At 45.7% G+C, this 57,448-nt stretch overlaps 2 protein-coding genes across 4 annotated transcripts in view; both read left to right on the top strand.

Annotated features, from left to right (window-relative positions):
- The window catches only part of MTO1 (mitochondrial tRNA translation optimization 1), a 19,599-nt gene extending 3,335 nt beyond the window's left edge, over positions 1-16,264 (top strand). For 2 of the 3 annotated variants that reach the window (XM_040356254.1, XM_040356253.1), the window contains exons 2-13: positions 216-414; positions 1,692-1,891; positions 4,069-4,186; positions 5,186-5,475; positions 7,172-7,284; positions 7,373-7,563; positions 9,258-9,388; positions 12,271-12,475; positions 13,277-13,448; positions 14,265-14,383; positions 14,653-14,810; positions 15,769-16,264. In XM_040356254.1, the coding sequence (XP_040212188.1) occupies positions 216-414; positions 1,692-1,891; positions 4,069-4,186; positions 5,186-5,475; positions 7,172-7,284; positions 7,373-7,563; positions 9,258-9,388; positions 12,271-12,475; positions 13,277-13,448; positions 14,265-14,383; positions 14,653-14,810; positions 15,769-15,921 (2,049 nt within the window). In that variant the 3' untranslated portion in view covers positions 15,922-16,264. The remainder of the gene's footprint in view (positions 1-215; positions 415-1,691; positions 1,892-4,068; positions 4,187-5,185; positions 5,476-7,171; positions 7,285-7,372; positions 7,564-9,257; positions 9,389-12,270; positions 12,476-13,276; positions 13,449-14,264; positions 14,384-14,652; positions 14,811-15,768) is intronic. The other variant, XM_040356255.1, reaches the window with a different exon arrangement.
- Positions 16,265-22,580: 6,316 nt separating this feature from the next.
- LOC120943131 (serine/threonine-protein phosphatase alpha-2 isoform-like) lies at positions 22,581-57,180 on the top strand. Its single transcript, XM_040356252.1, has 7 exons — positions 22,581-22,758; positions 44,682-44,813; positions 46,024-46,254; positions 47,571-47,675; positions 50,087-50,310; positions 50,463-50,597; positions 54,033-57,180. The coding sequence occupies exons 1-7, from the start codon at positions 22,704-22,706 to the stop codon at positions 54,132-54,134; spliced, it is 984 nt and encodes a 327-aa protein (XP_040212186.1). The 5' UTR covers positions 22,581-22,703; the 3' UTR covers positions 54,135-57,180.
- Positions 57,181-57,448: the final 268 nt, after the last annotated feature.

The raw sequence follows: 57,448 nt of genomic DNA, 5'->3' as shown, positions 1-57,448 counted from the left end.
AGCAGCTTTATCTATCCTCGCTTTTTTTTCTCCTGTCTTCTCTTTTCTTTGACTGTCACATCTTTGTCAATCCTCTAAGCCCATTTGCTTGGGGCAACATGTTCAGCCATAAGGGGGTACCATGGTTAGGATGGGCTTGAGGAATCATTTGGTGATAGGGTGTGTTTTACTTGTGTGCACTGATCAGAGAAGTGACTGTTGCTTTTTTCCTGCAGTGGATCCTCTCTCGTGGAGTCCGATATTCCATTCCCCGGCTTCTCAGACGCACAGTATCTTCCACCATTAACGAGGAGAGCGTCCAGCGCTACAATGTGGTGGTGGTTGGTGGAGGTCATGCGGGTACAGAGGCGGCTGCATCGGCGGCACGGACCGGTGCCAAAACACTGCTTATCACACACAAGGTGGAAACCATAGGTAAGGATGGGGGGCGCTTCAGTTGTGTTCCTAATATGATCCCTGCACAGCCTACATACCTGAACTATGGATATGTTGCTGCTCTCCAGCACAGCGCTGGATGGAGATAGGACTCAGGTAAGTATCAGGTGGGGGCTGGGGGGAGCTGAACACAGAAGGTTTTCTACCTCTATGCAGAGAATGCTTTTACAACCATTTTACCTACCAAATAGAGGCAATGAAGAATCACATGATAGTGGATTCAGGTCGGTTAACATGACTCTTTTTTTTAAAGCAGTAGTAAAGCCAACTTGGTGATTTTTACATGCATGGAAAATTTAAATATCCTAAACCTTCACTGTTTAGGAGAAATTCACCCTGAATGCAGCCAGTTACGTCACTGGCGCATGCGCTCTGAAGGTCCGGCATACCATGCTGGACCTTCAGAACTTCATGACAGAATCGAGGGCTCCTGCGCTCATGCACAGGCTTGAAGTCATCGTCAATGAAAATAATTCATGGACAGCCGCACACCAAAATAAACCTAAAAAGGTAGCCTTTATTGGTGTAAAAAGGATAAAAAGCACTACAAAGCACAGCACAGCAAGCAGTGGGGGTAAAAATTCTGATGCGTTTCGCACAAACAATCAGTGCTTAGTCATAGCTAAAGGCTATGACTAAGTACTGATTGTGCGAAACGCGTCAGTTTTTTACCCCACTGCTTGCTGTGCTTTTTATCCTTTTTACACCAATAAAGGCTACCTTTTTAGGTTTATTTTGGTGTGCGGCTGTCCATGAATTATTTTCATTGATTTTTGCCTTGTGCATTGCCAGCACCCACGGTCTTTGAGGAGGACATTGAGTACTCATTGCATTTGCCTGGAGCAGCGGTCTCTTTTTCTTGAAGTCATCGTGGCTCCGGCCAATTGCAAAGCCGAAGCGCATGAACACACAAGAGAACCGTGGAAATATGTCAGCCCTCTCAGTGGTGACAGCACAGCGATGGAGGGCTTTGTTCCAAGGTGAGTATTTCATAATGTGCTAGTATGCAATGCATGCTAGCACTTTTTTTTTTTTAAACAGACGTGGTTTACAACCGCTTTAAATTGTGAATGTGTAGGAGCAGGTGAGTTGGGAGGTATTGGCTTTAATTCAAAGGTTTCCACATTGTAACCAGGAAACTGACATCTTCTGAAGGAGGCTAGCAATTGAAACGTTCTTATACGAAGCGCTCAGTCAAGGTCAATATATGAAATGCTCTGTTTCTTATAATAGTTTATTTATTTCTACCCGTTTAGGTCAGATGTCCTGTAATCCATCGTTTGGTGGAATCGGTAAGGGTCACCTAATGCGGGAAGTGGACGCCCTGGATGGAGTCTGTGGGAGGATCTGCGATAAATCAGGAATCCACTACAAGGTCTTAAACCGTGCCAAAGGTCCAGCAGTGTGGGGACTGCGAGCACAGATCGACAGGAAGATCTACAGACAGAACATGCAGGTATAATGTCATCTGCTTTCACCTACCCAGTCCACAAACCATAACAAGGTGCTGTAATTGTGCTGGGCAAAGGGAGTTCTGACCACAACGATGGGAAAATTCAAAGGGGAAGAACAGGAAACTTTTCTCGATCAAATTAATTTTCAGACAGTGTATGTGGTTTTCGTTCAGAAACTACACTCGTTTTACAATTGAATGTTAAAAGCAAGTGAAATTTTAAAACAACTTTCGTCCATTCATCGATTGTACAAAGAATTTCCATGCGAATATTCTTTACGTGTATGGTAATGTTGCACTGACACCGATACTACTATCAGTGCTTGTACTCGTGCAAATGCTCAGATGCCTAATCTGATACCTGGTAGAGCTGCACGATTCTGGTCAAAATGAGAAAATCGCGATTCTTTTGCTTAGACTAAAGATCACGATTATCAAAAACCGAATGCCAGAACCCCCCCCCCCCAAATAAATAAATAAACCTGTCATTTATCTGAAAATATGAATATTTAAAAAACAGACCTGTGATATGTCTATAATGTTAAAGACCATATAACTCCTATGAAAAAAGCAGAATCAAGCTTTGATTCTGCTTTTTTTCATAGGAGTTATATGGTCTTTAACATTATAGACATATCACTGGTCTGTTTTTTATACATCAGAAGCAGTACCGCCGGCAACCATTGGGTGGCGCATGGATACACACAGTTGTACAGAACTGTGAGAAAGAAATTAATACATCAGAAGCAGTACCGCTGGCAACCACTGGGTGGCGCATGGCGCAGTTGTACAGAACTGTGAGAAAAGCCCAGGCATCCATCCAGCGACGCAGGCTGCTGACGTCGGTTCCGATATCGGCGCCATTTGCGTTCCACGCTGGTTGCGTGGAACGGGCGGTGAGAGAAGAAAATCGCGGGGTCATCCAGCCTGGAGATCGTGGGGGGGGTGAATCGAGATCGCGATTCTCACCGCGATTAATCGTGCAGCTCTAATACCTGGGCTGTCAGAGGTGATCGTTGGGGCAGTTACAGGCACCGATCTCCCTGTATAGATTTCAGTAAAGCAGCTGACAGCCGCTTCTCCTCCTCTCCCTCCTGTGGCTTTCAGCTGCTTTATTGAAATCTATACAGGGAGATCAGTGCCTGTAACTTCCCACAACGATTATGCCGACTGTCCCCTGTTTCCTCCTTCGGTCCCCCTCTGTGCTCCTTCACTATTTTTGTCCACCTTTGGCTCCCCTCCGCTCCCCCCTCATCCTGGATTTGTCAGGATGGAGAGCAGAGGAAGGAGCCGATAAATATGTAATTTACCGACTCCTTCCTTTTCTGAATGCACAGAGTCAGTGAACACTGACTGTCCATTCATAACTGAGCATCGTAACCTGCGTTTCATCATCAGTGCAGCTGAGGCTGCAGAGAAAAGGACTGGGGAATCTGTGTCCTCAGTCCCTTTTCCCTGACTCAAAGGGGAGATGTCAGAGATCTGTTTAGACCCCTGATATCTCACAAAGCCTCCTTCCCCCCCCAACAGGGCTGATAAAAAAATAATAATAAAAGAATAAATAAAGATTTGTAATAAATATTTAAAAAGTTAAAACTGTAAAAATAAAAAAAACACTGACACCTTCCACTCTCACACCCAAAAGAAAGCATTGTAAAAAAAATAATAATAATAATAATAAAATTGTAAAAAAAAAAATATGAAAAAAACGAAAAAAATAAAATAAAACGACTGAGTCCACGCATCATCAGTGCCCATCAGTGCTGGCTGAATTTTAGTGCCACTGTCACATGACATTAAAAAAAAATGGATTGGTGAGTACTTGGGGGGGAAAAAAGTATCAGTACTTGTTCTTAAAGTGGTATCGGTGCAAGCATAGTGTATGGCCAGCACTAATCTTGGACCAAGGGCTGCAGTATGTACATGTATGCATCTTTGTCCATGGCCTTGCGACCGACTTACCAACCATGGCCTTGCAATCAACTTACCAACCATGGCCTTGCAACACATTATGTGTGCATTTGAATTACCCAGCTTTATGACTTTAAATAAAAAATTGATATGTGCGATTACTGGACAAGGCTTTTTAAATCTTTTTTTATTTTCTTTCAACTTTTGTGTAGATTTATCCAACTGTTTCATTAAAACTTGCAACACTTTCTGTTTTTTTTTTTTTCCAGAAAGAGATTCTGAACACTCCTGGCCTCACCGTGAGAGAAGGATCTGTAGAAGATTTGATTTTGGATCCACCAGATCCTTCTCGTTCTGGAAAGTGTCAAGTCAGTGGAGTCATTCTAGGTAAGAAACATTATTCAGCATGACATCCACCATAAAGGCGGATCTTCACCCTCTTTCTCATCTTTCCGCTACTGCACCCTAAACTTCATTCCGCTGTTGAAATGGGAATTTTTTTATTTTTTTATTGACCCTTTTTTTTGTGAAAACTCTTCTTGTCTCCCCCCCATGCATGACATGTTGGGTATCTATTTACTCGGTGTAACATCATCTTTCACATTATACAAAAAAATTGGGCTAACTTTACTGTTTTTTTATTACTTTTTCCAAAAAAGGTGCATTCGAAAGATCGCAGCGCAAATACAAATATACTCGGCTACATTCGGCCAGACTCGGCTTCGCTCGTGCTCACGCTTTGTGACGTTTATGCGTGAGCATGAGCGAAGCCGAGCCTGGCCGAATGTAGTCGAGTGTACTGCACTCGGTAAACGTCGGCGCAGGCATTCAAACTGAGCGCGGGTTTCGGCGTATATCGAGCACCCACGATTTTCCCCTTATTTTAAGGGGAAAAAAGTGCGCGGTATACGCCGATAAATACGGTATTACCTTGGGGAGATGCAGAGTAGAATACTGCAATCACTGAGCAGCAAATGATATCACCTGTGATGTATTTCAGTTATCTTGCAAACCTGGCCTGTTAGTGGGCCCTGAGGACAGGAGTTGATGACCACTGATTTAGATGGTTGCCCAAAGAACCAGGATACCCAGAGGTTCCATTCATACAGAAGCACCTTCTAAATCTCCACTAATCAGGACTCAGTAGCTCAGTAGTTAAGACATGCTGCCACCCTCTCTTCCTCTACAAAAGAAGTCTGTAAGGGGACACTTGTGCTGAGGGGGTGTGACTACTACTCAGCTCTGCCAGCACAGAACACTGGAGTAGGAGAATAGGACATAGCATTTTTACTTAGAGAAAAGGTGTAGAAAACAGGATTTCTTACAGAAGTACCCATAAGCTTTAAAAAGCGTTAATAAACCTCACTCCGTGCTTCGTCTCTCCAGCTGATGGAAGCAGAATATTGGCGAGCAGCGTGGTGTTGACAAATGGCACCTTCCTTAGAGGAACAGTGAGGATTGGCCTGGAACATATTCCCGCCGGCCGCTGGGGAGAGGAGCCTGCGGTTGGTCTTGCTCATACTCTGGAACGCCTGGGTTTTACCATCGGTCGGCTGAAGACTGGAACCCCACCTCGCATCCTAAAGGAATCGGTAGACTTCAGCGTCCTGGCAAGACATGATGCGGATAACCCACCTGTACCATTCAGCTTCATGAATGACAGCGTCTGGATCAAGGTGAGACACTAGAGACCTAAATTCTTGGCCCACTCAAGAGTTATATTTGTTATAGGTAAAATCTGGTTGAGTGACTTATACACTACACAAGAGAAAAAAAGAAACAATATATAAAAGAAGACAATATTTTATTATATGTCGGACATGCAATTAAACAGATGGAATTCCTATGAAGTATACATTAGCATTGAGGTATAGCACAATTTCCCGACATGTTTCGCCAAGTCGTTGGCTTCTTCAGGGGTGTGATATACAGTATACAAAGAAATCTATAAAAGATATATACAAAGTTATAAATAACAATGATAACACAATAGAAAAACACTAGGGCCCGGATTCACATACATCGGCGCATATTTATGCCGCCGTAGCGTATCTTTTACGCTTACGCCGGCGCAACGCACAGAGGCAAGCACTGGATTCACAAAGCACTTGCTCCCACTCACTCTTAAAGATACGCTGGGTTTCCTCGGCGTAAGCGGAAGTGGGCGTGAGCCATGCTAATGAGGCGTGACCCCATGCAAATGATGGGCCAAGCGCCATAGAAGTACTTAAAATGAACGGCGCATGTGCCGTCCCGTGGCCGCATCCCAGCATGCTCAGAATCACGTCGGAACAACTGCCTAAGATACGCCGGATCACTGCCTACGACGTGAACGTAACCTACGCCTAGTCATATTCACGTACAACGTAAACGACAAAAGATACGACGGCTTGTGTTCCCTGGTCCATACCTTTGCATGAGTTGCGCCTCCTATAAGGGGAATAACTTTACGCCGGACGTACGACTTACGCAAACCGCGTATATTATGCGCCAGGCGCAACTATGTTTGTGAATCGGCGTATCTCCCTCATTTGCATATGTGCATAGAAAATCTATGGGAGCGGCAAATGCGCCCGGCGTAAATATGCGCCCATGATACGACGACGTAGGCAAGTTACGTCGCTCGTAGGAAGCCTATTTTCAGGCGTATCTAGTTTTGTGGGCACGCCGCAGAGATACGACGGCGCATATTTACACTTACGCGGCGTATCTCGAGATACATCGGCATAAGTGCTTTGTGAATCCGGGCCTAGAAGTTCCCAGAAAAACAGCTCCCAGAGGAAAAGAATGGCATCACAAATACACCAAACACAAACTGCCAGCCCATGTGGGCTGGCAGTTTGTGTTTGGTGTATTTGTGATGCCATTCTTTTCCTCTGGGAGCTGTTTTTCTGGGAACTTCTAGTGTTTTTCTATTGTGTTATCATTGTTATTTATAACTTTGTATATATCTTTTATAGATTTCTTTGTATACTGTATATCACACCCCTGAAGACGCCAACGACTTGGCGAAACATGTCGGGAAATTGTGCTATACCTCAATGCTAATGTATACTTCATAGGAATTCCATCTGTTTAATTGCATGTCCGACATATAATAAAATATTGTCTTCTTTTATATATTGTTTCTTTTTTTCTCTTGTGTAGTAAACATTTTTTTTGCTAGGCACCGTAATAATCCCCTCCATCCCCTGTATCCTGTACCAATTTAAGGGATGAGGTGCCGTATCTAACAGAGGACACACCCAACACCTCCACTTGTCTCTGACTTATACACTGTTGTTGTTGTTGTTTTTTTGTATTTATCTGGGGTCTTTCATGACTTGCTGAGCCCGCTGGATGAGTCTCATTATTGTAACTTGTTCTCTCTAGCCTGAAGATCAAGTTCCGTGTCATCTCACCTTCACAACTCCTGCAGTGGAGCAGATCATTCGAGAGAACTTACACCTGAATAGTCATGTCAAGGAGACAAGCATGGGCCCCAGGTAGAAGTCTGGCCTGTACTTATCACATGACCCTAGTGTGTATCTTTGCGACTATTGGCTGATTTTTTTTAGGTCTGCCCTCTTCTAGGTATTGCCCTTCCATTGAGTCAAAGATCTTGCGGTTTCCAGGTAGGAGGCATCAGGTGTGGCTGGAGCCAGAGGGGGCGGATTCAGAGGTCATCTATCCTCAGGGACTATCTGTGACCATGCCGGCCGAGGCCCAGGAAAGGCTTCTGAGGGAGATTCCAGGCCTGGAGAATGTTCGCATGCTTCGCCCAGGTCAGTGGATGTGGTTGGAGCCCTTGATTCAACCAAAGTTTCTCATTTTATCTTAATTTTTATACCGTATTTATCGGGGTATTGTGCGCTCCGGCGTATAGTGCGCACTCCTAAAGTGGACCCGCATTCCTGTGAAAAAAAAGATTTTAGTACTTAGTTTTGGTGTCTTGCGCGGCTTCGGTGGTGTCCTCGTCAGGTCCGGCGTCCTTCTGTGGTGTCCTCCCCGCTCGATCTCCGCTTCCCGCGCTGAGTTTCAACTACTGCGCCGGCATATACCGAGCGCAGTACACTCGTGTATAGTCGGGCAGGCTCGTCTCCTCTCGCGGTCACGTCCTGTGCGTCCTGTACGTCCAGGACGTGACTGCGAGTGGAGCCGAGCCTGCCCGACTATACACGAGTGTACTGCGCTCGGTATATGCTGGCGCAGTAGTTCAAACTCGGCGCGGGTATCGGCGTATATCGTGCACCCACGATTTTGCCCTGAATTTCAGGGCAAAAAAGTGCGCGGTATACGCCGATTAAATACGGTAATATTTATTGGAAGTGTTACATAAGTAAAAGAGCAAACAATAGTACCAGAGTTATAAAAAAAAATCCGCTAACCGGAAAAATTAATAGTCAGGTGTAAAAACCAGAAGGCTGCAATCACGTGATACAAACACAAATAGAAAAAAGAAAACTGCGCCAACTAATACATATACTCGGCAAACAAGGCAGGTATAAATATAACAAAATGAACAAAAGTCCAAATAGAGGTTGAATGATGGACAAACGCCTCAGATATTGGAGATCAGGACGAGCAACACCCAGGTGCACTTGACATCCGTGGAAACCACCACCACATGGAGGGCAGCTTACCAGATTGCAGATAAACAACAGCAGTGTATAATGATCCAACAGCTGAAACCAGGGTGAACGGAACCACAGTGGGGTTATCCTCAGAGTATGGAGACTCAGATGCGTGTCAGACGACCAATCCGTGGGTCAAACCACAATAAAAGGAAACCGGACCATAGCGTGATAACGTTTAAAAATCAGGTTTAATAAAGATAAAATCCTACTCACAGACATCCATGAAAAGTAGGCATGTACAAACAAATGCAGGCGGGCACAGACGCGTTTCGTCATAAGTCTGACGTTTTCAATGGAAACGTCAGACTTATGACGAAACGCGTATGGGACGGCGTGCAGTGACGTCACCGCGTTCAACGTAAGGAGGAAGGGCTCCTGGTTCTAGCACATGCGCCCCTTCCATCTGCTTGGATAAATCTTTCCCCCCACAGTGCTGCCAGCTTCCTTCATCTCTGGACAAGGATGGAGAGCTGGGGAAAGGGCTAGTAAATATGTCATTTACTGGCCCCTTTCTTTATTTAATGAAAACAGTGAGTGATTGGTACCAATCGCTCACTGTTGTGTCCATTCATCGCTAAAGGAAAGTAAACCGTTTACTATGCTTCAGTTTGTGAATGGGCAGGAAGCCTCGGAGAGCTTCCTATTCATCTGTGCAGCTTAGGATACAGAGATAGGGACTGATAAATCAATGACCTCAGTCACTTTCAGCAGGGGAAAGGGGGCCCTGTTGGGTAGGCTGTATGGGGCCCCATGAATTCTAATAGCAGCCCTGGCTGTAAGTCCTGTTATTGCCCACCAAGCCCTTGTTCTCTCATCCTGTAAGCGCTGTATTGTATTTGCAGGGTACGGTGTGCAGTATGACTTCATGGACCCCAGACAGCTCCGATCCTCACTGGAGTCATATCTAGTACAGGGACTCTTCCTGGCTGGACAGATCAACGGCACCACAGGATATGAGGAGGCTGCAGCTCAGGTACCCAAGAGATGCATCCGTTTTATTATTCTGAAAACAACTTGACAAAATAAAATGCCCGACAGATACAGTGTTTAGCGTAAGTGTAATCGTGAATATTTCTCCAAGATACAGTATACAAAATTGTAATAAAAGCCAACATGTAATGTGTGTTTCCACCACTAGATGGCAACATACTAGTAATAATGTACGAACGATTTCTTCTAGTACGCCACCAGATCAGTCTCCCTGTATTTCCGGTAATAACATAAATGGTATACTAAGCATAAAAAAGGTAGAAAACTGGGCAAGCAATTGAATGTGTCCCATGCAAAGCTAGATGGTGGAGATTTTTTTTTTTGCATTTCTGCTGAACAGTGGAAAATCAGCACCTGTCATTTAAATGTGACCTCCATTCTTCCCTTCGGTCTTGCACAATTGTACCGGCTCCTCTCCTGGACTCAAACAGCTTACTCTGCTTTCACTGCACACTGTGAGCTTCTCATAATGTGCATTAGAAGCTGCAGCAAGTCAGAGCCGTTTTCATTTCCTGGCGGGAGGGCAACCAGTGTCACCAGCCTCTCTGTCCCTGCCCCATTCCTTTTATTCATTGGCTTTTAGTTTTTTTCAATCATGGAGGCTCAACATCATAAGTGGGCGTGACCTAGGGTGGTCCGCTGTTTCAGGAAGCCCCTCCCAGCGCCATAATCTACCTTGCATAGACACATTGGCCCAGATTCACAAAGCACTTACGCCGACGTATAACAAGTTACGCCGACGTAAGTGCAAATGTGCGCCGTCGTATCTGTGCGCCAGATCCACAAACTAATATGTGCCTAAAGCCAGGCTACACCCCGCCGACGTATCTTGCTTACGCCGGCGTAGGGTGGGCGCACATTTAGGCTGGGTGCATGGTGCCGCTCCCATTGATTAGCCATTTAAACATGCAAATGAGGGAAATACGGCGATTCACAAACCTGTGTGCGCCCGACGCAGGCTACGCGAGGTGTGCGTAAGTTGTACGTCCGGCGTAAAGTTATTCCCCATAAAGGAGGTGCAACTCAGCAGCAGACATGCACAGGTCTGCACCAGGGAACACAAGCCGGCGTATTTTACGTTGGACGTGTGTCTGGCTGGGCGTAGGTTACGTTCACGCCGTACAAAGTGATCCGGCGTAGTTTAGGCAGTTGTTCCGACGTGGTTGTGAGCAGGCGCAGGGGAATGCGTCCACGTCACGGCGCATGCGCAGTTCGTAATACGTATCTGTCTGGCGCTCGGCCCATCATTTGCATGGGGATCACGCCTCATTTGCATGGGTCACGCCCACTTCCACCTACGCCGGCCTACGCCTTCGAAATCCTACGCCCTGATGGCGCAGCGTTGGGAGCACTGGCTTGCTGAGTTCAATGCCTGTTTCTCCGCGCTACGCCGGCGTGGCATACAGCGTTTCCCCTACGCGGCGTAACGTGCGCCCACACTCTGTGAATCTGTGCCATTGAGCATAACTTTTCCCAAGAGCCAGAAAACTGCTTATGACAGGACCCGGGGGCTCGTTAGAGGAGAGTACTGAGCAGGGGGCTGTGATGTTTTCAGCAAGCTATGTACAGCACCCATTTGGCCCCTCCCACCACTTACTGCCCCTGTTCCGTCAGATTAGGTGACCAATCAGATTTTGCGACCTTCCGTCACAGCCATCTTGGTACACCCCGCACTCGCCCACGCTAAGCCTGCAGTCTGAAGTTGCTGGGAAGACATCTTTTTACACCCAACGAAATCTTGCATTTCACACTTATTTTTACCAGTAAACTGAGCTTATATCATGAAATACAGTCTTTAGAAGCCCCTGACACCGTTTTGATGTTAAATTTTAAAAGCAGCTGGAAGCTAATGTGACAGAACACAGCTGCTTTGAAAATGTAACATCAAAACAGTGTCAGGGGCTTCTAAATACTGTATTTCACGATATAAGCTCAGTTTACTGGTAAAAATAAGTGTGAAATGCAAGATTTCGGTGGGTGTAAAAATATGTCTGTTTTGCGACTTCAGACTGCAGGCTTAGCGTGGGCGAGCACGGGGTGTACCAAGATGGCCGTGACGTAACGTCACTTCCGTTACAGGTTTTGATGGGTTGCCTAATCTGACAGAACACCTGCATTACATAGAGACCCAGTGATGACATCTCTGGGTTTAAAATAAGGTATGTAATGAAAGGTTTCATTTAAAGATGTCATTAGCATAGTGGTGGTGTGGGTAAGGGTTTGAAACAGGGAATGCAAAATATAAACAGAATAAACTTCAGCTTTAAATCTAGAACAGAAAGTTGCATGTCTGGTGCAGGTTTACAGCTAAAAGGAAGAACCTGGGAAACACTTTTCTTACATGAAGATATTTGTATATATGGCTGATCTCCGAGTTCCAATAAAGGGTCACTTCACCTGCAGGGGTAGGCAACCTCGGCCCTCTAGCTGTGGTGAAACTACAAGTCCCATGAGACATTGCAAGACCCTGACAATCACAGGCATGGCTCCTGGAGGCAGAGGCATGATGGGATTTGTAGTTTCACCACAGCTGGAGTGCCGAGGTTGCCTATACCTGATGGGGTAATTGCTTTATTCATTGCTTTGTATGTCTGTGCTGCAATTCCTCTAACATGACACTAGGGACAGTACTGAACAAAGGCTCCCTGTTATGGGATGTGCAGATTCCCCCAATAATTACAGGCTTATGCAACTTCTGTTGTTGTTATGCTAGGACTCGGTTCTCATCAGGTCATCATTGCTATCCAGCCAGTGAAATTGTTGTGTAGTTGGGATGAATGGCATTAGGTATGTTTAACTCCCGCGCTGGACTGTTCTAAATCGTTTCCTTTTTGTTGTGATTGGATGTCGTGTTTGCTTTGCCAGGGGATCATCGCTGGAATAAACGCCGCTCTCAAGGTGAAAGGTCAGCCGGCGTTCACGGTTAGCCGCACAGAAGGATACATTGGTGTCCTCATCGATGACTTGACCACACAAGGAACCCGGGAGCCGTACCGCATGTTCACCAGCAGAGCAGAGTTCCGCATGTCTCTGCGACCGGACAACGCCGACACGCGTCTTACCCTTAGAGGTGAGGGCCTGGAATGTTTGTAATTATTCATAGTTACATCAAAGTATATGCGTGTGTCTGTGGCCACTATTGGTGCTCAGGATTTTATAACTGTCATGGCAAGGCACAGACTTCCCCCTGAACTCCGGGGAAATGAGAATAATACACTTACAATTGGGCGGCCCCCGCACTGCAAGGGTTAAATACTTGTTTTTGCCTAGGGTACCAATAAAAAGCTTTTTAATTACCTTAACCCTCTCTCCCACAGGGTCCCCACCTTCCATGCCCCACCAATACCTAACATGCCCCACCAGTACCAATAAAAAGGCACTTTAATTACCTTATTCCTCTCCCCCACAGGTTCCCCCTTCCGTGCCCCACCAATACCTTCCGTGCCCCACCAGTACCAATAAAAAGGCACTTTAATTACCTTATTCCTCTCCCCCACAGGTTCCCCCTTCCGTGCCCCACCAGTACCAATACAAACGCACTTTACCTTATTCCTCTCTCCCACAGACTCCCCCCTTCCATGCCCCACCAGTACCAATAAAAATCCCTTTTATTGCCTTAACACTTGACGCGTTTCGCATTGGATATAGCTATGACTAAGCACTGTGTGCTGATACCTGTAGTGCATTTTTCCTTTACCCAATAAAGGGCACGTCTTTTTAAGAAATTGGAGTGCGGCTGTCCATATCTTTCCTCTTTTGCATATCCCGTGCATTGCCTGCACCCATTGGTTTCTGAGTGGACATTGATTGTTCTAGTGTGCTCACCTGGAGCGGCAGCCTTCCTACTATATTTTTGTGGTCTATCTTTCAGGATACGAGGAAGCAGGCTGCGTTTCTCAGGATCGGTACGATCGGACACAAGCGACCAAAGGAACCCTGGAGGAGGGCCTGGATGTATTACGTTCTATACAATTGACACCACAAAAATGGCAGCAACTCGTCCCGGAGGCGCAAATCAGCCTCAATCGCGTCGGCATGCTCAGGTAACCCCCCCCCAACCCTGATCTTGCTACACATATAGGACTTTGGTTAGTAAATGTCAGGCAGGGGGGAGATGCCCAGATCTGATGAGATATTTTTGGAGTTCAATTCAGTGGTTTCTCTAGTAGGTACAGATGAGCCTTTTCTGTAGATTTCTTCTTTTTTTTTTTTTTTACATCCAGCCTCCCCTCCAGTCTTGTACAGTTATACTGTACAGGCTCCTCTCCTGTACTGACATTGCTTACTCTGATTTCAATGAACACTGTCAGCATCTCACAATGTACATTAGAAGCTGCAGCAAGTCCAATGGGGCCCACCTAATTTTCGTGTCTGGAGGCGGTCCTGCGTCATCTATCTCTTTCTAGCCCGTCGCTGTAACTGCAGAGACGCCCAGACTGTGTCCACATATGTCCACATCCTAGCAAATCGTGCTTCACCGCCCGATTCCCTACTGCGCATGCAGGAGCCGCGCGTCGCTACGTGAATGGGCGATGTCTCCTGGGACACACACAAGGTCCCAGAAGACACTGCTCCCCCATTCCTCAGGAGGCAGCACGAGGAGGAGAAGAAAGAAGACGGAAGATTAGGAAGTGGCAGATTAGGAAGATCTGCCTAGCAACAGGCACTTCTGGTATGTATAAAAAAATATGTATATATTTTTTTTTTTTGCAGCATTTTGGATTTTTTATAAAAAAAAATTTCAGGGTGGAGCTCCGCTTTAAGTTTTTACGTTTTGGAACTTGTTATCAGATCTGTGTGATTATACCGACTTTGGAATTTTTTTTTTCCTAACCTTGTTTGATTTCCTCTTCCTCTAGTGCCCTTGAAGTGCTCAGGTACAATGGAGTGGAATCTAGTACTCTCTTCAGAGTGTTTCCTGAACCTCTGCAAAGATTCAATGAAAGACCAGACATAGCTCAGCGGCTGAAGATAGAAGGTAAGCTTAAGTCTAATGCCGCATACACACGATCGTTTTTCGGCATGAAAAAAAACTACGTTTTTAAAAACGTCATTTAAAATGATCGTGTGTGGGCTTCACATCGTTTTTCGGCTTCTGAAGAAGAGGGAAAGGGTGTGTCGCAGGACACCGGCGGCGATCGGGTCCCGCGGGCGCGGTCACGGAGCTTCGGACCGGGTGGCGAGCGCGCCGGCGTTTGGAGTCTATCGTTTATTTGAGTAAACTTTTTTTTCGGTTATTTTTTTTAGCTATGTATGAAGTGCACATCGCTTTCCAGCAGAAGGATATCGCTGAAATTCGGAAGGATGAGTCTTTGACATTGCCAGAAGATTTGGATTATATGAGCCTTGATGCCGCCCTGTCCTCTGAAATCCGAGAGAAACTGACAAAGAGTCGGCCTGAAACAGTAAGTTGGTCTTCTAGAAGACTGTGCATTGTAGTTTTACTGCTACAGTGCGGGCCGGCTGTGCAGAAACACACACATATATACAGTATCTCAGCCCTCAAATTTTCCCCTCGCCTACTCGCAAAATGCGAGTGCAAAATCGTTTCTGGTGAGGAGCTGGGAGTGGGAGGGGGGGGGGGGCGCGGGTACCGCCGGCATGCAGGGATTGATCGGGAGCCGTTCTCCCATCAATCACCCTGGGGAAGAGAAACTTTACATTGCAGCTCCGTTCGCGGTTACACACAGCCCCGCCTCCTGACCCCGTGCCTGTATCATATAGACAGAACATGTCCCAGCATTGGACTGGCATTCTGTCAATCAGATACAGTCACGGAGCTGCAATGTAAAGTCAGCTTGTAACTAGCGGGTTATCGGCTATGTAATCCAGCGGCTTTTCTCTTCCCCGGGGTGATCGATGGGAGAACGGCTCCCAATCAATCGCTGCATGCCGGCGGTACCCGCGCTCCCCCCCACTCCCAGCGGGAGTTGTCCAGCCGCCATGGGTGAGACCTGTCAAAGTGGGCCAGTCTGGATGAAGTCCAGGGCCAAATTTTTGTCCCAGTCCAGCCCTGGTGTGAAACCTCTGTATTATCATCTTCCCCTGGACTTCCTCTTACATACCCCTACGCAGGGATATGCAATAAGCGGACCTCCAGCTATTGCAAAACTACAAGTCCCATCATGCCTCTGACTCAGCAACAGCTGGAGGTCCGCTAATTGCATATCCCTGCCCTAGAGCTTGGACTCTGCATTTCCATGTGCTTTATGATTTACACTGTTGTAATACTGTGAGATACCCGTTGCTCTAGTTTTTTGCGCATTTACTTGTGTAGAGTACTGTATGACATGTTGACTCTTTAATAAAAAATAATAAAAAAATAAAGCTTTACATTCACTTTCAATTAAACTCTGTTTATAGATCGGAGCAGCTTCTCGCATTCAAGGAATGACCCCTGCCGCCATATTGAATTTGCTTCGGTATGTCAAATATGGCAACCGGCGAGTGAATAAACAAAGGCCACATGTGGAAAGAGGACCTGTCGTAGAAACCAACGCAGTTCAGCAACTATAGCACACAGCCAAAGAACTGGCCTACAGACTGTTACATGTACTGGGGGGGGGGGGGCTGTGGGGGTATTATTATTGCTGCAGCACCAACTACTGGGAGTGCTTTTCTGTAATATAAAACACACTTGAAGTTCCACTTGTTCTTGTATAAAAACCCACAAAAATAAATTTCATCTGGTGAGAGTGCATGTGGCTTCACAGACTGTGCTATAATGAAGTGGAGGGAGGAGACTCCGGCTTTACCGGGAATTATGTATATCCTTGCGGGCAGGGTTTACTGTTGAATATACTACAAATAGAAAACAGCTGTCATTTTATTGGCTGATAATAAAATATTATTCTGTTCATCATGTGTTTTCTGTCATGAAATCGTTACTACCACCTTTTTAAAAAATAAAAATCTACAGAACAAGGGTTGTTTGTACTTCGTGTTTTGTCCCATTGATGGAATCCTCGCTCTTTTGAGTGAAAAGTGACTGGGGCAGAGCAGGCTTCCTCCTTTCCATGTCAAGGTTGTAACCGGATTCAACACACTTGACAGTTTGTCAACATGAGAAATGCCAACAAAGATGGTCAGTGATGGGAAAACTATTGCAGGATTGGTAGGGGGGCCTGGTAAGTGCAAGTACCCTTGGATAGCTTAGCCTGGAGGCCACCTATTCGAATTCTGTGGTGGGCAGCTTGGCTCAGTAGCCATACGTTCACTTCTATGGTGGACAGCTTGGGAAAGAGGCTCATCGATTTTCTTTTATGGTGGGCAACTTGGCTTAGTGGCCATCCATTTTTTTTTATGGTGGACATATTTGCTCATTGGCTGTCCATTCACATCTATATGGTGGTCAGCTTGATTCCACAGCCACTCATTCACTTCTGTGATAGACAGCTTGGTTCCACAGCCACTCATTCATTTCCATGGTGGACAGCTTGGTTCCACAGCCACTCCTTCACTTCTTGGGAAAGAGGCCCGTCAATTTACTTCTAGGGCGGGCAACTTGGCTTAGTGGCCATCCATTTTCTTTTATGGTGGACATTTTTGCTCATTGGCTGTCCATTCACATCTATATGGTGGACAGCTTGGTTCCACAGCCACTCATTCATTTCCATGGTGGACAGCTTGGTTCCACAGCCACTCCTTCACTTCTTGGGAATGAAACCTGTCCATTTACTTCTATGGTGGGCATCTTAGCTTAGTGGCCATCCGTTTTCTGTTATAGTGGACAGCTTAGTTCATTGGCCACCCATTCACATCTATGGTGGACAGCTTGGTTCCACAGCCAGTACCATGGTGGTCATCTTGGTTCCACAGCCACTCATTAACTTCTTGGGAAAGAGGCTCGTCCAATTACTTTTATGGTGGGCAACTTGGCTTAGTGGTCATCCATTTTCTTTTATTGTGGACAGCTTCGTTCCACAGCCACTCATTCATTTCTACGGTTGACAGCTTGATTTCACAGCCACTCATTCACTTCTATGATAGACAGCTTGGTTCCACAGCCACTCATTCACTTCTTGGGAAAGAGGCCTGTCCATTTACTTCTATGGTGGGCAACTTGGCTTGGTGGCCATCCATTTTCTTTTATGGTGGACAGCTTTGCTCATTGGCCATCCATTCACATCTATGGTGGACAGCTTGGTTCCACAGCTACTCCTTCACTTTTATGGTGGACAGCTTGGTTCCACAGCCACTCCTTCAGTTTTATGGTGGACAGCTTGGTTCCACAGCCACTCCTTCACTTCTATGGTGGACAGCTTGATTCCACAGCCACTCATTCACTTCTATGGTGGAGAGCTTGGTTCCACAGCCCCTCGTTAATTTCTACGGTTCAAAGCTTGGTTCCATAGCTGCTCACTCACTGAGGTAGACAGCTTACCTCAATGTCTGTCCATTTACTTCTGTGGTCGATGGCTTGGTTCTGCAGTCACTTATTCAAAGCTATGGTGGACAGCTTGGTTCCACTGCTATCTTAACTTTGGTGCTGAAAAGCATGGTACCTCAGCCACTCATTGACTTCTAAGATAGACAGTCACCTTGGCCCTGTGGCTGTCCATTCACTTTTGTAGTGTATATAGTTGAGTTGTGGACGGAGGGGTGCATAGGTGGTTTGTGGACAGTGGTGAGCTGTGGACGGAGGAGGACAGAGGTGAGTTGTGGATGGAGGAATGCATAGGTAAGCTCTGGACAGAGGTGAGTTGTGGACTGAGGAGTGCATAGGTGAGTTGTGGACTGAGGAGTGCATAGGTGAGTTGTGGACTGAGGAGTGCATAGGTGAGTTGTGGACTGAGGAGGAGAGAGGTGAGTTGTGGACTGAGGAGGAGAGAGCTGAGTTGTGTATGGAGGAGTGCATAGGTGAGTTGTGGACTGAGGAGGAGAGAGGTGAGTTGTGGACTGAGGAGGAGAGAGCTGAGTTGTGGATGGAGGAGTGCATAGGTGAGTTGTGGACAGAGGAGGAGAGAGGTGAGTTGTGGACAGAGGAGGAGAGAGGTGAGTTGTGGATGGAGGAGTGCATAGGTGAGTTGTGGACTGAGGAGTGCATAAGTGAGTTGTGGACTGAGGAGTGCATAGGTGAGTTGTGGACAGAGGAGGAGAGAGCTGAGTTGTGGATGGAAGAGTGCATAGGTGAGTTGTGGACGGAGGAGTGCATAGGTGAGTTGTGGACAGAGGAGGAGAGAGGTGAGTTGTGGATGGAGGAGTGCATAGGTGAGTTGTGGACAGAGGAGGAGAGAGGTGAGTTGTGGACAGAGGAGGAGAGAGGTGAGTTGTGGATGGAGGAGTGCATAGGTGAGTTGTGGACGGAGGAGTGCATAGGTGAGTTGTGGACAGAGGAGGAGAGAGGTGAGTTGTGGATGGAGGAGTGCATAGGTGAGTTGTGGATGGAGGAGTGCATAGGTGAGTTGTGGACAGAGGAGGAGAGAGGTGAGTTGTGGATGGAGGAGTGCATAGGTGAGTTGTGGACAGAGGAGGAGAGAGGTGAGTTGTGGACAGAGGAGGAGAGAGGTGAGTTGTGGATGGAGGAGTGCATAGGTGAGTTGTGGACGGAGGAGTGCATAGGTGAGTTGTGGACAGAGGAGGAGAGAGGTGAGTTGTGGATGGAGGAGTGCATAGGTGAGTTGTGGATGGAGGAGTGCATAGGTGAGTTGTGGACAGAGGAGGAGAGAGGTGAGTTGTGGATGGAGGAGTGCATAGGTGAGTTGTGGACGGAGGAGTGCATAGGTGAGTTGTGGACGGAGGAGGAGAGAGGTGAGTTGTGGATGGAGGAGTGCATAGGTGAGTTGTGGACGGAGGAGTGCATAGGTGAGTTGTGGACAGAGGAGGAGAGAGGTGAGTTGTGGATGGAGGAGTGCATAGGTGAGTTGTGGATGGAGGAGGAGAGAGGTGAGTTGTGGACAGAGGAGGAGAGAGGTGAGTTGTGGATGGAGGAGTGCATAGGTGAGTTGTGGATGGAGGAGTGCATAGGTGAGTTGTGGACAGAGGAGGAGAGAGGTGAGTTGTGGATGGAGGAGTGCATAGGTGAGTTGTGGACAGAGGAGGAGAGAGGTGAGTTGTGGACAGAGGAGGAGAGAGGTGAGTTGTGGATGGAGGAGTGCATAGGTGAGTTGTGGACGGAGGAGTGCATAGGTGAGTTGTGGACAGAGGAGGAGAGAGGTGAGTTGTGGATGGAGGAGTGCATAGGTGAGTTGTGGATGGAGGAGTGCATAGGTGAGTTGTGGACAGAGGAGGAGAGAGGTGAGTTGTGGATGGAGGAGTGCATAGGTGAGTTGTGGACGGAGGAATGCATAGGTGAGTTGTGGACGGAGGAGGAGAGAGGTGAGTTGTGGATGGAGGAGTGCATAGGTGAGTTGTGGACGGAGGAGTGCATAGGTGAGTTGTGGACAGAGGAGGAGAGAGGTGAGTTGTGGATGGAGGAGTGCATAGGTGAGTTGTGGATGGAGGAGGAGAGAGGTGAGTTGTGGACAGAGGAGGAGAGAGGTGAGTTGTGGATGGAGGAGTGCATAGGTGAGTTGTGGACGGAGGAGTGCATAGGTGAGTTGTGGACGGAGGAGGAGAGAGGTGAGTTGTGGATGGAGGAGTGCATAGGTGAGTTGTGGACGGAGGAGGAGAGAGGTGAGTTGTGGATGGAGGAGTGCATAGGTGAGTTGTGGACTGAGGAGTGCATAGGTGAGTTGTGGACTGAGGAGTGCATAGGTGAGTTGTGGACTGAGGAGTGCATAGGTGAGTTGTGGACTGAGGAGTGCATAGGTGAGTTGTGGACTGAGGAGGAGAGAGGTGAGTTGTGGACTGAGGAGGAGAGAGGTGAGTTGTGGATGGAGGAGTGCATAGGTGAGCTGCGGACAAAGGTGAGTTGTGGACAGAGAAGGACAGAGGCGAGACCCCGCCCCCTCTCACGTCATGGGGTTTTGTGTGGAGTGGAGACTGCAGCATTGCTGGACATCGGAACAACGCTGGACAAACCGGATTACATTGCTGGAATGTTTTTTTTTTTTTTTTAATAAAGGACTTATCCCAACTGTGTCTGTGTGTTCTTTTTACAATTTTTTACACTTTCTTTGTGAAATGGTAGGGGTACAATGTACCCCGTTATCAATTCACATAGAGGGGGCTGGAATCTGGGGGTCCCTTTTGTTAAAGGGGGCTTCCAGATTCTGACAAGCCCGCGGCCCCCCACAACCACCGGGCAAGGGTTGTGGGGATGAGGCCCTTGTCTCCATCAACATGGGGACATCCTCCCCATGTTCAGGGCATGTGGCCTGGTACTGTTCAGGAGGAGGGGGGCGCTCTCTCGTCCCCTCCTATCTTCCTGCGGCCTGCCAGGTTGCGTGCTCAGATAAGGGTCTGGTATGGATTTTTGGGGGGACCCCACATCATTTTTTTGTGCAGGGTTCCCCTTAATATCCACACCAGACCTGAAGGTCTGAATGTATGCATGAATGTATGTTATTAGACTCAGTGGCGGGCGAGAGTCAGAGGGGGCGGCGCTCCAGCGCCCTCTATGGACGAACCGCCACTGCCGGGGGATCAGGGTCAGGTCCTTCTTTATGGAGGACTGTTTGACGCAGCACCCGTTGCACGTTTTTGTGTCACTCTTGACGTGTGTGCACATTTTTTTTGCACCGGGTGGAGTTTTTGGGTGTGTTTTGCACGCCATAGGCTTTTCAATAAAACAATGTGTAGCTGTTGGCTTTTAATATTTCTATTTTAGGCGGACCTCCGCTTTAAATAGTGTTATTGGTTTGTGGGACTCAGATGCCTGTAGTTCCCCTTTAAGGGTAATTGTTTGGCTCCACCCCTTGGACCACACCCCCATTTTTATCCAGGACACGCCTCCTCATGATCTCAGTCTGTCTGTAATTATTATACACAGTGGGGTAGATTCAGGTAGCTGCGCTTTATGTTACGGCGGCGCAGCGTATCGTCTTTACGCTACGCCTCCGCAACTTACAGGAGCAAGTGCTGTATTCACAAAGCACTTGCTCCGTAAGTTGCGGCGGCGTAGCGTAAATGGGGCCTGGCGTAAGCGCGCGTAATTCAAATGTGGAAGGGGGGGCGTGTTTTATGCTAATGTGTGATGACCTGACGTGATTTACGAACGGCGCATGCGCCGTCCGTGTACATATCCCAGAGTGCATTGCTTCCAAGTACGGCGCAACGACGTATTGGTTTCGACGTGAACGTAAATGACGTCCAGCCCTATTCGCGAACGACTTACGCAAACGACGTAAACAAAATTCAAATTTCGAAGCGAGAACGACGTCCATACTTAACATCGGCTGCGCCTCCTAATAGCAGGAGTAACCTTACGCAAGAAAAAGCCTTACGCAAACGACGTAAAAAAAAACTACCGCCAGGCGCACGTACGTTTGTGAATCGGCGTATCTAGGTAATTTGCATATTCTACGCCAAAAACATCGGAAGCGCCACCTAGCGGCCAGCGTAAATATTGCACACAATTCTACGCCGCCGCATTCAAGTTACGTCGGCGGAGGAAGCCTATTTTTAAAGCGAATCTGCCTCTGTGAATCGGCGTAAACGATTTCAAATTACGGCGGCGTATCTGGAGATACGCCGCCGTAAATGCTACGTGAATCCACCCCATTCTTGTGTGCAGCCAGCCATTGGCTGAGCAGTGACTCCACCCCTTCATCTGACAGCTCCACCTGTATCCAATCAGTCAGAAGTGTCTAAAAGCTGGCAACTGGCACTCCACCTACCCTAGGTAGCCCATGGTGCTCTGGGAATCCTCTGTCATGTAATAAATCTTTATGTGTAGAACACACAGTGTATATATACATATACATACAACGCATAACCCCTCACATACGTGAATTACACCCAACGCATTGACCTCACGGCAGCCCCCGCCTCACACGTCCGCAGAAGCCATTTCAACCAATGAGGTGTCGAGTTTGTCTCTGCGGCATAGCCTCGTTTCCCACTTCGCCGACCCCCCCGCCCCCCGCCAATCAGCGACCACCATGGCCCTCGGCCAATCAACGCGCGGCGGGCCGAGCCCCTTTGGCACTCGCTAACGCAACGGAAATGGGCGTGCCCCGCCCACCCCGCGTTCGAATTCCTCCGTCATCGGCAGCCAATGGGGGGGGCGGGGGGAAGCGGGCAGTCCTTGGACGGCGCATGCGCCCTACGGGGGCTCCATTCACAGAAATGCGCAGCAGGTCCGGGGAAGCGGGGAGGGGCCTCGTGTGCGCACTGACGTCATTAGCCGGCGGAGACCGAGAACCGGCACGCACGTGACCTCCCCGCAGAGAGCCCAGCAAACCCCCCGAACCACCATGGGAGACGGAGAGAAGCTCAACATTGACTCCATCATACAGCGCCTGCTAGAGGGTGAGTGTGAGAGGCGGGCGGCGTGTCCGAGGAGCGGGCCCGGGCGGGGGCGCTTCTATAGACGGCTCCCGGGCTGGCTGTGTGCGCGGGGCTATGGGGGGAGGGGAGAGCTTCCACCTTTATATTATACGGAGGGGGAGGGGGGAACGTACGCCGCTTTCTATTATACACATAATCTCCTATAGGGGGCTCTCTGTGATCTATAGAGGGCTGTACGGTGGGGATAGGCCTTGGATATCTGTGGGGGGTGTACAGTGTGGGAGTCTATAGGAGGGGAGGCATAGTCGAATATTATACTTATACCCCCTCCTATAGGGGGCTGTGTGAGGGACATGGGCCTTGTATTTCCATCTATAGGGGTCTAATATAGAAGTCCGATGGGGGGAGGGGCATAGCCTGCTTATATTACACACATATAGAAGGCCTATGCCCCCTATAGGATGTATATCTATGGGGTCTAATGTATAGGAGGGCCAGGCACAGTCTTTTATACTTGTATATCTCATATAGGGGACTGTCTGTATGGGCCTTGTATATCTATAGGGATCTAATATAAGTCTATGGGGGAGGAGCATAGCCTGCTTATATTACACACCTATAGAAGGCCTATGCCCCCTATAGGTTGTATATCTATAGGGTCTAATGTATAGGAGGGCCAGGCACAGTCTTTTATACTTGTATATCTCATATAGGGGACTGTCTGTATGGGCCTTGTATATCTATAGGGATCTAATATAAGTCTATGGGGGAGGAGCATAGGCTGCTTATACCACACATATAGAAGGCTTATGCCCCCTATAGGATGTATATCTATGGGATCTAATGTATAGGAGGGCTAGGCACTGTCTTTTATACTTGTATATCTCATATAGGGGACTGTCTGTATGGGCCTTGTATATCTATAGGGATCTAATATAAGTCTATGGGGGAGGAGCATAGCCTGCTTATATTACACACATATAGAAGGCTTATGCCCCCTATAGGATGTATATCTATGGGATCTAATGTATAGGAGGGCTAGGCACAGTCTTTTATACTCATATTGGGGACTGTCTGTATGGGCCTTGTATATCCATCTATAGGGGTCTAATATAAGTCTATGGGGTAGGAGCATAGCCTGTTTATAATACACACATACCTCCTATATCTATATGGTCTAATGTATAGGAGGGCCAGGCACAGTCTTTTATACTCATATCACTATCTCATATAGGGGACGACTGTCTGTTTGGGCCTTGTATATCCATCTATAGGGGTCTAATATAGAAGTCCTATGGGGGAGGGGCATAGCCTGCTTATATTACACACATTCCTCCTATTAGGGGGTGGTGTGAATGTATGGGGGTGTAGGCCTTCTATATCTATAGGGGATCTTGTGTATAAAAGCCTATAGGGGGTTGTCTGTGATGTATGGTGGGCATGGGCCTTAGATATCTGTGGGGGGTGTAAAGTATGGTAGTCTATAGGAGGGGAGGCATAGTCTAATATTATATTTATACCCCCTCCTATAGGGGGCTGTGTAAGGGACATGGGCCTTGTATATCTATCTATAGGGGTCTAATATAGAAGTCCTCTGAGGGGAGGGGCATAGCCTGCTTCTATCACACACACCTCCTATAGGGGGCATAAGCCTTCTATATCTATAGGGTCCAATGTATAGGAGGGCCAGGCACAGTCTTTTATACTTGTATCACTCATATCTCGTATAGGGGATGACTGTCTGTATGGGCCTTGTATATCCATCTATAGGAGTCTAATATAATTGTATGGGGAGGGGCATAGCCTGCATATATATCAAACACATTCCACCTATAGGGGGTGGTGTGAGATGTATGGGGGTGTGGGCCTTCTATATCTATAGGGGGTCTTGTGTATAGAAGCCTATAGGGGGTTGTCTGTGATGTATGGGGGGCATAGGCCTTATATACAGGCATACCCCACTATTAAGTACACAATGGGACCAGAGCATGTATGTAAAAAGAAAATGTACTTAAAGTGAAACAATACCTTTTTTCACTTCTAGCGTGTAGTAGGGTGTCAGGGGCTGTATTTGGGGTGTCAGGAGCTGTAGTGGGGGTGTCGGGGGCACACTGGAACAGGGCGGGCTATGCTCTCGAAGCTTCAGCTCCTTCTACTGCGACATGTCTGTACAGTACTTTTAAGGCACTTTACATACATTCGCGGGTATGTCCTTACTCGCGAGTGTATGTAAAGTGAGTGTATTTAAAGCGGGGTATGCCTGTATTCACCTAGTGCAGGGGTCTCCAAACTATGGCCCTCCAGTTGTTCAGGAACTACAATTCCCATCATGCCCGGTCATGTCTGTGAATGTCAGAGTTTAACAATGCCTCATGGGACATGTAGTTCCCGCAACAGCTGAAGGGCCGTAGTTTGGAGATCCCTGACCTGGTGTATAGAAGTGTGTGTGTGTGTGTGTGTGTGTGTGTATAATACAGTGTTTCTCAACTCCAGTCCTCGAGGCGCCCCAACAGGTCATGTTTTTAGGATTTCCCTCAGATGAAACGGCTGTGGTAATTCCCAAGGCAGTGAAAATGATCAAATCGCCTGTGCAAAATAATGGAAAGCCTGAAAACATGACCTGTTGGGGGCACCTTGAGGACTGGAGTTGAGAAACCCTGGTATAATATATGTGTATGTGTCCCCATGTATAAAACCCAATAGACAGCCCTTATACCTTATACCTGCGTCAACAGGTGTCTAATGTATAAAAAAATCTTTAGGGGGTACAAAACCCATATCTCCTTGGGGGGGGGGGGGGGGGCATAGCCTGCCTACTATATACATTCACCTCCTATAAGTGTTTTATGTATAAAAAAATCTATATGGGGGAGGGGTGTAGTCCTTGTATACATCTATCTCTAGGTGTCTAATGTATGGAAATCGACAGGGAACAGGACCCTTGTATTTTAAACCTCATACACAGAGACTAGGGGTGCAACGGCTCAAAAAACTCACGGATCGTTTTTCGGATCAGCAATAAGAAAAAAACTTTAGTGACGCTGTATGTGTGAACACTATGGCTAGGTTCACACTGCTGCGAATTCAAAATCGCGGTAAAATTGCGATTTTTGCCGCGATATAAGAGACATCTGTGCAGGGTTCAATGTAAATCGTGGCCCCAAATCGCAAAAAGTAGTACAGGAACTACTTTTTGAAATCGGTGCAGCACCGCAGATGCGGCGTCGCACCGATTAGGACAGTGCCATTGCCAGCAAATGCCGCTGATTTGAGATGCGATTTGACATGTCAAATCGCATCTCAAATCGTACCCAGTGTGAACCAGGGCTATAGCTTGTAGTCTGGGGTGGCCATAGGTAACCTTTTTAGAAACGTTTTTTTGCATTACACCTTGGAGGTAGAGCACCAACAGAAGAGACTGGTTTGGTTTTTAGTGCACCGCAAAGGTACGCAGCTTTGGCGCAGCAGAGCACTAGAACGGCATTCAGGACACTAGTGTAGCCTACTGTCATACAGCAGCGAGGTGTGCAACACCCCACTGATGCCATTGCACAGCACTGAGGTGCGCAATTATGCAGTTTAAGCAATAACCTTCCTACCTAATGTAACGGGGAAGCGGCGGTGACGTCACACGGCACAGCAGGGCTGGCAATCGGACGAGAGGTGGGGAGTGCAACAGGCTATGCGCTCGGGGCTCACGGCTCCTTCTACTGGCCTGGCCGGGTGTACCAAGATGGCCGACCGCTCCGGAGCTAGGCGTTGTGTGCCGATCCGAACAGGGCGACCCGTTCGGATCACGGATCGGTCATGATCCGTTGCACCCCTAACGGAGACCTATATATGTAGAATATTAGGGCTACACCCCTATATAGATTTCTATACTTTAGACACCTGAAGTGTGTGTGGCACTCACCCCCGAAGGAGCCGCTGAGAATAGATTGGGATGGCTGTCTTACCTCATAGCTCTTTCCGTATCTCTAGGGGTGAATGATGTATGCAGCAGCAGTAAGGAAATGTCCACGAATAAATGTTTTATGTTCTCTTTATTACCCACCCGGGTAAAAACAGTGAACAGGTGATGAAAGGAATAGAGATGAGGAGAGAACAGCAGATTCAGGCGTAGTACCTGGAACAGTCCTGTTCCCAATGCGTTGCACTTTAACACTTTCTTTACCACTCTTGCTTGAGTGGGCTCAGCGCGCCCGGATAGGCCCCTCTCCCTGACCTAGCAGCCGGGGACACCGCTCGAATCTCCTTAGGACCAAGTCTCTGCCACAGACTTGACGAAATTGTATGTTTCAATGGTCTCTGCTACCGACCTGCTAGAATTGTGGATACAGAGGGAACCCTCCTTCCTTTCAATAAAGTTGCGCTTGAATCCTCTTTGTAACATCGGACCGCCAGCCTCTCATTGGCGCTCCTCAGATGGACTCCCCACCGAACAGCTGCACTAGCTTGGGATCTTCAAAAGTGGGAACCCAGTCTACTACGGAGTCCCTGTCCTGCTTGAATGCTCCGGACCAACTTAGGCCTGAAGCCAGGAACGCCGCCCGACACGCTCGCCCCGGCCAGGTAGGCCATAACACAGAGCGCCGTGGTGTGGGCGCCACACAGGAAGAAGACCCTTAAAAATGGCGTCTGTTCCATAAGTACCCTCTCCCAGCATGCCCAGGGAGAGAAACTCTCTCCCTGATTGGCTGCTGGCAAAAGGCACCCAAACCTGGACTTCACTGCCGCCACCCATCGCCCAGGGTGGTGTAACACCCCAGCAACAGAACAAGCCCACAGCCCAGCTGAAACGGAGACCCAAATTTGGACCAATTTACAATGGTCAGTCACCTAACTGTCTGACCCCCCTCTAAATTTTAACTAGCACCGGCGCGCTGTCCCTCTTCTTCTAGGAGGTATATGTATAATGGAAGACTGTCCTCCTCTACCCCCCCCCCCTATAGACTTCTATACATAAGACGCCTGTATACAAGCTTTGCCTGCCATATCTCTGTACTGTAAGGGAGGTGTATGTAGAATATTGTCTGCTTTTTGTGTTGTAAAGCACTGTGCAAACTGTTGGTGCTATATAATAGCAGACCATGTCCCTCCTGTAGGTTTATATACTTTTATGGGGATCTAATGCATAGCAGTCTATAGAGGTGGAAAATATATATATATATATATATATATATATATATATATATATATATATATATATATATATATATATATATATATATATATATATATATATATATATATTCACCTATAGGTTCCTGTCTATTATGTATAGATTTATGAGAGGCAAAGTTCTTGTACATCTGTAGGTGTCTAATATATTGAAGTCCCATAGGGGTAGAGTGGTCATCTTAGCGTGTATACACACGCACTTTTTTCCCTCTCTCTCCAATGAGGGGAGGGCCTGCATATTGTATACATAAACTTCCTATAGGTATCTAATCTACAGGGAGCGTATCCCTTCTATAGGTTCTAATGTATAAAAAAGGCTGTGTCCCCCAGTGTGTGTGTGTATGTATGTGTGATATATATATATATATATATATATATATATATATATATATATATATATATATATATATATATATATATATATATATATATATATATATATATATATATATATATATATATATATATATATATATATATATATTCTTGATGTTTAATGTCTCCTAATCTACAGGGGGGACTTGGTCTTATACATGCACCTCCTGTGTATAATACAGAGATCATATGGGGGGGGGCATAGACATTTAATGTTTGGGGGGGAGGAGAGTATATAGGCTGCTTCCATTATATCTCATGTGGAGGTTTTTGCTTAAAAAAAAAAAAAATCTATATGCGACATGGCCTACATATCGTACATCTATAAGTGTCTGTGTAATACATAGGAATCTAATGGGGGGGGGGGGGGAGAGGAGAGCATATCCCTAGGGCTAGATAAAGACAAGCAAAGGACTGCATGTGATGTGTGGGCCGTAGTTTGCAGACCGCTGCTCTATATGATCTCTTCTTTTCAGCCATAAGAGATGTTTGTCGTGGGGGGGGGGGGGGCAGAGTGGGTAAATGTCGTCGAGGGGTCTATGGGGATATTATAGGTACAGGAGGTGATGCTGAAGCCACCCATGTAGTTTTCATGTACAGTCCTCCTGTAGCTATAGAGTCTGTGTACACGATTGCTTGTGTCCCTGTTGGCTGCTGCTATGGCTCTGTCTATAAGGGAGGTGTATACTGCCAGAGGGTTTATCTTCACAGGTATTTACCCAGGAACTCCTTTCCCCTCCATACAAGGGATGATGCAACCCACAAGCTGATTTGTATCGCAGTAACACAAAACATCTGACGCCGACTTCTCCCCAGTCCTGTCTGTATAGATATTATCGAGTCCGTTCCCCATCTATAGAAATATTATGGCATTCATTTCCCCACTATCTGTATTCAGTTACATGTGTCCTCTGCTTATTAGATGTTGGTAATGGAACTCTTGCCCTTTCGTTATTAGTAACCACGTAACAATTCGGGAAGTACTGATTGTTTGCAACACTTTTTTTTTTTTTTTTTAGTAAGGTGTTTCTCTTTTGTTAAAAATAATCTGACTGGGACTTCAAGGGGTTGTAAAGGTGTGTTTTTTTTCTTCTCCCCCTTAAAGTGGAGGTTCACCCAAAAAGTTAATTTTTAACATTAGATTGAGGCTCGTTTTGTGAAGGGGAATCGGGTGTTTTTTTTTTGTTTTTGTTTTTTTTAAATCGAAGCAGTACTTACCGTTTTAGAGAGCAATCTTCTCCGCCGCTTCCGGGTATGGGCTGCGGGACTGGGCGTTCCTATTTGATTGACAGGCTTCCGACGGTCGCATACATCGCGTCACGATTTTCCGAAAGTAGCCGAACGTCGGTGCGCAGGCGCCGTATAGAGCCGCACCGACGTTCGGCTTCTTTCGGCTACTCGTGACGCGATGTATGCGACTGTCAGAAGCCTGTCAATCCAATAGGAATGCCCATACTCGGAAGCGGCGGAGAAGATCGCTCTCTAAAACGGTAAGTACTGCTTCGATTAAAAAAAAAACACCCTATTCCCCTTGACAAAATGAGCATCAATCTAATGTTAAAATTTTTTTTGGGGTGAACTCCCGCTTTAAATAGCTTCCTTTACCTTAGTGCAGTCCTCCTTCACTTACCTCATCCTTCCATTTTGCTTTTAAATGTCCTTATTTCTTCTGAGAAATCCTCACTTCCTGTTCTTCTGTCTGTAACTCCACACAGTAATGCAAGGCTTTCTCCCTGGTGTGGAGTGTCGTGCTCGCCCCCCTCCCTTGGACTACCGGAGAGTCAGGACGCCCTCTAACACACAGCTCCTTTCTCTATCTGCAATGTGGAGAGGGCGTCCTGACTCTCCCGTAGTCCAAGGGAGGGGGCGAGCGCGACACTCCACACCAGGAAGAAAGCCTCGCATTACTGTGTGGAGTTACAGGAAGTGAGGATTTCTCAGAAGAAATAATGACATTTAAAAGCAAAATGGAAGTATGAGGTAAGTGAAGGAGGACTGCACTAAGGTAAAGGAAGCTATTTAGGGAAAAAAATTGTACCTTTACAACCCCTTTCAGTAACTGGGTCTGTAGTTAACAGATGATATCATTGTGTCTGTCACTAGAGCCCTATTCTCATTGGTCTCTGCCCTTCCCTCAAAGTCCTCTACATCAGGGGTCTCAACTTTCTAAATCAGTGGTCTCCAACTGGTGGCCCTCCAGCTGTTGCAAAACTACAAGTCCCATCATGCCTCTGCCTGTGGGAGTCATGTTTAAAGTGGAGGTTCACCCATAGCTTACACTTTTTCCCCTTAGATTCATGCTCGTTTTGTCTAGGGGAATCGGCTATTTGTTTTAAAATATGAGCCGTACTTACCGTTTACGAGATGCATCTTCTCCGTCGCTTTCGGGAATGGGCGTTCCTTCTTGATTGACAGTCTTCCGAGAGGCTTCCAAATGTCGCATCCATCGCGTCACGATTTTCCAAAAGAAGCCGAACGTCGGTGCGCAGGCGCAGTATAGAGCAGCACCGACGTTCGGCTTCTTTCGGCTACGAGTGACGCGATGGATGTGACCGTCGGAAGCCTCTCGGAAGACTGTCAATCAAGAAGGAACGCCCGCTCCCGAAGACCCATACCCGGAAGCGATGGAGAAGATGCATCTCGAAAACGGTAAGTACGGATCATATTTTAACACAAATAGCCGATTCCCCTAGAGAAAACGAGCATGAAGCTAAGGGGAAAAGAGAAAATATAAATGAATTGGGTGAACTCCCGCTTTAATAACTTCATATAACTCTCAGTACTGCAATGCCTCATGGTACTTGTAGTTTCGCAACAGCTGGAGGGCTGCTAGTTTGAGACCCCTGTTCTAAATAAAGGGCCAGTTTACTGTCCTTCAGACTTTAGGTGCAGTGTGAGTAAATGAGGCCCTAGTTGTTGGGTCTCGGTGGGGAGGAACGATGCCCTCGTCATTGGTGCCACTGCTCTACATGCACAGGACACATTCAGGAGGAAGTTGTGCAAACCCTGAATGAACATCCGTCTCTCTGCACATTCTGCTCATGTTGGAAATCAAATTTCGGACACCAGCGCTGTAAGATTAAAGTAGAACTAAAGGAAAAACCTTTATTTATTTTTGTTTCTATTTATTTTTTCTATTTATTTTTTCTATCTAGAACTGTGATGGCAAACCTTGGCACCCCAGATGTTTTGGAACTACATTTCCCATGATGCTCCACTACACTGCAGAGTGCATGAGCATCATGGGAAATGTAGTTTTAAAACATCTGGGGTGCCAAGCTTTGCCATCACTGGTCTAGAATAATGGTCTTCACTTCAATCTTTTTTTCTGTATGGGGGTTTTTTGTTTTTCTTTCCCCCTCTTCCCCCCCCCCCCCCCCCCCCATACCTTTGGAGAGGTGTCTTTTATTTCCTGTCCCATAGCCAAAACAGGAAGTGGGAGGATACCCCTGGTTGTCGCCAGAACTAGGGTCCCTATTGGTAGATTTTTTGTCCTGGTGACCAGGGCTGCTGTTAGAAATCATAGAGGGCTCCATGCAGCCTACCTGAGCAGGACCCCCTCGCACCCCCTGGCCAGTACTATAAAATGGCTTTTAGTTGTTATACTGTTACTGTCCTCTTGGTCACAGGGCGCCCTTGAATCCTCATTGGGGTTGCTGTCCTCTTGGTCACAGGGCGCCCTTGAATCCTCATTGGGGTTGATGCGGAGGAGCACGGATGGAGCTGTTGACCACATCCCTCAATTTAGTCAGCATTGAGAAGGGGAAACAAGTTATTTAGTTGGTTTCACTTGTGCTTTTCCTTTCTGCTCCTGTCTCGGATTCTGGTAAATTATATATTCGACAACTGAATCCATATGTCGGGTGTGAGATTTGGCTGGTGAGAAGGACACTAAACATGCAAATTGGGCATGTGGAAGGTAATGGATACGGCTGATCTGGGTGATAAGTCTGGTACTCTGCCAGCAGGTAACTTTCCCCGAAATTGGAGCCTGCAGCTTTGGTGAAAGGAGTGCCGTGCTGATTTGTTTTAAAAAGGAATGCAGATGTATACAAAGTCATGTGGAGACCAGCATTGCCCAGACAGCGGGAAAGGAGGCTCACAGGCGCTTGAAACCCTTTTTACGCTGGAGGCGTTTCAGGAGCTTTAGCGCATGTAAAGCACATGGGGGGAAAAAATGCCTCCTTTGTAGTTCCAGTGTGAGGGCCTGAGTGCTTTCATCATACTAGAGCGCTGCGTCGGCATGACGCTAAGTCCTGCAAGCGGCATCTTTGGTGTGTCGGCAGCAGTGCTACACGGGGTGCTGGTAACCCAGCTTCGGCCACTAGCAAAGGGTTGTAAAGCACGGAAGCAGGGAAATGCCTATGATCTGCCCCAAAGAAGCGCATTTTCTTTTGTTTGACCTGAAGGTGTTTTTCAGGCATTTTACTTTGGGTGACAAAATTCTCATATGTCAAAAGGTGCCATTTAAATGAATGGGATCTTGCTTGTTGGGTGTGGGGTTTTTTTTATTTTATTTTTTTATTTAAACAAGTGGGCATATACACACACTGGTAAATGACACTCTCTTCCCTCCTCCATGCCCAGTAAGCAGCTAAAAACAATGTAAGTGGCATATTGCATCTTGATTGATGGAGGCTTCACCTTCTTATTTGTAGACGCAGGCTGGAGCAGTGTGGAACAGCCTGTGATTGACAGAAATTTGCCCACAGCATGTAAAAAAAATAGATTTGATTTAAAATATTTATTTGTATGACAATTTAAAACCTTTTATTTTTTTGTGTGTGTGTTTTTTCTCTCTATGGTTGGGTGTAGAAATTAACCACATTGGAGAGAACCAATGGCTCATGTAGCGCATAGCTGCTACATGTATGGTCATTAAATCCCAGTGTTTATGTGCAGGTACGGGTGCAGTGTCCAGCTTTCTGCCAGCAGCCTATCCTGATGTGACTGCTGGATATTGTGTGGCAGTTGAGGGCTGTGTGTGTTCAGAGACCACAGTGCTACATATTGCAGCCCGACATGTTTTTTTGGCACATTGATATCAGGGCTGGATGCTGTACCTGTGCTTCCCTGGCTACACTAACACACCAGAATTGGAATAACATGGCTTGGTGTGTACACAAGGCCTTACTGATCGCACACCACTGGTGCATTTTACCAGCATGCAGGCTGTTTCTGTGGCTTACTCCATGGGGAACCATTTTATTCACTGTTTAGCAACCCCTAGTTACTCCTTCCCATGTAGAGTATTAAACCCTCCTGCCTGTTTATCGGTAAACGGGGTCTTTTTCTGCCAGGTGGGAGCGCCCCCCCTTCTACAGGTGGCTACTGTGCAGCTTCTGGGGACGCTGCAAAGAAAGGTAGGGATCCCCCAGGGTGGGGGTTTAACGGTAACAGCTCGTTAAATTAGAAGCGTAGTGATGGTAATTAAAGTTTATTAAACAATACAAAAAATATGAATATTAAAAATCAAGGTTCATGGATAGGTTTCCGACTTGTCCACAGGGGTTCATTCAGGTCCTACGCGTTTCGCGACCTTGTCCCTTCATCAGGGGCCAGTGTCCGTGTGGGGTCACACTATATAAGACATAAACAAACATCTTTCAAAATGTTGCATGAATTGCTTTTGTACATGTACTTGTATATGTATTCAGCTTCAATGTTCTCCTATTTTGTACAAAAGCAATTCATGCAACATTTTTAAATATGTTTGTTTATGTCTTATATCATATATAGTGTGACCCCACACGGACACTGGCCCCTGATGAAGGGACAAGGTCTTGAAATGCGTAGGGCCTGAATGAACCCCTGTGGACTAGTCGGAAACATGAACCTTGATTTTAAATCATTTTTTTTTTTTTATTGTATAATGAACTTTTATTACTATCACTATGCTTCTAATTTAACGAGCTGTTACCGTTAAAGCCCCACCCTGGGGGATCCCTTACTTTCCTATTCTATATATGGGTGTTGGTAACGTATATAGGTCTCCTTTTTTTGTTTATTTTTATTTTTTTACACTGCAAAGAAAGGTGGTCGCCCTGAAAAATAGGATTGAGAAGTTGTTGAGAACGGTAAGCGCAGAAGTATGCTTCTGTTCCCCCTTCCTGATTGAGCTGTGCGGCTCTGGCCTAATATTGTGACCGCCAACAAGATGTCTAATCTCTCAGTAGCAAGAGATTAAAATTGTTCATGTAATTTAGCCCTAAGCCTGTCGTTGCAAAACAAACATGATAAAGTTGCCAGTGTTTATGTAACTTGAGGGTTCTTTCACATCGTTTTGTTTCTCTGCTGTGATTAAAGTGATTGTAAATGCTTTTTTATTTTTTATACTGTTCTGCTTTGTGCAATGGCAGTGCCTAGAGCAGCCCTGAACCTCATCTTCTCGGTCCCCTGTTGGCACTCCTGGCTCCTCCACCGCCAATGAGTGCCTCCATAGAAACTTGCTTTCGGTGGGGACACTCATGCAGGTTTGTTCCTGAGCCTCATTGTTGACTGACAGTGGGGTTCAGCCCCGCCCCTTGCTCCCTCATCGCTGGCTTTGACAGCAGTGGGAGCCAATGGCTTCAGCCAAGCCTGAGAGACCAGGAAGTAATGGGAAAGAAGAGCAGCAGATGGGCATGACGCTGGATCAAGTGATGGCAAGGGGTAAGTAAAAGGCGGGGGGGTATATATAATTTCACTCCTTTGCTTAATGCGTTAAGTCTTAAGTCTTTTTATGTTAAGTCAGCAGCTACAAGTATAGCTGCTGACTTTTAATAAATGGACACTTGCATGCTCCACGGCCCGGCGATGCAGCCACCCAGAGTGTCGCTCGTCTCCCCGGTACCTCCATTCACACTGTGGGCACCCGGTCGTGACTGCTTTCAGCCGGGCACTCACTGCGCATGCATGTGGAAGTAGGACAGGAAGTCCCACTCCTACTGAAGCCCCCCCAAAAAATGACATGCTAAATGTGGCATGCAAGGGGTGCTTAAAGCGGAAGTTCCACTTTTGGGTGGAACTCCGCTTTAAGGCTTTATGGACAAATGGCGTTGCAGCCATACTACAGTAGTGGGCGCATACCTGCATTGCATTGGAAAACACATTTGGATATGTTTTTTGACCTGTCAACCCTTAGTAATGCATAGTTTAACGCGATTGGGCTGTAAAAAAATACCTAGGAGACCCAGGAATAGTACTTGCCTCTTGGGTTTGGTCTGAAATTGTGGCCACCTTAGGTCATTGATGTTCACAATCATCCTCACTCCTTTTTGTATGTGCAGCTATGAGTGGAGAATGCCCCAGTCAAATTTGAGTGACAACCTTCTGCAGGTTTGAGCCAAACATGAGCTCATCCCAGCCATAAAAATCTCTAGTGATGGATGTAAAATAAGGTGGTTGCAGCTTTGGTCATGATGCTGCATCCGTCCCCTGCTGCCTCTGAGAGATACAAGACCACTGATTGCTCAGCTCGCAGTGTTCAGCTCTATGCTCTGCTCCTCCTGGGGAAAGGGGTGGAAGCGGCTGGCTCAGGCTCTCAGCAGTGCACCATTGAGAGGCTAAGCCAGCAGTCAGGCAGGCATCTGGGGTGATCCGATATTAGCCAGGATCTCTCCAGTCCCTGGACCCGTTGAGTGATGTAATCTAACAGCAGATTTTAGCTCACTGTCGGCTGAATACAGGTCAGAGAAGTGTGGCTGAAGGAGTATTGGAGCATTGGCCCTTCTTCCTCTAAGTGTTACTAAACCCACAGCAGTAAAATCGGTGTGCGTGTATATGCAGTTAGGCAACTGGGGGGGAAGCTGGAGAGCCCCAGGTTGCCTACCCCCTGCAGTAAAGCATGCTTGTTGTACTTGCAGTGGCACCTAAGGGGTTAATCCTCTGCTTTTGTGTAAAATAAAAAAAATCAAGCTGTTTGATCCTGTCTTCTCTGATCCTCCCAATCCATCTGATAGTTCAAAGCCTTTGGAGTCACTATGCACATGCTCAGCTTGATGTGTACTGCTAGAGGGGTTATTTTCTTCTATTCCTCCCAGGGCTTCGGAGTCGGGGGAAATTTTGGGTACCTGGAGTCGGCAAACAATGCACCGACTCCTACTAAATTTAGATTGGAATAAATAAAAAAAAAAGCAAGTTTAAATGTCCCAATTCACAAAAAGTTATAATTAATGACTTCTCTACTGTAAGAATAAAGACCAATGCATGCAGTGCCTCACGTAACCGCGAAACGAACACGTTAAGTGACCGTGAAGAAGCATGCTTTTCATGTGCTTCACTATATGGCACGCAACGCACAATTAGGAGCTGCAATACTTATACTTTCCATAGTGTTGTGTTCTGCTTTTACAGGGAATGCAGCGTCCATGTGTAACCTAGCCTCTCACTGATAAGGGATTAAATAAATATGTTTTTTGCAGGACTAGAGAGTGAGACACTTGTATAAGTGAAGGGAATGGAGGGCCAATAGTTCAAGACTGAAGCTGTAAACCATTGGAAAAACTGCTGTCATTTAGCTAAGGCTATACAAACTTGTAAACTCCGATTGTTAGCTTAAAATTTAAACATGACTATGGGATTCTCCTAGGAAAATCATGTTTTAGAATAAAAAACGTTGTTTTCGTTGTGTTTGTCTTTTGCTTAAACTGTGCAATACAGTAGACTGTTGGCTTCCCAGCCAGTAGTCCTGTGGTAGGTTGCGTTTCTTTCCCTCAAGGAATGTATAAAATACATTCGCATATTAATACAGACGAGTCGGAAGTACATAAAACTGAGGGGTCGGAACATTTATATACCGACTCCACAGCCCTGATTCTCCCCCCCGGCCTTGTGCTAATTGCATGCACTGCCCAGACAGAGGGGTCAGGGTTCATGCAGTCTCATAGGATAAACTCCTACAAGCTTTCGCATGACACTGAAAAGTCACAAGACTTATATATACTGCTAAAATGTTTTTAGCCATTTTTATATTTACTAAAATTGTATTTCTGTATACTGTGGGGCAGCAGAGAATACGGGTCCTGGGTTTAGTAACACTTTAGGAGAAAATGTCAGTTAATATTTGAAGCTTTCTTTTTCTTTTTTTCCCCCCTCTTGGGATTAGTCCCCCAATCCTTTATCTCTTTTGTTGATCTCCAGCTTCTTTCTCATCACATACTTGTTCTGGATGAAAGGCGGTACGGCCCCCTGGAATGTGAAAGACTGAAATGCAGAAAAACACTCATTATGTGTTCTGAGCCCGGCCTGTAATTTGGGCTTTGACATCACTAATGATCATCTGGAAGAGGTTTCTGTAATTTTAGATTTTTATTGTTGCTCATACTGTTTGTGACTTTGTTCCTAATAGCCAGTATAGCGGTGATCTAGCAATAATGTCTATTGTCACCCCTTCATGGAGGCACTTTGCTGGTCAGGTGACTATCTGGAGAAAGAGAGAGCAAAATATGTAAGATTCTATTTGTTCCTGATTGAGGAGATATTGTCACACTGGGGGAGATTTACTTAAACTGGTGCAGCTCTGCATAATAACCAATCGGCTTTCAGATATTGTCAAAGCTTAAAGGGGTTGTCAATGTAGGATGCATTAAGGTGAAAAAACATCTGACGGAACCGCGCCCCCCCCCCAACCCCCATTTTACTTACCGGACCCTTCGAAAGTCCCGCGCGCGTCCACCTGATCCTCTTTGGTTCCCAGCCTGGCCGTTGATTGGCTAGGCTGGACGGATTGATAGCAGCGTGGCCATTGGCTGGCACTGCTGTCAATCACAGCGGATGAAGCGGCACGTGGGGGTGGGGACGAGTGATACAATCGGCGGCTATGCCTGCCGCTGTATCACAGGAGCGCGCTCGCAAAATCTTTCCACCTTCATGCGAGCTTGCATGTGGAAAGCTTTTGCGAGGAGGAGCCGAGACAGCCGCCGAGGTACCCCAGAAGACCGGGTTAGGGGGCCACTCTGTGCAAAACGAGCTGCACAGTGGAGGTAAGTATAACATGTTTGTTATTTAGAAAAAAAAAAAAAAGCCTTTAGTGTTCCTTTCATTTAACAAGGTGAGGTTGGAAGCTGATTGGTTACCATGCACAGCTGCACCAGATTCTGTGTAAACCAGTTTAAAGCGGAGGTCCACCCTAAAAAAAAAAAAATAATAATTAGGACTTTTTATTTATTTTTTTACTTACCAGAAATGTCTGTGTAGGCATATCTTCCTAATCTTCCCCTTCCTTGTCTGCAGTGGTCCTCGGTCTCATCCTCTTCGGATTGTCTTCTGGGGAATGGGGCACGCTGACTTCTGGGAACACTGTCTCCCAGAAGTCAGCCGCCCATTCACAAAGCGCCGTGCGACTCGCGCAAGCACAGTAGGAAACGGGCAGTGAAGCGGCAAGGCTCCACTGCCTGTTTCCCTTACTGAGGCTGGCGGATTGCAGGGCAATGGTGAAACGGAACATTTGAACATTCGTGTAATGCCAGACAGCATATCTTTAGATTTGGACTGAGCACGCCTTCCTGTGGAATTGGTGAGATTTCTTTCACTTCCTGTCTTAGACCACTGACGCTTGGACAGTATACTGACGCAGGAAATGGCAAATGAAGGCATGGACAGCAGTAAAGTACTGAAGGTAGATTTCCCTCTAATCAATAAATATTAGATTTTGCAGTTGTCCGTCTCTAAGTGCCAGTTCACACGGGGGCAACCCGACTTACAGCGCGACTTAAAGTTGCCTCCAGGACAGGCGACTTTGGCTGTGGCCTATCGCAGAATAATCCGCTCTGTGGGAGGGAGGGGTTTGCCTGAGTGAACATTTTTTTTTTTTTCCTGTAAAGTCACTTCAGTTAAGACAGTGATCTGACGTTGGAGGCGACTTCCATTGAAATCAATGGGTACTAGTCGGCTAGAAGTCGCCTTGAAGTAGTACAGGAACCTTTTTCTGAAGTCGGAGCGACTTCAATAGTGTACATTAAAGCGGAGGTCCGCTGAGAAAAAAATATTTAAAGCCAGCAGCTACAAATACTGCAGCGGCTGACTTTTAATATTAGGACACTTACCTGTCCTGGAGTCCAGCGCCGTCCTCAGCAGAGGACGAGCGATCGCTCGTGACTCTGCTGCCTTCCTCGGTGAGGGGACCAGGAAGTGAAGCGCTCCGGCTTCACTGCATGGTTCCCTATGGCGCATGCGCGAGCTGACTGGTTCCTGCTGTGTTCTGGGAGCTGTGTGTTTCCCAGATCACAACCGGGGGGGCGGGACATGATCTGACATCATGCCTGCAGACTGTGTGGCCGGAAGTGGGTGCAAATACCTGTATCGGTATCTGCACCCCCTCCCCCCCTGAAAGGTGTCCAATGTGACACCGGGGAGGGGTTCCGATGAGCGTAAGTTCCACTTTAGGGTGGAGCTCCGCTTTAAGACGGTTCTCATTGACTAGCATGGGATTACTGATGTCAAGTGACTTGGGGCGACTTGAGGTCTGACAAGTCGGATCCCAAGTCGCTGTCATGTGAACCGGCACTTGGCGAGATTGGTATGTGCAGAGCAAGGCAAAGCCATCATCTCCCAGTGGAGTTCTATGGGGGAAAAGCTGGACAAATATCCTGAGTTTTCTCAACTGTATCCAAAGCAAACACCATTTTGGCTGGAGATGCGTTTTTTTTAAATGGCTTGTTAAGTGTTGGCTGCCCTCAATAGAGAGCGACTGATGGAGTGTGAACATGCTGCTCCAGGCATGTGATACGTTTTTAGCTGAATTTTAATTGTTTTTGTTTTGTCTTCAGTTTTCATGACGCACCTTATTTAAAGTGGAGTTCCACCCATAAATATAACATTACATCAGTAGTTTTAAAAAAATGTCATTAGTCCTTTACGAATTTTTTTTTTTTTTTTTTAGGTGCCTTCAAAGTGTTGTTACTAGGCAGAATAGTTAATCTTCCCACTTCCTGCACCTAGGTGCTGAATGCTTCCTAACCTACACCGCACAGACTCCTGGGAATGTAGTGGGTGTAACTTTCCAGGAGTCTGTGCACTCCCCAGTCTCAAAGAATCATGTGACTTGGACAGTACAGGTGCTGAAACCTGATCTGACACTGCTTGTGCAGCACTGAGCATGTGCGAGATTTGCAAGGCTGAAATCCAGGAAGTCATACAGTCTGGCTTCATGATGCCCACACTTAAGATGGCCCCAGTCAATTTCTATTTATAAAGTGTCTAAATGCTGTAACAACTTAACAAAACGGACCTTAGTTTACAGACTAACTTTACTAGAATACATTAAGCTTGTGTATTACAGGGGTATTTATATATAAAAAGTGAAATTGTGGCCGGAACTCCGCTCTAAGACCTAAAGGCTTCATGTACACGGGACGTTATTACAACACACGATTAATTGTGAAGAATCAAAATCACCATCTTTTTCCCTTCCTGATCTTCAAGATAGCATGTCACCATCTTACTAACAAGTGCAGAGTTCTCACAGCTGGAAAACAAAATCCAGGCCAAGTGTAAACAAAGTAACTTTTATTTTTTGGGGCTTTTATCAAAGGAAAGAACTCTGGTGTGTAGATGGAAAATTTAACCATTTGAAGACCAAACTTTTTTCTGACTCTTGTCGCTTACAAGTAAAACATTTTCTGCTAGAATTTTTTTTTTTTTTAACAAATTAAAAAAATAAAGTTTTCATTTCGTCTCGCCATAGAGGAGAGTGAAGCACTGATAGGTCTGTCCCTGCACAGTGGGTGGAGACGGACCCGTCATCTGCCGACTTAGTGGGGATCAGCAGAGCATTCTCAGCTGAGATAGTGGAGTCCGTTTTAAAACGGATCCGCTCCATGTGAAAGGGGCCTTAGAATGTAAAGCCCCATACACACAGTCGGACTTTTGGGCAACCAACTTCAAAATCCGCAACTTTTCTCATTTGTCCGACCGTGTGTACGTCCCATCGGACCAACCTTTTTTGGACAAAAAAAGTTGGGTCTGCGAACGGACTAACTTTACGTCAATAAAAGTCCGATGGTGCAAAGTCCGACCGTGTGTACAGCAAACAATCGGACTTTTGGACAAAGTACAAATGCGCATGCTCAGAAGTAAAGAGCAGCCGGAAGCCTTCTGTCTAGTAAAACTAGCGTTCGTATTTGAAAAAGCACATTCGAGACGCGGCAAGTTTCGAAATCTAGAAAAGCGCTCGCACGAAACGTCAACTAACTATAGAGTAGCTGAAGGAACGCAATGGGTGACGTCGGAGAATTGAACTTCCTCTTTAAACGCTCGGCAGTACGTTGAAACGTCACTACGTTCGTGTTGGTTGCCGAAAAAGCCAGAGCGTGTGTATGCTATGGGTGTGACCGGACAATCAATTAGGACAAAAATCCAAGGGAAATTTTGTTGGATGTCCGACCGTGTGTACGAGGCTTAAGTCTGAATCTTCAGATTCTTGCAGAGGCTCAGTCATGCCCGGTTCCTTCATGACACGGATCACGTTGTTCCTTTTTATTATGTATCTTTCGGGGGGCTTATCAAACAAGTATCTCAGAGTACATTATGTCCTTGGTGTCTCGGCTCTTTTCAGTTTGAAACATTGTGATTAAACTTCTCATGAAAATTAAATAAGTTTACTTTCAACTATGTCAGGGATCGACAAATCCCGGGCGCCAGGTCGCCATGGCGACTAGAAATAGTGTCCTGGCGACTTGGCTTGGAAGGTGGGCAAAAAAAAATTTTTTTTGTGAGCTGGGGGTGAGCCGTTGGTATTACAAGTTAAACAGCAATTCTAATGCCATTTTTCACTATTTTCACTGCCATCTTATTCCCTCTAATTAGAACCCCCAAACATTATTTATATATATATATATATATATATCCTAACACCCTAGAGAATAAAATGGCGATCGTTGCAATACTTTCTGTCACGTCATATTTGCACAGCGGTCTTACAAGCGCACTTTTTTTTGGGGGGAAAATTACTTTTTTTAATAAAAAAAATAAGACAACAGTAAAGTTATCCTCATTTTTTTTAAATATTATGAAAGATAATGTTACGCCGAGTAAATTCATACCCAACATGTCACGCTTCAAAATTGCGTTTGAACACCGTTTACATAGGCAGGCGCTGCTCGCGTATGTGTTCGCTTCTACGCGCAATCTCGTCCGGACGGGGTGCGTTTTCTGGCTCCTAACTTTTTTAGCTGGCTCCTAGATTCCGAACAAATTTGTCAACCCTTGCCTCATATGGTTTAGGGAAATCTAAAGGAAAATTGTATAATGTATGGCCAGCCTTGGTGTTGAATAGCGTTTCAGGTCCTCATGGTTGATTGGATGGCTTGCGGAAATATTGGGCCTAAACAAACCGTTCAGGGTAATTGAATGTCTACAATGACCTTCAGCTCTGTAGCAAGGCGCTGCGCTCCATTACATCAGCCAATGTTCTCCACAAACCTCTCCCATCAGCTGCACCTTCTGGATGATTCCCATCAGACCGCCACCTTTTGTGTGCTGCACCTGATAATCTCCACACCTTCTACACGCTTGTAAATCTCTGAAGTCGCTGATCTGCCCATTAGTGTGTTTGCTCTGATCTCTGCCTGGCTGTTGGTGTTTGCAGTTGCCTGGGTTGTCAGGCTGGTGTTCCTGCGGTTATACTGGTTTGTTTGCTTTCTCTGGTCACGGCCATGTGCTATCAGGGTGCACCCGTATTGTTCCACTCCTGACAGTCAGGACTGGGCTTGTGGGTTTAGGTTGGGCCTGGGCAGGGAGGGGGTCCTGATGAGTTTGACAGCTGACCCCCCCCCCCCCCCCCAGATTAGATCCATTATACTATACAAATATTTTCTCACAATAAGACTACAGGAATAATGTTGCTAGATCTTTTTATCAATTTGTCACATAACCTTGTTTTTGTTTTACTGAATTGTTGATCACCCAGATGATATTGTGCTCCATGTTGGGATCAGATGCTGCACATAGCTGGAGGAAATGACTTCAGCCTGTTAAATCAACAATAACATCCCTGGAAATGGAATTAAAGCGCTTGTTGCCGCAGTTCTATGTTTGAGAGAGGTCTGCCTGCAGTCACTGTTTTCCAAGCTTTTTTTTTTTTTTAAACCACTTGAAGACCAGGCCTTTTCTGGCTTATTTTTTTATTATTATTTATATATTTTTATTTTATATTATTAAATTTTTTTTTTTTTTAGGATACATTTACACTGAAGGCGGGTTTGAAATCATGTTCAGCTGAACCCACATTTGTGTGTGTGTGTGTGTGTGTGTGTGTGTGTGTGTATATGTATATATGTATATATATGTATGTGTATATATATGTATATGTATATGTATATATATATGTATATATATATGTATGTATATATGTATGTATATGTGTATATATATATATATATATATATATATATATATATATATATATATATATATATATATATATATATATATATATATATATATATTCTGCAACTAACTATTATTTTCATAATCGATTAGTTGGCCGATTGTTTCGATTAATCGATCGGATAGTAGCCTTAAAAAAAAAAAAAAATTATTTATTTTTTGGGCCAATTTGGTGTTGGGCAGATTACAAAACACAAATTGCTGCAAAAACACATTGCATGCTTTTCTGCAGCTTCTCCATTGAAGTATATTGAACCAAAAAAAACAAAATCGCACCGTTTTGCATTAAAGTCCCCGCCCCTTTCCAAATAGGCAGCAGCTGAAACAAAATCATGGATGTGAATGTGTCCCATAGGGAAATATGTAAATTAACTGCAGTGTGTTTCTGCAAAAAGCACCAAAAAACAGAGGTGTGAACCCAGGCCTGAGATGTTTAGTAACATAATGGAGTAAAAAAAACACAAAAAATAAGTACAAAGAGCAAATAATCGCTACTGTAAGGGGTTCATTTTTTTACTGTGGGACAGTGAAAGTAATATTTACAGAGGCGATTTGCTTTTTTTGTACTATAAAGGGTTAATTTTATTTTTTTTAACCCCATTGTGCTATTGGCCGATTAATCGATTATGAAAATTGTAATCGATTGATTTCATAATCGATTAGTTGTTTCGGATAGAGATAATAAATTTTATTACAACCCTGAGTTTTTGGTACATCAAGCTGCCAAAGGCAATGATTGTAGATCACTGACAAGATGCAAGCTTCCATCGCTCATTCATTTGTATGCTGGATCTCACTCAACCATTGTATTTTCCACTGAGGCTTCCTCGTGACTTAATGGCGGCATTCATATACTTGCCAAGCTGACAGGAATGCGGTTCCATTGCAGAAAATATTTGCCTTTTGCAAGTTTAGCCCGGACAATTGGATCTTGAAGTGGGGAAATAAGATATAAGCTTTGTACATGTATATTGTGTGTAGTGGGATATTGACGATCTCTGTACCAATTTTTTGTCTTCCAGTAAAGGGATGCCGTCCAGGGAAGAACGTTCAGCTGTCGGAGAATGAGATCAGAGGGTTGTGTCTGAAGTCTCGTGAGATCTTCCTGAGTCAGCCCATCCTTCTGGAGCTGGAGGCCCCACTGAAGATCTGTGGTGAGTGTTGGTGCAACAGATCACATTGCTTTTATTAGGTAAACCTGTTCTCTCTTCCATGGATTACTTGGCTGCATTGGGTGCTGTGTGGAAATGGAAGAAACATTGTTGGATGTGTCTCGGGCTTGAATCCCCACACTGAGGTTGAATTGCTAAAACTCACAAGGGCAAAACTTGGTGCAGCTGTTCATGGTAGCCAATTGACTTCTAACTAATTCTCCCCCCAAATAATCTGATATAAAAAAAAAAAAAAAAAAATCTTCCTTGACGATTTGAATCAAGGGTTGTTATTTATTGATGGGCACCGTGCCGGTCCTGAGGAGCCGCGGCCTCGCCTAAACTCCTGCCCTCAGGACCGGCGGGATGTCTGCGCCGGTCCTGTGGGGGGGGGGGGGGGCGATTGATTTGCTGAAAATCTGATTTGACCTTGCAACTTGATTCATGATTCTTCCCCCCCCCCCCCCCCCTTACTTCTAACTTAAGCTTGTTCACTTAAGCTTTGACAAAGTCTGGAAGCTGATTGGTTTCTATGCAGAGCTGCACCAGATGTGTCCTCTCCAGTTTTACGAAGTCAACCCTATTGTGGCCTTAACATGGGTGAGATGGATGCATCCTATCCTAAAGAGTGGTCAGATTGCTGTAGGTTTTGGGAGCTAGGAGCCAATAAATGTGATTTCAGTGACCACAACAAAGGGGCTCCTAAAACTTGTCACTGACACTGGCTGCTAGTCTATAGCTGGCCTGCCTCAAGCCTAGTGCTGACCAGCATCAGCTGGATCAATAGAAATGTGGGGTGTGTTTTGTCCCCACCTCCGTGTGTGCACAGACCCTGAAGGTACAATACAATGTCAAATTATAGAAGCTGAAAAAATGTTAACCTTCAGGAGCAGGTTACATGTTCTCAAACATGTTCCTGCAGCTCTCAATTCCATAACACACACACACACACACACACACACACACACACACACACACACACACACACACACACACACACACCAGCATGCCAGAGATCTTCTCCCCACACCTACTGTCACATTTTGAAATGTGTGCATCATTATTTTTGAATTATGTGAATGAAATGGACTACAAGAGTTTATTTATTTTTTCCTGAATCTGATTTATTTTAAAGTGCTATTCTCATAGTGCAAGATGAGTGGTATTCAGACTTGTTTGAGTTGAAATTGATGTTTGTGCTCCTCTTCCCCAGGTGATGTACACGGACAGTATTACGATCTGTTAAGATTGTTTGAATATGGTGGATTTCCCCCAGAGAGTAATTACTTGTTCTTGGGTGACTACGTGGATCGTGGCAAGCAGTCCCTGGAAACAATCTGCTTGTTGTTGGCATACAAGATTAAATACCCAGAAAACTTCTTCTTGCTACGTGGAAATCATGAGTGTGCCAGCATCAACCGAATCTATGGATTCTACGATGAATGTAAGTGGGGGGGAACCCCCAACCAATGAGGGTGTTTGGTGTTTTTTTTTTTTTTCCCATCTGCAAAGTAAATGGAAGCCAACAAAGAATTCCAGCTTGGACCATGTTGAAGCGGAGATCCCACAATTTTTTTTTTTTTTATAAAAGCCAGCCGCTACAAATACTGCCGCTGACTTTTAATTAATGGATACTTGCCTGTCCAGCGTGCCCGCGATGTCAGCAGCAGAAGACAAGCAATCGCTTGTCTCTCTGCTGCCCCTGCCGCCATCCTCGGTGAGGAAATCAAGGAGTGAATGCGCGAGTAGCGTGGTGCTTTCCCGTTGGTCCCCGCTGTTTCCTGGGACCAGTGTGTTTCCCAGAAGGTGGGGGGGCGGCAACGGGAAGTGGAGTTACTCCCATGGGAGTCTCTCCCCAGAAGTGGGTGCAAATACCTGTGTGTATTACAGATATCTGCAATCCCCCCCCCCCCCCCCCCCCGAAAAGCGGAAGGTTTTTTTGTTTTTTTGGGGCAGAACTCTGCTTTTAAATATGCATATACAATCCCTGTGGGATCCCTAGAAGCTGGAAACCACTATGACCACCGCCAATACGGTGACCTCCATTGGCTTCTGGTTCCCATGCCATGTGGCTTCCTTGCTGAACGCAGGAGCTTGTGTGCGCAGCATGGGTGTCATTCAGGGAACACTTTGTATTTTCTCAATGAATGCAAAGCAGCCTCTGGTTGAATAAGGTGGAGAGGCAAGGCAATGGTGACTGTCCAATCGGAGAAAAGTCAATGTGTTCCCCGAGCGGCATCTGTGAGCAAACGCGCTCCTGTTTACACCTAGCATCAGGGCAACTACTCTGCACGTGACTCGGACAGCAGCGGCAATCCCTGTAGTAGTGTCTAATTATACTGATTTCCAGCTTCCACGAGGATCCCTGGGGTATGACACAAATATTTTGGTCCAAGCTGGACTAATATAAACTGCCAGATCTTGATTTTAGCTTTAAGTAACACATCCCATAATCCCACAAGCACTGCTCTACAACTGATGGGCTCCTTGTACTGCTTCTGCTGTGCAGTAGATTGCAAGAGGGCTGATGCCAAATAAAATTCCGCTACTTCACTGCGTGCATTTAATGAATACAGCTGCAATCTTTTTTTCTGCATTTATAATTGGCTATATTGTAAGCTTTTGGCTACAGATGATTCCTTATAAATTTTGAAGATCAATCGATTTGGCTCCCTCTTTTTATGCATGGTGTTTTTATATAATTGTTTTTGGCTTTTATCTATCTCCACTGAGGGTTTTTTTTTTTTTCTCTGCCTTTAGGTAAAAGACGGTATAACATCAAGTTATGGAAGACGTTTACAGATTGTTTTAACTGCTTACCTGTTGCTGCTATTGTAGATGAGAAGATCTTCTGCTGTCATGGAGGTGATTTGCGTGTTCTGTAGCTTATGGAATGCAGTTTTAAGAGGTTGTTTAGGTGTAAACAATAGCTTCTGACTAGTGTGGGAGGGGGAGCATCCAGTGCACACCACAGAGTACTTGGGTTCATTTTGAAATGAAATAATGGTTCTAAAAATACAAAAAACCCAGCTAGATTAGACATGTAAAACCTCTTGCCCAATGATTCACCAGAGTATTGTGTATATGGAAGATTGAACTGTCGCATGAAAAGACGAAATCTCTAAAAAGCTTTAGGACAGGCGTCTCAAACTGGCGGCCCTCCGGCTGTTGCAAAACTACAAGTCCAATGAGGCATTGCAAGAATGACAGTTACCAGCATGACTCCCACAGGCAGAGGCATGATGGGACTTGTAGTTTTACAACAGCTGGAGGGCCACCAGTTTGAGACCCTTGCTTTAGGGCTAACTCGCATTATATGCAGTGACAGGCAGTTTACCGCATGCTAAAATGTCGGCCACCGCAGGGACACACACGGGGAAACAATTGTTACCCGTTCACATTGCAACGCAGCTTAGCACTGCAATAAAATGTAGACTTGCAGCGATGAAGTGCATAGCACTGCTGCACCTTACTGTGAATCAAGTGTACATTTTGTACACTTCAAATAAAGTTTATAAAAAAAAAAAGCTTTGATGCACTGAAACATTCCTTACACTGCCACCTGCTGGAGTGGTGAATTGCTTCAGGTGGTCTTTATTGCAGTGTGAATTCAGCCTTCAAAGAGGGGTGTGGGTCCCCCCCCCCCTTCTTCCTCCTCCCCAGTCACACTTGCCTAGGTGGATGCAGCATCAGTCCCACACTGCATCTGTCCCCTGACGCCTCTACACTGAGAACCAAGCAAGCGAACATTACTGATTGCTCGGTTTTCAGAGCTGTATACTATCGGTCACAGCTCTCCTGCTCCCTCCTTGCTCATTGGAGCCAGTGAGCTGTGGAGGGGTGGGAAGCCGCCATCTCAGGCTTTCAGCGGCACACAGAGGTTGAGACTCGGTCAGGCACCTGGCTGATCCAGACTCCCTGGCCGGGATGACGGGGTGCCTGGACTGAAATCTGAGACGTCAGCAGAGTTTTCTCTCTGTTGAAAACAGGTCACAGGAGTGCAAAACTAATTGCACTTCTGTGATCTGTAGAAGTACAGCCAAACAAGCTTTTTTTTAGATAATGAGGCTTACCTATAGGTACTGTAAATTTCTCACAGCTTGGGAGATATTTACTATATACTCCCCCGCTCCATTGGCACATGAGCTCTGAAGAAATGGCTGCCCCTGCTGTTTCTTCAGGACCCTGTGCCATGCCCACCGGAGCCCGCTAACCCAGAAGAACCATTGTGGGCAAATCTGGTGTGTGGGCACTGTTGCGAGAGCTTAATTCTAAGATGAGTATTTCATAACTAGCGCAGGTCATGCCTTTTTTGTCCTGTGTGGTTCATGGCTCTGAGGTGGTTAAAGTGCTCAAGCTATAACTGATATCTGCAATGAGGGTAAATCCAGCTAAGAAACCTCCATAGATTGTTACATTGGTCCAAAATACAAATGCATGAGTTCCCAGTCCTGTCATTTCTTGTACATTTCTAGACCTACTCTAAAGAAATGACACATCAGACCCCGAGGCTCTTGTATGTCTCCAGTCTCTCCTGCTCAGACATTACCAGAAACTCCCATGTATGGCCTCTGGTGTACATCTGAATTATTTCCCACACATGATTGAAGCTGTGACAATATCCAGGCTAGCACAGGTAAAAACATTACATCCTGTACGCAGGAAAATTACTGGTGACTCTACCGTATCTGATGTCATTGCTTACACATGGAGCATCGGATGTATTTTATGATTTACTGATATGGTCTGTGGCCTGAAAGCTTTCAAAGTTCTTAAATGTAGCTTTAGTCACTAAAATTTCGCACACACTCTCAAAGGTGAACTACAGGTAAATGCAGAGACTAAATACAAGTGCTGTCTCCCTCATTGGCCTGATTAATGGTGGGTGTGAGTGGCTCCCACTGCTGTCAATCAAATCCAATGACGTGGGGATGGGGCAGAGTCCCACTGTCTGTCAATGGACACAGCAGCGAGGCTCTGAAGTGAGCCTGCACAGGTACTCCCCAGGGAACATGGCTTTTTGTGTGGGTCTATGATAAAGGGCTTGGAGCTCTGGTGAGGTACCCCAAAAAAGGATCGGGGCTGCTTTAATCAAAACTTTAAAGAGCTGGCTAGTATAACGTGTATGAAAAAGGATAGATAGCTCTATCCTTGTGGAGATGCTTCCTGTTATATGGTGACATTTGCCTTTCCCCAGGTCATAGTATGCACTACTAGCTGCAGCTTGTACCGACTTTGTGTGTGTTGCCCATCTGCAATTTTTTTTTTTTTTTCAGGCCTCTCCCCTGACTTGCAGTCTATGGAACAAGTCCGAAGGATACTGCGTCCCACAGACGTACCAGACCAGGGTCTCCTGTGTGACCTCTTGTGGTCCGATCCAGACAAGGATGTGCTCGGTTGGGGAGAAAACGACAGGGGCGTCTCTTTCACTTTTGGGGCTGACGTCGTAGCAAAATTCCTTCACAAACATGACCTGGATCTTATTTGCCGAGCGCATCAGGTATGGAGAGAATCCTGCTGTCTGAATAGCAATGATGCCCATGGTGGCCAATCGCGCTTTAGTTTTAGACTTCAGAAGATAAATATCTTGCCTGAAGTGGTTCTAGTTTGCACCTTTACTTCTTGCTGACCCCTCTACTTCTCTCCCTACAGGTGGTGGAAGACGGTTACGAGTTCTTTGCAAAACGACAGCTGGTGACTCTGTTCTCTGCACCCAATTACTGCGGGGAATTTGACAACGCCGGCTCCATGATGAGCGTGGATGAAAGCTTAATGTGCTCTTTCCAGGTCAGTCCTTTGCCACATAATTGCAGCCTTTTTCAAAACTGTTTTTCCCCCATAGAAATCGGTAGCAATGCAGAATTGCTTGTCAAAGCTTGCCGCATTTGCCTGACTACACAAGCTTGTGTGCTTGTCCAATGTAAACATCTCCTGGGTATTAAAAGGACATTTCCTATACTAGCTTGGACATGTCCTGTGTATGCAATTCCCCACCCCCCTCTTACCTTCTGTGTCTTGCCTATGTCATCCACTTTGGCTCTGGTGCTTTCTGTGATATTTATATGGAGAACAGATCTATTGAAACCTGGGGCAACTGGGTTAACACTTGCCTGACTTGGGTTCCTCAATGCCCAGGCCAAATTTAGCAGCAGTTAAAGATAAGCCCGGCATGGTGTATGTTTTTAGGCACAAACTAATAGTCTGCACCATGTGAAGAAGGTAAATAGACCCACAAATATATGGGGGGGGGGGGAGCTGTAGTTACTCGAAAGCTTTCAAGACTTGAACTATACCTGGTGAATGTGCCGTCCTTATTGGGAATCTCTATCATAAACTGCAATATTGTTTATGGTGCAAATGATCAAAAATGTTGAAAATAAATCCATTAATGTCTCTAACCAGCAACGAAAAAAAAAAGTGCAAGTTTAAATAAAAAAAAAATAAAAATGGATGTCATGCTTCAAAAAATAAAATACATGAAGCATTCCTCCAACTCATAAGGTGTCCAGTGCTCATAGCCTTGTATAATGGTGTCCATTTCAAATACCATGTATTTTAAAAAGTACATACAATTATCCAACTCCATCCATAGCGTCCAGTGCTTATAACGTAATGTTCACCTTTTGCAAAATATGTGTAAATGCGCTTATTATTTTTGAGCTTGTAAAGCATTGTACCGGTGATCAGCAGATCGCTGGTCCCATGCAGAGCCAGTGTATCTGCTCCCATATGGGTAAGCAGATGCAATCTGACAGGAAGCATGAATGAACTACCATGGCGATCCACAGCGTTGTAGCAGATTGAAAAACTACAAGCTGCCAGAGCCGTGTGTGTTGTGTTTTTTTTCTTTTTTTTTTTTTGTGTGCGACACCTAGTGGGGAGAGAGAACCCTGCTAGCTGTCAGAGCAGGTATCGGAGAGGTGCGGAGGCCGGTCTGTTCTTGACATGTTACACCCTGAATACGGGTGTAACCTGTTATGGAAGGATAACTTGTCCTTTAACAAAGTGTCCCGTACATTAAGATTCTTATGATCAAAGTGTACTGTGCATTCCAGTTTGCACGGTGCCCCACACAGCGGGGGGGGAATGCCAGTACAAAATTCATCCAAAAAGTGCTGATGCTCCAAATTATCTCTCCTCCTAATCCTTGTATTCACACACGGACTCCCACCTATTTAAACGTCAATTACTCACCAGAAAATAGTTAGCAACACACACATTTTGTGCCACGTTATCTTATCCAGCTAGTAAAGGGTTAAATCGGTCCACTCGCCTTCTCAAATCCACATCCTCTCCTCGAGACCAATCATGGAGAGCAAACAGGTGCTGCCCTTTTTGTTTGTTTAAAATGACACAATGCAGCGCCTGTTTGGTCTCGTGGAAAGAGGATGTAGATTTGAGTGGTGGATTGATTTAACCCCTTGCTGGATAAGATTTATTGACTATTCTGAGTAGTTGGTGAATAAGGTAGAGGAGGTCAGTGTGGATACATGGATTGGAGGAGATCCTTTTTTGCAACAGCTTTTTTTGGATGAATTTTGTTTGCACGTTAACAACATTTTGTGTGCAGGGTTTTTTCTTTTTTTCTTGCACAAATTGGAATACACAGGACTCTTTAATTATATGCATTTAAATGCACTGGACACTTTAATATAAATTTATGAGCATTGGATGAGTTCTTGTATTTTTGATTATGCATGGTAATTGAAATACTTGCACTTTTATTTCTCTTCGGTCTTGGTTGGACACATTTTATACATTTAAATGTTTGTTTCTTGCATAACTTGAGACCTGTTACATAATGTACAATATTGCAGTTTATCATTTTGAAGATCGCTAAGGCCCCTTTCACACTGGGGCGGGAGGCACGGTGGTGGTATAGCGCCGCTATACCGTCGGATTTTCTGCAGGGGCAGTATTACCGCGGTTTCCCATTGTTTCAAATGTGAAGGAGCGGTATACACGCCGCTCCTCTCACCGCTCCAAAGATGCTGCTGGCAGGAGATTTTTTTTTTTCCCTCCCACCAGCGTATCGCCTCAGTGTGAAAGCCCTCGGGCTTTCACTTAGAGTATGCAGTGCAGGAGTTTTTCAGGCGGTATAGCGGCGCTATTTTTAGCGCTGTACTGCCTGAAAAACTCAGTGTGAAAGGGGTCAGCGCAGTCTCCACATGTAGGTTACACTGGTTCACCTTGGCCGATTCATTTGGAAATCACTGACATAGACACCACTACTCCAGTGATCTCCATTGGCTTACAGGTCCCAGGCGTAGTCTCTGCCCCGGTCTATTCTGAACACAGGAGGTTGGGTGCTTGGCACAAGCACCAATCAGACGTTTGTGGATCAAGCACCGCTGATATTTTGGTGTATGGGTAGTAGCACTGAATCTCCTGTTATATACATGGTTACTTGGGTCCAAGCATGTAAAAATATATCCTGCCTCACATTCATCTTAACGCATGCGATTTTTGATGAGTCCACTGTCGCACAAGACATGGGTTTTGGTGGCTAGTTTTGCCTGGAGAAGTTTTTATAAAGGGCTCCTCAGCATGAATATTTTATGCAGTGCTGACAATTTGCGTAGTACTTTATGTACTGTATAAATGTGAGTGACCATAACTTTTATAGCACCACATCCCTTGATAACGGCTTGTTGAGACTTGCTTTAGAGGTGGCTCAATATAGACAATGGTAGACTTGATAAACCTAAAATGCACATTTTATTGGATTTCAATTTAGAAATATTCCATATTACAATCTTGTACACAAATAACATGGTCCTGTATATTGACACCGGGGTGTTGAGATATATATTTATGACATGTTTTGCCCAGTTGGGGCTTCTTCAGGGGGAGAAAAACTGCCATGTTGGCTTGGATTTTTTTTGCTGTAAACAAATCAAAGGTTAAACAAACCTATCCACACGTCTACTATTGTCTATATTGAGCTCCTCTCGTCCCAATAAGCTTTTTCTCAAGTTCCTTTTACATACTGTATAGTCACATCAGTCCCAACCCTTGAACATCCATGTAAACCTGCACTTACTAGAGCCAATCAACCAACAAGCATGGGGTGTTTTATTTTTTTAGGGAGGCTTTATACAGGCAGGGTTTATTCTGCATGGCCAAAACAAATCATGCTGCAAGGAAAGTTTTAAGTTTTTGTAACACAAGTCCTTTGTATGGCATTTCCATTTGTAATCCTCTTTGATTTTTCTTCTGCAGATCCTAAAGCCTGCTGACAAGAAACTGTTTGCCTATGGAGGTGTGAACCAATCCCGCCCAGTTACTCCTCCTCGAAACTCGAAGAACAAGCAGAAAAACTGACCCCAATATCCCCTTCCGTCTCTTTCCCCCCCCCCAATCCCCCGACACACGGACACAGACTTCCCTCTTGGACTCCTGACATCTCCTTCTCCCCCTCTTATAAGATGCTGAGGGGGCTCTGAACCTTCACATTACCTCACTGACAGAAGGAGGAAGAGACTAAGAGCCCCTGTAACAGGAGCCACTTCTCTGCCTTAATCTTTTGATGTGGGAAGCTTTGTGGGGGTCTAAACTCCTAAGCCGCTGAGTGAGGTGCAGATAGAATCTCACGGTGGTGCCTTACAGCAGCAAAGTGACTGTGTGCTCCAGTGCTCTCTCAGGGTTACGCATCAATCTGCGCATAATGGCAAATATAATAACAAAACCCTTATGTCTGTGGGTGGCAGCTGGTATGAGTCCCCCTTCTCAGTTAGCAATGCTTTGTAGGTCTCTCCGACACGCAGCACTCGGTGTATCATGTGAAATGCTTTCTTTTTATTGTGAGTTGTTTCTGGTATAGGTGTAGCATCCTGTGCAGTCACTATCCATTGCTCTTGCTGCAGGGCTTTTTGGGACTTGGGTTCCTCAGTGTGAGAGCCTGTTTACTTGACCACTGGTCTAATATATAATTTTTTTTTTTTTTTTTTAACCCTCTTTGGCTGTGATGCAAGAGCAGTACACAGCCGCCATGTTTAGGGCAGGTGTCCGAGAGCAGTGCTGTGGTTGCTGAAGCATTTTCTGAGAAGTTTTATTTTTTAAATCGTGAATTTTTTCTTTCTTTTCTTCAGGTTCTGAATACCAAACTATGCAGCCTGCTGAATTTTGTTACAATAAACTGCTGTAGGGCCTATTCGTAAACACTTTTGGTCATTGCCCCTCCATGCAAGGACATGTTATAACGTCAAAGATGACGGCTTCAGCCTGTCACTGATGTCTATTTCTCTGGGATCTTGCTGTTTTCTGTCTTTAAAAAAAAAAAAAGGCAAAGCAACTTCAGGTGCTGGAATCTTGTCCTGCTCAGGTAACCTAAAAGAGTAAAATATAAAGATTTTGTGACACTAAGCATGCGGTAAAAACCTCGGGCACTGTTTGGATAACTTAATCCAGTGATGGCTAACCTTGGCTCCCCAGATGTTTAAGAAATTAATTTCACATGATGCTAAAGTGCATGAGCATCATGGGAAATGTAGTTCCAAAACATCTGGGGTGCCAAGGTTCGCTATCACTGACTTAATCTATTGGGACAGTCGTTTTGGAATATATAGATAGCCATCTAGGGTTGATTTACTAAAACTGCAAAATCGGGTGCATGGTAGCCAATCTGCTTCCAACTTCCGCTTGTTCAATTTAAGCTTCGACAAACACAAAAACCTGGAATCTTTCTGTGCAGAGCCGCACCAGATTTTGCACTCCAGTTTTAGTAAATCAACCCCACTAGACCATAGGCCTCTTGGTGTGGGGGTGCAATGTGATATTGGTTACATGGGAATGGATAGGTTGGATCTTTTAGTTGGTTTGGCTGTGACCACCACCACTGTGTGAATAACTCGGGGCTGGAGGGGAAGCTGCCCTGGGTGTAGTGATTCAAGGGCACAGGGAATAGGTGCATGGTGGTACAGCCATTCTAAAGCAGGTTATAACGGAGGCTGAGGGGTGTAAAATTCCAGATCCTTGTTCTGGACACTGGATGACACTGTCCTGGAATGACTGGTAAACCTATGGGCTTGTTCACACTTGCTTTGGTCTCTGAAGAAAAATATTCATTTGGATTCTTCAGGGAGGCAATAAGGAGGTGCTGCACATGCTTGTACTCCTTGAGCCCTGCATTTGCGGGGTGCTTGCAGAGCAATGGGGGGTAAAACACTGTGTACAGCCCCCGCCGCTAAGGGCAGTAGCAACTGGGGAGAGAAATTTAGCTCTATTGCTGGTGTGAATAAACCCTCAAAATATGTGACTTTTTGTTTCCCATTCTCCGGTACTTGGTGAGCTGGTAACCTAAACCAAGCGTGTATTGGGAGATGACTGAACACCAGATGGGTCTGTTCTGGGTGAGAAGCTCCCTAAATCATGCAATGGAAGGACAGAAGCCCCCCACACTCCATCTGGTCCCTTGGGTTGGGTTGTAGGGATGAGCTTATCCTGAAGGTGAAACCACTGTAGATGTGTAACTACTACTGCAGAGCTTTGCACAGATTGTGGCTTTTCTGTATCGCCAAACATGTCACAAATGCTGGAAACCTGATCTACCTTCACTGCTGCTTCTCCTCCTGAAATCTTTTTATTTTATTTTTAAACCCTTTTTAGTTGGCAAAGTGTGAACTTTGTAAAGAATCATGTATGGACGGTTTAGAGAGAGCCCCTTTTTTTTTTTTTTTTTTTTTTTAAGATTGGCTGACTGCAAAGGATGGGGGTAGGGAAGGTTTTGGTCTGCCCTTGTCATGATTACCAACCCACACATTCAGGGAAGTGGCTCCTGATGGCCAACCCACCCTCCCTCACCAACTTCCTGCTGCAGGAGCCCTCCCTGGGTAAGCTTTGGTGATGGCGGCACTGCCTCTCCACACGGGCTCGGTCATTGTCACCAGCTACTGGGACTAGTGTAGTCCTTAAACCTGCTTCACATTTGCAACAAAATCCTTCCTATTCCGAGGTATGGCATCTACCTCCTTGCACATGCCTACTGCATGATTTCCAGTGCTACATGAGTGTGAGGCATCAACCCTTTTCTCTGCTGAGGGACCACAGCAATGCAGACACGCAGTGAAGGGGTTTGTGTCTGCATTGATTTTTGTTTTTTTTATATATAATTGACGGAAGTGGCAAACCTTTTATCTCTCGGTTGGTTGACGGTGCCTCCTGTTACAGAAGAATGGAGCGGTAACTGCCACTGAGAGCTCCCTGGTCAGAACAGTCATCCGCCATGCAGGCCTGCTGGTAACAACTGAGGGTGGGAGGAAATGTGTGTCTATTTGTTTTCCCACTTAAAAAGCTGAATTGTGGCTTTTTGAGATTTTTATTGTGAATGAAATGAATGTAGAGAAATAAACAATCTGACCTCTTGTCTTTATTTTGGGTTGGGGGAGCCGTTTCTTGGACATGTAAAAGGTGGGTTCACACGTGTCACATCTGGGGTGTGTCCTGTACACTGGTTCGGGTGCAATTTGGGTCCAGATTTTTGCCTGAATTGGCACCTGAAACGGAGCCAGAGATGCACAGGATCCTTCAGCAATCTGCACAACGTCTGCCCTGGAGCTGTGTGAAGAAGCTCCATGATGCTGGACATGTGATTGGTTATGACACCAGACATTTCAGGGTTTGGTTGAGGGCATGAGCAA

Source organism: Rana temporaria, chromosome 6, assembly GCF_905171775.1.
Source record: "Rana temporaria chromosome 6, aRanTem1.1, whole genome shotgun sequence".
NCBI lineage: Eukaryota > Metazoa > Chordata > Amphibia > Anura > Ranidae > Rana > Rana temporaria.
Note: the sequence above shows the minus strand (reverse complement) of the source record. Positions and strands in the feature narration are given on the sequence as shown.

Coding starts and splice junctions, on each gene's coding strand:
- LOC120943131 (XM_040356252.1), top strand. CDS start 22,704: ATGGGAGACGGAGAGAAGCTCAACATTGACTCCATCATACAGCGCCTG. Junction 22,759..44,681: donor CATACAGCGCCTGCTAGAGG/GTGAGTGTGAGA, acceptor TTTGTCTTCCAG/TAAAGGGATGCCGTCCAGGG. Junction 50,311..50,462: donor TTATTTGCCGAGCGCATCAG/GTATGGAGAGAA, acceptor CTCTCCCTACAG/GTGGTGGAAGACGGTTACGA.